This window comes from Oncorhynchus tshawytscha, linkage group LG07 (assembly GCF_018296145.1).
Source record: "Oncorhynchus tshawytscha isolate Ot180627B linkage group LG07, Otsh_v2.0, whole genome shotgun sequence".
Lineage (NCBI taxonomy): Eukaryota > Metazoa > Chordata > Actinopteri > Salmoniformes > Salmonidae > Oncorhynchus > Oncorhynchus tshawytscha.
The window spans coordinates 4,834,903-4,906,991 of NC_056435.1; the positions used below are offsets into that span (position 1 = coordinate 4,834,903).

The following is a 72,089-nucleotide window of genomic DNA, read 5'->3' on the forward strand; positions in this document are numbered from 1 at the left end:
TGGGTAGCCGGAAAGTAGAGCATTGCAGTTGTCAAGGATTTCCTCCTCTTCTTCCGAAGAGGAGAGGCGAAAAGGATCAGAGGATCAATATGCGGCGTGGTAAGTGTCTATGGTTCTTTTAATACGTAAACATGAACAACTGATTACAAAAACGTGTGAAAACCTAAACAGTCCTATCTGGTGCAAAACAAAGACAGGAACAATCACCCACAAACACAGTGACACCCAGGCTACCTAAGTATGATTCTCAATCAGAGACAACTAATGACACCTGCCTCTGATTGAGAACCATACTAGGCCGAAACATAGAAATACCCAAATCATAGAAAAACATACATAGACTGCCCACCCAACTCAAGCCCTGACCATACTAAATAAATACAAAACAAAGAAAATAAAGGTCAGAACGTGACAGTACCCCCCCCAAAGGTGCGGACTCCGGCCGAAAAACCTTGACCTATAGGGGAGGGTCTGGGTGGGCGTCTGTCCGCGGTGGCGGCTCTGGCGCGGGACGCGGACCCCACTTCACCATTGTCTTAGTCCGCCTCATTGTCCGCCACCGTGGCTCTCTAACCATGGCAACCCCTCTCAATGACCCCACTGGACAGAGGGGCAGCTCGGGACAGAGGTGCGGAAGCTCTGGACAGAGGGGCAGAAGCTCTGGACAGAGGGGCAGAAGCTTGGGACAGAGGGGCAGAAGCTTGGGACAGAGGGGCAGAAGCTCGGGACAGAGGGGCAGAAGCTTGGGACAGAGGGGCAGGGGCTCTGGCGCCTCTGGGCTGAGGGGCTCTTGCGCCTCAGACTCCGGCAGCGGCGCCGGACAGGCGGGAGGCTCCGGCAGCGGCGCCGGACAGGCGGGAGGCTCCGGCAGCGGCTCCGGACAGGCGGGAGGCTCCGGCAGCGGCTCCGGACAGGCGGGAGGCTCCGGCAGCGGCGCCGGACAGGCGGGAGGCTCCGGCAGCGGCGCCGGACAGGCGGGAGGCTCCGGCAGCGGCGCCGGACAGGCGGGAGGCTCCGGCAGCGGCGCCGGACAGGCGGGAGGCTCCGGCAGCGGCGCCGGACAGACAGGACCACCTGCAGGGAGGAGACAGAGAGACAGCCTGGTGCGTGGGGCTGCCACAGGAACCACCAGGCTGGGGAGACCTTCAGGAGGCTTGGTGTTAGGAGGCACCTGAAGGACCGGGCTGTGGGGGAGCACTGGAGCTCTGGTGCGCAACCTTGGCACCACTTCCCCAGGCTGGACAACTACTCTAGCCCGGACCATCCAGAGTGCAGGCACAGGTTGAACCGGGCTGTGGATAAGCACGGGAGATCTAGTGCTCACTACACGCACCTCTCCCTTAGGCTCCACTCACACATTTGCCCGGCACGAGCGGAGCGCAGGCAGAGGACGCACTGCACCCTCCCAGCGCCCCGGAGACACAGCACGCAGAGCCGGCGCAGGATACCATGGACCAAAACTGTGTACCGGCGACCAGACCCGCTGAGCAGGCACCATCTTCTTCCGAAGAGGAGAGGCAAAAAGGATCAGAGGACCAATATGCGGCGTGATAAGTGTCCATGGTTCTTTTAATACGTAAACGTACACATGAACAACTGATTACAAAAACAAGAAACGTGTGAAAACCTAAACAGTCCTATCTGGTGCAAAACACAAAGACAGGAACAATCACCCACACAAACACACAGTGACACCCAGGCTACCTAAGTATGATTCTCAATCAGAGACAACTAATGACACCTGCCTCTGATTGAGAACCATACTAGGCCGAAACATAGAAATACCCAAATCATAGAAAAACAAACATAGACTGCCCACCCAACTCACGCCCAGACCATACTAAATAAATACAAAACAAAGAAAATAAAGGTCAGAACGTGACAGCAGTAGTCTAACCTAGAAGTAACAAAAGCATGGATTAATTTTTCTGCATCATTTTTGGACAAAAAGTTTCTGATTTTTGCAATGTTACGTAGATGGAAAAAAGCTGTCCTTGAAACAGTCTTGATATGTTCGTCAAAAGAGAGATCAGGGTCCAGAGTAACGCCGAGGTCCTTCACAGTTTTATTTGAGGCGACTGTACAACCATCAAGATTAATTGTCAGATTCAACAGAAGATCTCTTTGTTTCTTGGGACCTAGAACAAGCATCTATGTTTTGTCTGAGTTTAAAAGTAGAAAGTTTGCAGCCATCCACTTCCTAATGCCTGAAACACAGGCTTCTAGCGAGGGCAATTTTGAGATTTCACCATGTTTCATTGAAAGGTACAGCTGTGTGTCATCCGCATAGCAGTGAAAGTTAACATTATGTTTTCGAATGACATCCCCAAGAGGTAAAATATATAGTGAATACAATAGTGGTCCTAAAACGGATCCTCGAGGAACACCGAAATTTACAGTTGATTTGTCAGAGGACAAACCATCCACCGAGACAAACTGATATCTTTCCGACAGGTAAGATCTAAACCAGGCCAGAACTTGTTCGTGTAGACCAATTTGGGTTTCCAATCTCTCCAAAAGAATGTGGTGATCGATGGTATCAAAAGCAGCACTAAGGTCTAGGAGCACGAGAACAGATGCAGAGCCTCGGTCTGACGCCATTAAAAGGTAATTTACCACCTTAACAAGTGCAGTCTCAGTGCTATGATGGGGTCTAAAACCAGACTGAAGCATTTCGTATACATTGTTTGTCTTCAGGAAGGCAGTGAGTTGCTGTGCAACAGCTGTTTCTCAAATTTTTGAGAGGAATGGAAGATTCGATATAGGCCGATAGTTTTTTATATTTTCTGGGTCAAGATTTGGCTTTTTCAAGAGAGACTTTATTACTGCCACTTGTAGTGAGTTTGGTACACATCCGGTGGATAGAGAGCCGTTTATTATGTTCAACATAGGAGGGCCAAGCACAGGAAGCAGCTCTTTCAGTAGTTAAGTTGGAATAGGGTCCAGTATGCAGCTTGAAGGTTTAGAGGCCATGATTATTTTCATGATTTTGTCAAGAGATATAATACTAAAACACTTGAGTGTCTCTCTTGATCCTAGGTCCTGGCGGAGTTGTGCAGACTCAGGACAACTGAGCTTTGGAGGAATACGCAGATTTAAATTAGCTTTCTAATGATCATGATCTTTTCCTCAAAGAAGTTCATGAATTTATTACTGCTGAAGTGAAAGCCATCCTCTCTTGGGGAATGCTGCTTTGCAACAGCATCAAAGAGACATTTCGGATTGTTCTTATTTTCCTCAATTAAGTTGGAAAAATAGGATGATCGAGCAGCAGTGAGGGCTCTTCGATACTGCACGGTGCTGTCTTTCCAAGCTAGTCGGAAGACTTCCAGTTTGGTGTAGTGCCATTTCCTTTCCAATTTTCTGGAAGCTTTGCTTCAGAGCTCTGGTATTTTCTGTGTACTAGGGAGCTAGTTTCTTATGACAGATTTTTTTAGTTTTTAGGGGTGCAACTGCATCTAGGGTATTGCACAAGTTTAAATTGAGTTCCTTGGTTAGGTGGTTAACTGATTTTTGTCCTTTGACATCCTTGGGTAGGCAAAGCGAGTCTGGAAGGGCATCTAGGAATCTTTGGGTTGTCTGAGAATTTATAGCACAACTTTTGATGCTCCTTGGTTGGGGTCTGAGCAGATTATTTGTTGCGATTGCAAATGTAATGAAATTGTGGTTCTCCTGTATAGTATGAGTACAGGGACTGTAATTAGAAGGCATCATGTTAATGTTACTACTTAGCTTCGGCTGTTGAAGGTCCTGACGAACCATGTCCAGATAAAACGTCCGGAGTGAAAAAGTTGTATGAAAAAATGTTGAGTGAGGGAAAAACTAAAAATATAAATGTAATTAAAAAGTAAAAACTGTAGCAAAGTAAGGTTGGCAACAAAACGCACAGCAACACGTAAACAAGTCTGCAAGTTGTACCAGTCAAAAAATGGCTGCTTCTTCTTCTATTTTTTCCTGGAAGGTGAAAGGTCTTGTTGTTTTCACGCATCTCCAACCTGGTTCTATATCACAGGTCATCAAACCAAAGGTCAGATAGGGGTTATATTTGTCCTGTTTCACACATGTACAAGCGTGTAACCTGTATAAGTCTGTGGTGTGAATTGGAAATGTGATTTTTGCATATCCCACTCCCCCTGAGAAACCCTCGGAGAGTGGGGGCCGCGGTCAGGGATCAGCCATTATTGACAGCGACCCTGGAGAAATGAGGGTTAAGTGCCTTGCTCAGGGGCAAATCGACCGCTTTTTTTCACCTAATCAACTCGGCGATTCAAGCAAGTGAAGTAGCAACTTTTCAGTTATTGGCCCAATTCTGGTCAGCAATAAGGAAGGGAAGATAGTTCACAAGTCACAGCTTCAGAGTGTAGGTGGGCTCCGACACTCATGGAGGAACTGTGAGACATGAGAACTTCTCACCATCTTCCAAGATAGTGCTACACTGAATAGTATCATTTGTATGTTAGTGAGTAGCACTCACCAGTTCTGATGATGGTTATCAGTGCAATATGCATCTCAAGGTTGCTGCTTACAGCCCTGTGTTCACTAGTTGTAAATCTGGGATGGGGCACGTCTTCTTATTGACGATAGATCCATGTGCTTTATGTCATGTGACATCACATCAAGCTGTGTTTCGCTCCCTTTGGCCTGGCTCCAGCACACAAAAAAGTCATCATCTCATTATAACACGTCACTTATAAGCAGTAGTCATTTCTAAATGGCTCCTCCCCGCTTGTCTTCCCGGAATATTCACTTACACAGCTTTTAAATCAATATGTTTGGGTGTCTTCTTGACTTCTGTGATGCAACGCTTTCAGACTTCCAGTCTCTCTACGTAACTCACTGTGTAAAGTCTGTACAGTATCACTCTGGTGTTGGAGGTAGAGAGTTCACACAACTGCAGTGAGCCAAGTATGGCAAGAGGGGAAGTGTTTGAGTACTGGCTGTTGCTATCCAATAGGGAGATGGGAAGTTGACATCGACATATATTAACAGAGATCATAGTGCATATCGATGTACCTTGTTAGGAATGTTAGCAAATACATCGGTTATGGCTCCACTTTCTATTCAATTGAAACACTGGAGTCTCTATCTCAGTGTGCAGGTGGAGAGCATCAGTAGCTATCTTAATTTGACGGGTTGAAAGACAATAAAGGGTGTAGATCTGAAAGGGCGATATCCGACATAGACTCCTGGCAACTCTCAGCCTGATTCTCTTCCAATTCTGAGAAGGGATCTCATTCCTGTCAAGCCAGGACAAGAGAAGCACTTAACTTGACATTTAGAAAGGCTCAGAGATTTTCTCTAGAGGCCAGGGGAAAAAGAAAAGAAGAGGATGTTATCACAGACATGTGTTTAAATGCCAAATGGGCTGGTAGCTCTGTGACCACGGAGATAGCAAAAACCTGTCCTCTGGCCTATTTGGAGTTCACATATTAAGCTTTCTCTACACATTCTCTTGTTTTTATCAAACATTATCTTCCAAGGCTTAGTGCTTAGCGAAAGGTCATCATCACAGAACAATCTTCTTACATAGCATATTAATGCTGCTTCGGCCCTTTCAGATACTACTGCAATACAAATGGATTTGAAACTGTCCACACATTCGGGCCGGATGAGATTTCACTGATCTTCATGACTCACAATCGCAAACATAATAACAGATATATATAGCTGAACAAGGTTAATATACTGCTCTGTCCCAAATGGGACCCCATGCCCAATAGAGTGCACTACATATGGAGATAGGATGCCATTTGGAACGTATCCTACATCTACTTCAGGTGTCCTTTTGAAGCACTGCTCTTGAAAAATAGAGCACTAGCTGCATCATTCTTTTCATAATTCCAACTGCTGCTTCTTGAAGGAATCCTGACAATGTTATTTAAAATGGTGTTCCTTTATGTTGATATACAGTACCAGTCAAAAGTTTGGACACACCTACTCATTCAAGGGTTTTTCTTTATTTTTACTATTTTCTACATTGTAGAATAATACTGAAGACATCACAACTATGAAATAACACATATGGAACCATGTAGTAACAAAATAAGTGTTAAACAAATTCAAATATATGTATTATTTGACATTTTTCAAAGTAGCCCCGCTTTGCCTTGATGACAGCTTTGCATACTCTTGGCATTCTCTCAACCAGCTTCATCTGGAATGTTTTTCCAACAGTCTTGAAGGAGTTTCTACATATGCTGAGCACTTGTTGGCTACTTTTCCTTCACTCTGCGGTCCAACTCATCACAAACCATCTCGATTGGGTTGAGGTCAGGTGATTGTGGAGGCCAGGTCATCTGATGCAGCACTCCATCACTCTCCTTCTTGGTCAAATAGCCCTTACACAGCCTGGAGGTGTGTTGGGTCATTGTCCTTTTGAAAAACAAATGATAGCCCCACTAAGCGCAAACCAGATGGGATGGTGTATCGCTGCAGAATGCTGTGGTAGCCATGCTGGTTAAGTGTGCCTTGAATTATAAATTGATCACTGACAGTGTCACCAGCAAAGCATCCACATAATCACAGCTCCTCCTCCATGCTTCAGGTGGGAACCACACATGCAGAGATCATCTGTTCGCCTACTCTGTGTCTCAGAAACACATGCGGTTGGAACCAAAAATCGAACATTTGGACCCATCAGACCAAAGGACAGATTTCTACCGGTCTAATGTACATTGCTTTTATTTCTTGGCCCAGGCAAGTCTCTTCTTCTTATTGGTGTCCTTTAGTAGTGGTTTCTTTGCAGCAATTTGACCATGAAGGCTTGATTCACACAGTCTCCTCTGAACAGTTGATGTTGAGATGTGTCTGTTACTTGAACTTTGTGAAGCATTTATTTGGGCTGCAATTTCTGAGGCTGGTAACTCTAAAGAACTTATCCTCTGCAGCAGAAGTAACTCTGGGTCTTCCTTTCCTGTGGAGGTCCTCATGAGAGCTAGTTTCATCATAGTGCTTGATGGTTTTTGTTACTGCACTTGAAGAAACTTTCAAAGTTCATTACATTTCCTGATTGACTGACCTTCATGTCTTAAAGTAATGATGGACTGTTGTTTCTCTTTGCTTATTTGAGCTGTGTGTTATTTCCATGTGTGTTATTTCATAGTTTGATGTCTTTGCTATTATTCTACAATGTAGAAAATGGTCAAATAAAGAAAAACCCTGGAATGAGTAGGTGTGTCCAAACTTTTGACTGGTACTGTAATTGGCTTCATTAATAATTTAAAGGTCAACAAATGTTTGTTTTGATGTTTTGTTTCTGCTAACCAACAATATATACTACTAAGGGGTGTTGAGGACACTATGTCACGGATTCCATCGGTACTGCTGCTCATTCCGTGTACCAGTTCCGGAGGTCTACGTCACCGGCCTTCTAGGTGTCGCTGAACTGTCTCATTACGCACACCTGATTCCAATTCCCCTGATTAGTAATTGTATATCTGTGCCCTCTATTCACCATTGTCTTGTGTGTTATTGTTCCCATGTCCGTTGGTCTTATGAGTACCTGTGCTTTGTTGTTTCGGCTTTCGTGCTGCGTGTATTGTGTACTCGTTATTACGGATCTCGTCCCGTGTAGTGTATTGCGGGTCTCGTCCCCTGTATTTATTAGAGGTTTTACCTCGCTCTTTGGTTTGGGTTACATCCCTGTATTTTTGTATACATGTTTGCTTTGGGCTTCGTCCCCATACATTTTCATGGCATGTTGTATATTTTGGTGGAGTATTAAACCCCCCTATTACAAATTCCTGCGCCTGTCTCCAATCATTTATACAACGTGACACACAACATTCTCTATTTTCTATTTCTGTCAGCTCTCACCATTCTGCATCCCAAATGGCACCATGTTCCCTAAAAGTGCCCTACTTTTAACCAGAGCCCTATGGACCCTGCTCAAAGGTAATGCACTATATGGGTAATAGGGTGCTTTTTGGGACGCATACCATGTCACTGTGGAACATGTCACTCAGGGAATGTACTATAAAAGATTCCCTGTTGGCTGCCTTATGGAATGTGCCAAGATGAGATTCACTATATTTACGGCCAGAGGGAGATGACTAATCCATTAGTATATTTTTCTTACCATTTCTGCTCTGCTCACTGAATATTTTGAGGCTTTGATGTACAGTTGTCCAATGCACTTACCTAAGCAGCCCAGGCATATCAAGCTTTCACAGATTTCCCAGTGCAATTCTCCTAGTTTTGTGCAATGTGACTGCATTCTAATATTAAGATATCCGTTTGAAGCCTCCTTGCTCCTCCTCTGGGGAAGGTGTTTTCAGTAGATAATGACTTTCTGTGATTCAGACTGGATCCACAGGCTGTTCACCTTGTTTTCTTCCCCAAGTTGCTTGTTAAAGTCCTGAATACCCACACATATTACTGCATGAATTCCACCATGATTCATTGACATTATTTCACATACTGCCTTGGGAAAAACAACAGAAATAACAGCTGTATTAACAGAAAATAATTTCAGACAAATACACATTTTGTTTTTATATATACTGTAGTTGGGATATGACTTTAACAACATATAAATACACATTTTGAGATTATATTGAGATTTGAAGCACTATGGAATGATTGAATGTCGGCCCTGGTCTTTAGTGGTGGAGTAATACATTGGCTGGTGAGGGCTAGTCTGGTGACAGGGTCTGTGTGGCACAGCTCCCACTTCCTCCTTGACTCAGGTGGTACACTGGGTTAACTCAGCACCCACGCATGCACCCATGCACACACGCACGAACACGCACGCACGCACGCACGCACGCACACACACACACACACACACACAGATAAGGGTATTTAGCCATACCTTTACCAAGAAAGGCCAGTGAGTCTAGTCTCTATCCTATTCTGCATCCCATGAATGTCCTTCCCTATAGATGGGTTAGCTGATTGTTAGCTGATTGTTAGCTGATTGTTAGCTGATTGTTAGCTGATTGTTAGTGGATTATTAGCTGATTGCTAGCCAGCATGACAAGAAACTGCCATGCAGGGAATCGTAAGTGACTAATTTCAGATGGTTTTGTCTTGTTCTTCATAACATGTCTTGTTTTGACTTGTTTTGACTGATTTCATGTCAATTCTATGGCAAAAATGTGCTAGCTAGCGAACCAACAACTGGAACGAAGTATTGAAGAGAAAGTGCGCATTGTGAAAATGTATTTGTTTTCAATAAACATTGGAGACGAAATATAGTTTACATATTGTCAACAATCTAAGCCTGACTGTTCCCCATAGTTAGTTGCACATGTGTCGGTTTTGTTGCTAAACAACCAACCCATCTTCAAATACTATTTGAAATCATTTCAAAGACCAAAACTGCAAACCCAGCCATTTGGCACTCCAGACAGACTCAAATGCTTATATATGAAAGATTTTAAAAAGTATTTGAACCCAGCTCTGCTATACACATCTATCGGAATCCTATGCTAATCCAAAATACATTTATGTATACCCAATTCACCCATTACTGAGTCATCTATGGTTTGACTTGAGACCTTCTTTTCAGTGCATCCATTACACAACTATAGCACGATTTCTAATGAACACTGACATATCTTTTAAAGAATTCTATCAGGGCCAAGGAAAAAGGACACCTGAGAATTCACTCTCACAGCTTCACACTTTTGACCCACTTTAAATGGATCCTTTGAATTGTGACATATACAGTAATATACAGTACATGGCTGAAATTCTAAAGAATATGATTAAAATCACTTGTATGTGGTTGAGTTTTTTCACACTTTATTTTTTCACACTGTTTTTATTTTCTTCTTGAAATCTTTCATCTCCTTCAATTATGTCCATAGCTCAATCAATGTAACAGCACCTCACAGTCAAGGAATTACTACAATGGCCCTTGCTGTAATGGATCATTTCCCCTCTGCCCGGAGAATGCCTGCAGAGAGGAGACTGCCTGCAGGGAGGAGACTGCCTGCAGAGAGGAGACTGCCTGCAGGGAGGAGACTGCCTGCAGGGAGGAGACTGCCTGCAGGGAGGAGACTGCCTGCAGGGAGGAGACTGCCTGCAGAGAGGAGACTGCCTGCAGAGAGGAGACTGTCTGCAGGGAGGAGACTGCCTGCAGGGAGGAGACTGCCTGCAGAGAGGAGACTGCCTGCAGAGAGGAGACTGCCTGCAGAGAGGAGACTGCCTGCAGAGAGGAGACTGTCTGCAGAGAGGAGACTGCCTGCAGAGAGGAGACTGCCTGCAGAGAGGAGACTGCCTGCAGGGAGGAGACTGTCTGCAGGGAGGAGACTGCCTGCAGGGAGGAGACTGCCTGCAGGGAGGAGACTGCCTGCAGGGAGGAGACAGCCTGCAGAGAGGAGACTGCCTGCAGAGAGGAGACTTCCTGCAGAGAGGAGACTGCCTGCAGGGAGGAGACTGCCTGCAGAGAGGAGACTTCCTGCAGGGAGGAGACTGCCTGCAGGGAGGAGACTGCCTGCAGGGAGGAGACTGTCTGCAGGGAGGAGACTGCCTGCAGGGAGGAGACTGCCTGCAGGGAGGAGACTGTCTGCAGGGAGGAGACTGTCTGCAGAGAGGAGACTGCCTGCAGAGAGAAGACTGCCTGCAGAGAGGAGACTGCCTGCAGAGAGGACACCCCAGCACTGGATCACTCCTGTGAAATCAACAGCAGGAGACAGAGAGGGAGGTAAACACCGTCGGAAACACTTGATGACACATCTAAGCTCTTTATCTCACACAGCAGCACTTGTAATTATCATATTTTGAGGTAAAAAAAACATGGATGCATTAATTCACAGGAAGGATTCTGATGCTTGTGCGTCCATGGATTGCACCATACAGTATGTCAAAGCTGCCAGTACATGTGTTTCAACTAGTTTAATTCTAGCTTTAAGTAGACAGGTAGGACAGCATTTACTTGTGGGCCTTTTCACATGTGATTTTTCCTCTGCAGAGAGGTAGAGAGGCCTTACCCTGGGATGTTGCAGCGGTGAGTACTTCCTCCTCCAGCACTGGCCCGATGGCAAAGTGCTGGTAGGCTGAGGTGACAGACTCGGAACCCAACAGTCCTCCTCCAATGCCCCAATAACTTTCCAAATCACGGAGACAGGTTCTGTATATTTCCTGTTTGGACAGGAAAGTGGGTAATGGCCCTCCTGGCACACAGAGCAATCATAGATGCCATGGTAACCTTGGTGGGCAGAGCATGAGCGAGAAGGCTTCTGTACAGGCCCAAGAGGAAGACATGGGAGCTTTACCATTGTGTAGTTGGACCATGGGGGACAGTGGGGGGCGGAAGCTTGGCACTGGAGCTCCACAGGACAGTGGGTCTCTACAGAAGCAAGGGCTTCTATCTAACTCATTTATGTGTTGGACACACACTCACACACACACACACACACACACAGTCAGTCATATGCAGTCAAGGCGAATGGCACAGTATGTGATTCATGCACCTATGGAGTTAGATGTCACTTCCTGTCCAGAAAGTGTATTGATTTGGAGGGCCATCTCAGCTCTCCAATGAGGAATTCTCTTGGACCTCTTCAACCAGAACTACTCATACCTATTGAAACTGAGTGGACATGTTATGTACCCCTTCAATGTGATCCAGTTCTAGGACAGAAATACAACACGTACACAGAGCATGAACGCAAACAGTCACATGATCTGTCCTCACATCTCAGGACTCCAGGGAATGTTTCAAAAAAAGTTACGTATAAAAAAATATCTAATTTCCTGTAGTCACCTGTGCCCGTCGGGGCTGTATATCAGCGGTGAGGTGCTGAGTCTGCACTCCGAGGGGTTGTTCCTCATACCGCTGCCTGCTTGTCTGAGTCTCAGGCCCTATAAACATCACAGCCACAGGATTACAAGACTCTTTACCACACCTCACTAACTGGGACTGGTGCCAAGGGGGTAGCCAGCTGGCACAGAACATTCCCGTAACGATTCTGAGAACCAACATTTGTTGGCTGGGACGGCTGATGTTGATGTTTACAGTCACCAGGACTGGAATTGTTTATTCTGGATTCAATTGAATAATAAGACCCCAACCTTATTGAGTAATGTACATTAGCTCAATCTTATGGCTGTAATCAATGATTGTAGTATTGGGAATGGCTCCAACTACCAAACATCTATTCAAAGGTGTCCATGTGACCATCAAACAGTTTGGCAAGTGGGATCATGTTCAACCAACGAGGAGAGGAAAATGGCGAGAACTTATCTGTATAGTTTTTTTACGGTGTTATATTTGAACTTATTCAACTGCGTGTGGTCCCTTGACAGTGGAAAGCTTGAGGACACAGCTGTTGTCTTCATCCCTTTCCACAACACAACTTCTGCTGTATTATCCACAGTCTCTCACCACTGAAGCTCTAACACTCACAGCTTATGGCTTTGTTCTCCTGGCTGCAGTGACACAAACCACAATGTCACATTTTCCGATGCTGATCAAAGCTGTGATTATGTTACCGCAGAACAGGACAGGGCAGGAGTCATGTGCTGGAGCAGTCACGGCAAAAAGACGATGGAATACTAAAGTGTTTCACCACATCTTTATAAAAGCCTTTGATGGTGGGGGTTTCAGGCAAATCTCAACAAAAGCATGAGATCTATATAAAAGCTTAAGAAACATGCATTTGTTAAAAAGCTTAGTGGAAGCACTTACAGTCTTTATGATACAGATTGAGAACAGCATGAGAGTAGACTATATTCATGCACACTGTCCTGCAAGGCCATGCAGGTTATGGTGTAATTTTGGAAAAGGCAGTAATGTTGGAGGTGCATTGCAATGAAAATCCTCAGCAAATGATTACACACATGCACTTGTGCTCGCACGCACACGCACACGCACACACACACACACACACAAGGCTGCCGGCCCAGACGGCATCCCTAGCCAGGTCCTCAGAGCATGTGCAGACCAGCTGGCTGGAGTTTTTACGGACATATTCAATCTCTCCCTATCCCAGTCTGCTGCCTCACTTGCTTCAAGATGTCCACCATTGTTCCTGTACCCAAGAAAGCAAAGGTAACTGAACTAAATGACTATCGCCCCGTAGCACTCACTTCTGTCATCATGAAGTGCTTTGAGAGGCTAGTTAAGGATCATATTACCTCTACCTTAACTGACACCTTAGACCCTTAGACCCGCTACCATCCAGGAGGCGAGGTCAGTACAGGTGCATCACAGCTGGGACCGAGAGACTGAAAAACAGCTTCTATCTCAAGGCCATCAGACTGTTAAGTAGCCATCACTTGCCGGTACCACCCGGTTACTCAACCCTGCACCTTAGAGGCTGCTGCCCTATGTACATAGATCTGGAATCACCAGTGACTTTAATAATGGAACACTAGTCACGTTAATAATGTTTACTTGCTGCTTTACTCATTTCATATGTATATACTGTATTCTATTCTACTGTATTCTAGTCAATGCCACGCAACATTGCTCATCCTAATATTTATATATTTCTTAACTCCATTCTTTTACTTTAGATTTGTGTATATTGTTGTGAATTCTTAGATATTACTGCACTGCTGGAGCTAGGAACACAAGCAATTTGCTACACCTGCAATAACATCTGCTAAATATGTGTTTGTGACCAATAACATTTGATTTGACACACATACACACACCAATGTACTGGTTACAAAGGTGCTTTGCTTTCCTATAATCTAGGTACTATCTGTCGCTATTGGACCTGTCCAAGGTTCTGAAACGCTATAGCCTAGTATAGACCGTTCAGGTCAGCACAGGGCTCACTTTAAAACCAAGAAGACATACGACATACGACATTTGTATAAAAGTAATGCAGTTACTATTGAAAATTTGATGAACCAGAAGTTTGACATCAGAAACTCCTTTGCAAGCTGCCCGCGAAGGAATTTGATTTCCATTAGTGGGGATGGCGGGTGTAGGTCTGTAGGCATAATCAAGTATCCCCTGTTTGGATTGGCTTAAAAAGTCATGTTTTACTGCGAACATTGGTATGGTGGCCAATGGGTATTTCACGTAGGCTATGTTCATGGATTGGTTGATTTTGCAGCAAGTGATAATAAATAATTGGTTCATATGCAGAGGGTTCTCTATCCTCCGTTTTCAATTTATTGCCCTGCGCACAGAAGAACAATTGTTGTTGAGATGCTGACTTGAAGAGCCGGCCTTAAGCCACACACAATTATTATTTAAAAACATTGTCGCGGTGACGCAAAGGTTTCAAATGAACAGTGGACTGGTTAGGCTATAGAGAGATGCATGGGTAGTGCGTGTGCGCCTGGTGGTTATGCTACTAATGACAGCGTGATGCATTTATGCGAGCTTGCAGTCGCCGCCTCCGGACAGAGCCGTTGTCGAAGAAGAAGATGCTGAATCAGCTGCGCGCTCGTGAGATAGCCTATCCGGGGTAGTCTATGTCTCCTTTTCCAATTTCACAAATGTCTCCCTTGCTTCTGACAATAGAAGACGATACATTGGCACAGCGTTGGGAACAGTTTATTATTACATTTTGCTGCTGGAAATAAATAGGCTGCCTGTCTAGAGAGATGTGCATCGCTCCAAAGGAGACATCAAGTTTGACAACTGTGACCATCTAGGCTACGATGAAGCAGGTTGCACGAGGAGTTAGAGCATTTGGTTTGGCTGGAGACTTTATGTTATCGCTTATATCAATGGCATGACTATTTCACCACGCACAATGGAGGATAAATCCAACAAACTAATTTTGATTCCGATACTGGCCGTGGTCTTCTTGATGATAGGCTATCAGTACATTTGTTCAGCCGGCAGTAACTCTTGTCGCTTTCTAACTGGGGACAAGTTGAGTGGAATGTTCCGCCAATATCACTCGGGGGACGATATTTACGCGTACCAAGATGGGCTGGACGAGGAGGGTTCTTCGAAAATTCTGTCTAAATTTAATTTTACTGACCGAGACCTTGAGCGACACGTGGATTTTAACATCAAAGGAGATGACGTTATAGTGTTCCTCCACATCCAGAAAACCGGTGGGACTACTTTCGGACGACACCTTGTCCGAAACATTCACCTCGAACAGCCCTGTGATTGTATGCCCGGACAGAAGAAATGTACCTGCCACCGCCCGGGCAAAGCGGAGTCCTGGCTTTTCTCCAGGTTCTCTACTGGCTGGAGTTGTGGTCTCCATGCGGACTGGACCGAGCTCACTAACTGCGTGCCTGCAGTGATGAACAAGAAAAGCAAGAAGGATGCTCAGAGGAACGGACGGTAAGGGGTCTCAATTTGATTCTTGCTCCTGTACCTAATCAGTAGACCCTAAACTGTTTGTGGCCAGACGAAACAGTGTGAGGTGCAAGTGTACATTGACAGAATTCAATTCAGTGATCAGATAGGTTTGAAAGAATAATGTAGCCTATACTACATTTCTATAACAGGAACAATAGCATGCAACGGGTGGAAAACCCTGACTCTCAGGGGCTGCAGTGGGCAGGCTTTTGTTCCAACTCAGCATAAACACTGATTAAAATCGTTATGGTTTGTATTAAAATACTATGATTAGCCTCTCTTTTGAATAGAGCTAAAAACTTGATTAAAAGCATAGAAGGCAAGGAGCTTGACTAAAGATGTGAAAAATTCCCCCCCCCCCCTGCACTCATGTTCCCGTTGAAAATGAATTTGCACTTTTCTGAAGGCTTTAACAGGCAATAGTTAACCTCACAGAGGGCTACTTACTGTACATGACGCCTTTATACATGGCTATAAACACATTATAAACACCTTATAAACTGCATCTATGTCAGGGTTATTCCATTCTGGGGTAGAAAGGCTGAAATACTTCTAGTTAAAACATTTGGTGGAAAAAACTTGTTCCCTTTTTACTTTTTGGGTTCTGCTTGACATTACAATCATTTAATCTTCTTGTATTTTTGTTGGTGCATTTGTCCTCTTGTTGGTCCTGATCCCATACTTCTTACTGTAGATTTAGGATGTACTGTAACCATGGGGATAATACAAGTAGAGTACTGTAGATCATCCTCATGGTTTTTATTGGTATCAAGAGTTCAAAGATAATCAATGATTATGAGGGTGTTATAAAAGACCATATAGACTGAGATAGTAAAACCTGAAACAGTAAATCTGGTACAACGCAGGTAAGTATTCCAGAAATATGATCTGCTTGTATAGGAAGAATAAGCATGGAAATGAAACGGATCAAACGGTCAGACCAGAACCATGGCACTGGTTTGTTAAAGTTCCAATGCAGTCATTTTAATCTCAATATCAACTCATTTCTGGGTAGCAATTAATTACCTTCATTTGAGAAAAAATATAAATGGTAATATATAAACAAAAATAGCTTGTCAGCAAAGAGCAATTTCTCAACAAATATATTTGCTAAGACTGTCTGGGTGTCATCTGAGTGGGGAGGGGGAAACTGAAAACCAGCTGTTATTGGCAGAGAGGTTTGGAACTTTCTTTCTTATTGGTCTAGGCAAGCCAGGCAAGCCAAAATTCCATCCCACCAAAACAGACTGAAATTTCAGGGGGCCTTTTCAAACAGCTCTTACTATAAAGGGCACTATCATCATTTTCACAATTTTACAGTATTATTTCAAACTCATAGTGGGGAAATATATAAAACACATGAAAAACATGTTTTTAACTGCACTGGGCCTCGACATTGGAAATTGAGAGGTTGTCACTCTGAGAGTCTCCGTGCCTATAGGCTAGTATGGAGCATCTATGTGGACATGTTGGTCTTTAGTGGAGCCAAAGCTGCCATCTGTCTATTGTTGCCCTCGGGTCAACTCACAGACACCCCATCATCTGGTCTCCCCTGGTCGAGGCTGTGTCAGGGCTGGTGCCAGAGCTCTGACAGCGTTGGCATTTCCAGGCAGTCCCCATGCAACTCCAGAGCATGGGACGCTTCAGTCAGGCTAACGCATGAAAGGTCACATCCATCCCAGCAGATCCTGTCACATCAGACTACTTTCATTGGAATGCCCACCGTGGGTGAATGTGGATGTATCTCCTGTTCCTAACCAACATGATCAGGATTAGGCTCTGCACTAATGCTAAAATCCCTCCCTCCCTCCCTCCCTCCCTCCCTCCCTCCCTCCCTCCCTCCCTCCCTCCCTCCCTCCCTCCCTCCCTCCCTCCCTCCCTCCCTCCCTCCCTCCCTTCTTGACTTCCGTCCTACTTTCCACATAATTTACCTTCACTTGACCAACCCCATCAGTGAGTCATGTGAGGTTACTGCCAATTACTAGTAAGAGCACCGTGCCACAGAGTCCAGCATGGCGTGCTCCTCACAGCAGCAACACACTGCTCCAACCTTAGAACCTGCCTCATTTGTCACTTCTGCTCTTGCATGGTCAGCTGCAATGGAAAGAGAGAGAGAGAGAGAGAGAGAGAGAGAGAGAGAGAGAGAGAGAGAGAGAGAGAGAGAGAGAGAGGCAAACCTCACTGTCTCACCCAAGTAGAAAGATAACATAATTACCTGTTCTGGGGTCAATTCCATCTCAGAACAATCAAATTCAAATGGCATTGAATCACCGGCTATGAACTGGAAAACTGACCATTATCTTTGACAGTTTTTTTTTCTTCAATTCATTGAAAATGAAAGTCAAACCCTGAGGTTGACGGACACGGCTTTTACTCAGAGCCTGTGAACAATGGCTAATGTGTTTCTTCCACAAAGAGACACCACTACTAGAATAGAGAAATATATTATTAACATTTTGCTTTGTTTTATAGGAGGAGAGATAAAACATCCTACCCAGGACCCACAGCAGTCTAGTAGTCTAATAATATGGGTTTTGTGCACAAAATCCAGTACACTGATGATTCAGCGTTGTCTTCCTCCTCCATGTTTCACTGGCACTGGGACCCAAAGCACACCATGAGAAAATGAGAAAAAACCCATCTGGTGGCAAATTTCTGACATTAATCTTGTCCTGCACTTAAGTCAATTTCTCATCCGTAAAATCCCTCAGCTGAAGATTCCCATCTGAAGAGAAGGCTGTTTTATGTAAGCTCCTCTCACAGTCAGTTCAGAGGGTAAATCGAATTTCTAACTGTATTTACAGTGAATTTCACATGACTGTCACAACCCATTTCACACACACATATTACAAGGAAGTCACATCAGATAGGACGAAAATGAATAAGAACATGTCAATAAAATGAAATAAAACGGATAATATATGATCAGAAGGTGATTATCAGTGGAGGTGTAGCCCAGGTGTATTCGTGTACAGCAGATGTCTCACACTCCGAGGTGTGTGTGTGTTCCAGACACTGTGTAGATCAACCACACGCACACAAGCACGCACACACACATGCACACAGAGCTCGGAGCATGCTCTTCACTCATCATTAGACACAGCATCCCGGTTCTGACACTCATTTACCCTTTTCTTCTTCACAGAAGGCAGGAGAGAGAGAGAGGTATGATTTCCGACCTTAATTAGCCAAGTTGGTATAAGGTAATTCTGTCATTAGTGTGTTCCCTCTGTGTAGTTTCTATAGACCTGGAATTAACTGGACCAGGGCTTCCCAAACTCAGTCCTGGGGCCTCCCAGGGGTGTACGTTTGGGGTTTTGCTCTAGCACGACACAGCTGATTCAAATAGTCAAAGCTTGATGAAGAGTTGGTTATTTGAATCAGCTGTGTAGTGCTGGAGCAAAAACCAAAACCTGCACCCAGGGGGGGCCCCAGGGCCGAGTTTGGGAAACCCTGAACTAGACCAAAGGTCCATTCAGTTATTATTTCCCATAGAGGTTGGTCAATTGATCATATGCCTTAATAAAGTCTTGTGTCAGCAACACCTTCTCCCAGCAATTGCCTGGGAAGTCTCTCAAAAAAACGAATGTGTCGTTGGTTTGGATCATATTCCAAAAATGTATCAGTCCCTAATCAGAACGTAACATGTTCCATTGTAACGTAATATCATGTATTCTGCAGAGGCATTCAGAGGATAGTAGTAATCTCCACACTCCTTTACAGGAGATTAGAGATTACATTGTTTTATCATCTGGAGGCAGATTAAGGAGCAGATCCCGATTTATACACAAACTTGTCGCTCTTCACGTGCATATAGCACGTCACTAAAGCCCCGGATACAAGCCTCTTTCTACTTGTGCCTTTCCCCTCTCTTTTTCTGTCTTATCGAGAAGTGTTTTGAGTGCACAGGATTCACGACAGAGAATCTGTGTGAGTGGTATTACAGTAACAGCTGTGTGTGTGTGTGTGTGTGTTTGTGTGTCTGTGTGTGTGTGTGTGTGAGGCGAATGCTGCGTGTAGCTCACCCAAGACAACCCAGAGGATTGGAAGTGACTTATTTAGAAGAAAACAACTGCTAAGATTAACATGTCAAGATCAATTCATGTCTAATACCTCAAAGCTACTGTAAATACTAACACTCCAGGTTTGAGTATTAGAGTAGTAGCATGCCATTGGCTGTGTCAAAGAATTTCAAAATACTTTTGTTTGACTCTGAATTTCTCTAATATAAGGTCATTTGAAATAGAGACATAACTTGACTGTTTTCATGTCGCCATGCCAAGTTATTTTGTGAGAAACAATCAGGACATGCTCATGAGTGACATGTGATTGCATCATTACCTGTTTGGCCATCTGTGTCTGTAGGCCATTGCTGTGGTTCCATGTATTACTGTATGTAGTTCCATAAGCAGTACATGGTCTTTCTGATAACTGTGCTAAAGATAAAGGTGACATGCTAACTACAATCCTGACAGGCTGCTGTGCTCCTGACTTGTATAGTTTATCTTTAGGAAATGTCCAAATCTTTGCAACAAAAGCAGGTTTCTGTCAATTGAGAAATATGTGCTGCTCTGTGCTGGGGGGAAAGTGAAGGCTGAAATACATTGTGGTCCAAGTAATTCACTGGAGAGTCCATTATTCTTTGGTGTCTCCCCCCCTCTCCCCCGCCCTCTCACCCTCGCCCTCGCCCTCCTTCTCTCACTCCCCTCTCTCTCTCTCTCTCTCAACCCAAGATCTACCCAGTAAATCTCTCATTTTATTCCACTGTCTCTACACCAGTATCCCTAGGGCTTTCCTGTAGCTCCCGAAATAGCATCCCAGATCTGAGACCATCAGAGAACCACAGTTAGCCCCCCTCTCTCTTTTTGTCTACTCAATCTGAAATGGATCTGTGCCGTATCGAGTGACATTCCTTCTCTGCCTATTCTCCCGTGGTCTTGTAATGGACTGCACGTTGTACTGTGTGTGTGTGTGTGTGTGTGTGTGTGTTGGCACGTGGGCGTGTGTGGGTATGTGCCTGTGTGTGTGTGCACGTGCGAGCACTGTAGGAAGGTATTCTATTATCACCTCATGTAACAACTGGCAGAGAACTCCAGTAGAGGAAGTGATCTGTTCAGTCACATCAACTAATTGCTCAATTAATATGCACGACTCTATTTAATCCAACAGGATCAGCCAAACAAGTGGTGTTAAGTAATCACAGCATCTCTAAATCAAAAAAATATTTCACACACAGCTGTTCATTCTTGGCTAGCGCGTAGCATCTTTCCCTGCTTTAAATGAGTGTTGCATCAGCATTCACTCTTCATCTGCGGAGAGAGACTATACACGCCGTCGAACAGACGCCGTCGAACAGGAGAGAGTGCAGAAGTGATCTGATTGGTCCCTAATACATGGTGACAGTCATATACATCCAGGAAGAGAAACAGTGGTTCTGTCCCAAATGTATCTCTATTCCTTATGTAGTGCACCACTTTTGAACAGGGCCCATAGTGCTCTGGTTAAAACTAGTGACCTTTAGGGAATAGGATGACATTTGGGACTCACCCACTGAGAGAGATACAGTAACAGTCCCATTCTGCCCAGTGTGAGCTCTGACGTTACTTGATGCTCTGTATCAAACGTTCTCAGTGAGGACTTAGTGAGCTCAGTTGTCATAATTGGGGCTAGTTCCATTTTTTTTTTTACCTGACCATGATGATCTCTGAGCGCTAGTCATTACAAGTTAATTACCCCAACAACACCTTAATATCCTGGAACTGGCTTGAGCAGCAATCAGTCATTTAACAAAATCAATCACACACTAGAGTGAATGGGTCTGGCCCTCCCACACTTGGCTGTATGGGCCGGGAACAGTGCTGAGAGTGTGAATGGACAAGAGGTCAGTCTGACCCATAGAACTGGAATTAGTTTCAATCTATTTCTAGGATCTGAGCTTACTCTACAGACAGCTCTTCTTTCAACTCCTGTGGAGTTGTCCTCCCTGCAGTCTCTAAGAAGGGGCTTTGTATATGTAGTATCTATGCTCTTTTTATCTTACCATATCATTCCCTGCCTCTTTTTTGTCACTTCTCCCTCTCACCCTCTGTTTGTATTTTTCTGAGGCCATGTGGTGCAGCGAGGGTTTATAATGCAGAGCTCCAGCTCTTTGTTTTGTCGTTGTGTGTCTCTCTCTCTATCTCTCTCTCTCTCTCTCTCTCTCTCTCTCTCTCTCTCTCTCTCTGTGAGGATTCATTAAGTAGATCTCTAGACCAGACTGGGTAGGATATCTCCCACAGTCTGGCTGTTGGCAGTAGTCACACAGCTCCACGTGGCTCTGGCTCAATGGGCACACTGATGATCCAACTCCCATCTGATCGTTTCCCACACTAATATAACTCCCATAATGACATTCTAATATTCGGAAAGAAATGTTTAGGCGATGTGATTTGTTATGTTCAGTTCCCTGTTTTGACAATCTTTCAGGCCCCTACAGTAAGTATTGAATGAATCTGCCACTAAGTATAGTAACATTGCCAGTGGTTGGTTAATGGTTTATGGTTTATGGTGAATGTTTAATTTGCCAGTTAGTGATCATTTAGTTAGTGGTTAGCTCTGATATGTCTGTATTTTGGGTTCCTGAGTGGCGCAGTGGTCTAAGGCACTGCATCTCAGTGCTAGAGACATCACAGCAGTCCCTGGTTCAAATCCAGGCTGCATCATATCTAGCCATGACTGGGAGTCCCTTAGGGAGGTGCACAATTGGCCCAGCGTTGGCTGGGACAAGGCTGTCATTGTAAATAAGCATTGTTTTCTTAACTGATTTGCCTAGTTAAATTTTTTAAATATTTTTAAATTGCATCTCTCACTATCTTTCTATTTCTTGTCTAGCACCGTTGGCCTGCTGCCTCTACCAATCACAACGTGCTTGATACAAACACAACACTGCACGGTTCAAGGACACAACCTCCATTCCCAGCAGGAAATTCCACCTCCTGCAGGGGGGCCGGGGAGCAGGAGGTCACAAACTCACACCCTCTGTGTCTCCTGCAGGGTAGCTAATTCACACACCAGAAAGGGGTGTCGGAGAGTGTTTGAGGGTGTTACGTTTGGGAATAGGACAACCGATTGGGTTTTTGTGAAGATGGAAGAGTATGATAGAAAATGGTACGCCTCGTGTAGCCTATGTGGGTGAATGTTGCTTCAGTGTGGTGTTAGTGACACCCTTGAATTGGATTTGCACTGGTTGTGTGGTACACTCCCCAAGAATCATCAACACCCTAGCCTCAGTGTGAAGTAGAAACATCCACAACTTTCAAACCTTATCTACCAGTATCACACAATATGGCGGAAGTAAGGGTAGGGTAGGAACGCTAGTACACAAGTACCAGGTCAGACAACCGTGATTTATTGAAATGTCTGATGGACTTATTCACCTCATTGGATTGGAATCACAGACAGTAGTCTCAGTTTGGCCAAACTTCCTATGGGGGGGGACTTCGTGCACAGACTTAAAACAGTCAACACAGCAGAAGAGTAAGAGATGGTGCTGCAGTGGATAGCAGCCATTTTATGGGCCCCGGACCAATTTGAGTGTATTGAGCTTTTTGAGTGTATTGTTACGCTGATCGTAACTTCTTTGTACATAACGTGTTCGCCATAATTTCCTATGAACGAAAACAGCTTCCGGACAGAACAGCGACCACTAACGTCGATTTGGATGACAATTTCTACTTCAATGATTCAACAGCTCTGGACGTGCCGCTTACTCCAGACCAGGCACTAATCCCCGGGACTCGGAAAGAGGAAGCGTCAGCCCAGGAAAGGCAGAAGAGCCGCCATCCTGAAAAGGTCATGCTGCTGAGCAAATAAACCGCCTCTACCCTCTGTTCTGTTGGCGAACATACAATCACTAGAGAACAAACTGAAGAACTGTAATATTCTATGTTTCTCCATAAAATATTACAGGCCTTTATGGTTGAGTGGCCAAGCGGACGCCATTCCTCAGTAAAAGGCACAGAACAGCCCGCTTGGTGTTTGACAAAAGGCATCTAAAGGACTCTCAGACCACGATAAACAAGATTCTCTGGACTGATGACACCAAGATTGAACTCTTTGGCCTGAGTGCCAAGTGTCACATCTGGAGGAAACCTGGTACCATCCCTTCGGTGAAGCATGGTGGTGGCAGCATCATGCTGTGGGGATTGTTTTCAGTGGCAGGGACTGGGAGACTAGTTGGGACAAGTCTCTGAATGTCCTTGAGTGGCCCAGCCAGAGCCCGGACTTGAACCCAATCGAACATCTCTGGAGAGACCTGAAAATAGCTGTGCAGCAACGCTCCCCATCCAACCTGACAGAGCTTGAGAGGATCTGCAGAGAAGAATGGAAGAATCTCCCCAGATACAGGTGTGCCAAGCATGTAGCGTCATACCCAAGAAGACTCGAGGCTGTAATCACTGTCAAAGGTGCTTCAACAAAGTACTGAGTAAAGGGTCCACACCTCTCTGATTCACAGTGCTTAAATGCGGAAGACACATTCAGTTGAATACATTCAGTTGTACAACTGGCTAGGCATCCCCCTTTCCCTTTCCTTTCCTAATACATATTTAAATGTCATATTTCCGTTTTTTTTATACACTTGTCATTATGGGGTATTGTGTGTACATTAATGGGTGGGGGAACTATTTAATACATTTTAGAATAAGGCTGTAACGTAACAAAATGTGGAAAAAGTCAAGGGGTCTGAATTCATTCCGAATGCACTGTACATCTCGCTGGTTTTTCCATGCATCGTCAAGACCAGTCGGCAGCCTCAGGTAGGACAAAATGTCTCTTTGGTAACAACAGCTGGTGCATGATCTTTAATGTTAAGGAAGTCTCAAGTTTTTGTTTGCCTGAGTTAGAATACCTCATGATAATCTGCAGACTATACTATTTACCAAGAGTTTTCATCTATATTTTTCTATATCTATTTTCCAACACAATCTGATGCTGGCACTAAGACTGCACTCAATGAGCTGTATCGGGCCATAAGCAAACAGGAACATGTACAGACAGTACATACTGCGGTGCTTCTCATGGCTGGTGATTTTAATGCAGGGAAACGGAAATTAGTTTTACTGCATTTTTACCAGTATATCACCTGTACAACTAAATGCAACAAAACTCAATGTCACCTTTACTCCACACACCTAAACTCATACAAGGCTCTCCCCCGCCCTCCCTTTGGCAAGTCGGACCAAAACTCTATCCTCCTGATTCCTGCTTACAAGCAAAAATTCAAACATGAAGTACCAGTGATGCGCTCAATACGGAAGTGGTTCGATGAAGCGGATGCTAAGCTATAGGACTGTTCCGCTAGCACAGACTGGAATATGTTCCGGGATTCATCTAATAACATTGAGGAGTTTATCACATTGGTCACTGGCTTCATTGATAAGTGTATCAACAACATTGTCCCCACAGTGACCGTACGTACATATCCCAACCAGAACCCATGGATTACATGCAACATCCACACTGAGCTAAAGGCTAGAGCTGCCACTTTCAAGGAGCAGGACTCTAATCTGGAAGCTTATAAGCAATTTGGCTACTATCTCCGACAAGCTATCAAATAAGCGAAGCGTCAATACAGGACTAAGATCGAATCCTACTATGCCGGCTCTGACGCTCGTTGGATGTGGCAGGTTGAGTTTAACTATCACGGATTAAAAATGTAAACCAACTGCCCAGTGACGTGAGCATACCAGATGAGCTAAATGTCTTCTATGTTCGCTTTGAGACAAGCAACACTGAACTAGTGTCACGCCCTGACAATAGAGAGCCTTTGTAATTCTATGGTATAGTAGGTCAGGGGGTGACTGGGGGGTATTCTAGTTATTATTTTCTATGTGGGGTTCTAGTTTAGTTTTTCTATGTTGGTGTTTAGTATGGTTCCCAATTAGAGGCAGCTGGCTATTGTGTCTCTAATTGGGGATCAAATAAAATAAAATGTTATTTGTCACATACACATGGTTAGCAGATGTTAATGCAAGTGTAGCGAAATGCTTGTGCTTCTAGTTCCGACAATGCAGTAATAACCAACGAGTAATCCAACCTAACAATTTCACAACAGTTACGTTATACACACAAGTGTAAAGGGATAAAGAATATGTACATAAAAATATATGAATGAGTGATGGTACAGAACGGCATAGTAATGTAGGGTATGTAAACATATAAAAGTGCCATTGTTTAAAGTGGCTGTTGATACATGTATTACATAAAGATGGCAAGATGCAGTAGATGGTATAGAGTACAGTATATACATATGAGATGAGTAATGTAGGGTATGTAAACATTATATTAAGTAGCATTGTTTAAAGTGGCTAATGATATTTTTTTTTACATACATTTTTCCATTATTAAAGTGGCTGGAGTTGAGTCAGTATGTTGGCAGCAGCCACTCAATGTTAGTGGTGGCTGTTTAACAGTCTGATGGCCTTGAGATAGAAGCTGTTTTTCAGTCTCTCGGTCCCTACTTTGATGCACCTGTACTGACCTCGCCTTCTGGATTGATAGCGGGGTGAACAGGCAGTGGCTCAGGTGGTTGTTGTCCTTGATGATCTTTATGGCCTTCCTGTGACATCGGGTGGTGTAGGTGTCCTGGAGGGCAGGTAGTTTGCCCCCGGTGATGCGTTGTGCAGACCTCACTACCCTCTGGAGAGCCTTACGGTTGTGGGCGGAGCAGTTGCCTTACCAGGCAGTGACATGGGGAGAAGTGATGGGGAGATGCGAAACCCTTCCTTGGCGACAGACGGAAGGAGATTATGGAGGACAGCGACGACGAAAGGGTTCGCGGCTACAGAACGCCTAAGGACAACACCAAGTTTTTATTTGGGGGGGACACATGGAGCTTGCAGCTGAGCAGAGGGAAGAGCAAGAGACTGTCAGGGAGGCAATGACAAAGTTGAGAGAGAGTGAGATGAGAGAGATGTTGTGCAAGTGTGTTCTGCTCAATATCCGACCAGAGGATCCGGTTAGCAGCCTGGTGCAACCTGTGCCGGTTCCACACTTCTGGCCTCAAGTGCACCTCTCCAGTCCGGTATGTCATGTGTCTCCTCCTCGCACTCTCCCTGAAGTGCGTGTCCCCAGTCCGGTACGTCCTGTGTCTGCTCCTCGCACACTCCCTCAAGTGCGCCTTCCCAGTCCGGTACGTCCTGTGCCTGCTCCTCGCACTCGCCCAAAGTGCGTGTCACCAGTCTGGCGCCATCTGTGCCGGCTCCACGTACTAGGCCTCCAGTGCGCCTTCCCAGTCCGGTGCGTCCTGTGCCTGCTCCTCGCACTCGCCCTGAGGTGCCTGCCACCAGTCCAGTGCCACCTGTGCCAGCCCTACGCATCAGGCTTTCCCAGTCCAGAGCTTCAGGCGACGGTCCCCAATCCAGAGCTTCAGGCGATGGTTCACAATCCAGAGCTTCCGGCGACATTTCACAGTCCGGAACCTCGAACAACGGTCCACAGTCCGGAACCTCCAACTACGGTCCACAGTCCGGAACCTCCAGCGACGGTCCACAGTCCGGAACCTCCTGAGACGGTCCACGGTCTGGAACCTCTTGAGACGGTCAACAGTCCGGAACCTTCCTGCGACGGTCAACGGTCCGAAACCTCCAGCTCCATGGCCGGAGCCTTCCCCTGCGCCGATGCCCAGTCTAAGCATGGCGTCCTGTCCAGCTCCAAGGCCAGAGGCTTCTTCTGCGTTGGTGCTCAGTCCATTCACAGCGTCCAGTCCCGCTCCATGGCGGGAGCCTTCCCCTGCGCCGGTGCTCAGTCCAGGCACGGCGTCTGGTCCAGCTCCATGGCCGGAGCCTTTCTCTGCACTGACTTCCAGTCCAGATCTGGTGTCCAGTCCCGCTCCATGGCAGGAGCCTTCCTTGACACCGAGGTCCAGTCCAGGCACAGTGTTCAGCCCGGGTCCATGGCTGGATCCACGGGATGAGCGGGTTCTTTGGTCCACACCAGAGCCACCACCAATGCTGGCAGATCCACGAGCTGAGCGGGTTCTTCGTCCCGCACCAGAGCTGCCCCCGATGCTGGCGGATCCGCGGGATGAGCGGTTTCTTCGTCCCGCACCAGAGCCGCCACCGACACTAATCACCCCCTCCCCATTTGGTTTCAGGTTTTGCGGGCCCGAGTCCACACCTTTGTGGGGGGGACTCCATCATTTTTTCCCACCTGTATTTTATGGGATATTGTTTTGAGTTAGTGCATGTAGCACCTCTGTAGTCACGGTTTGTTGTTTGTTTTGTTCTTTCGTTGTTGTTTTGTGTGTTTTCAAATAAATATTATGTGGAAACCATATCGTGCTGCAGTGTTGTCATGATACCAGCATTTTGACTTCAATACCTGACTTAGTATCACAATACTCAATACCATCACGACACTCAATACCAAAAAGGGTCCAGAAGAGCAGGCAGTCTCAGGGTCAGGACAGGCAGGGGTCAATAATCCAGTAAGGTGGTGTAAGGTACAGAACGGCAGACAGTCTCAGGGTCAGGGCAGACAGAATGGTGAAAACCCGGGAAGAATTAGAAAACAGGAGCAAGAAACAGGCAGGAGCAGGGGAACAAATGCGGGTAGGTTTCACAAACAAAATAAACTGGCAACAGACAAACAAAGAACACAGGTATAAATACAAAGGGGATAATGGGGAAGATGGGCGACACCTGGAGGGAGAGACAAGCACAAAGACAGGTGAAACAGATCAGGGTGTGACAGTAACCCCCTCCCCTCTAGAGACGCCACCTGGTGTCCTACCTGGGTGCCAGGTGGCGGAAACAGGAGACAAAGGGCTGTGAGACATTGGTTTAACTCTGGACACATGAAAGGTGGGATGTATGCGAAGGGTACAGGAGCCGGGGTCCGGTGGCAATCCGCTTGTCGTCGATACCTGGAGGTGGTCTTGAGAAGGGCCGACCGGGCTCTCCTCCAGGTACGACGATAGCGGCGGACAAACATCTGGGCAGAAGGTATGACGACCTCTTCTTCCTGCTCAGGGAAGAGCGGGCTGATACCCCAGGGAACTCTCAAAAGGTGATAGACCCATGGCAGAGCAGGGAAAGGTGTTGTGGGCGTATTCGACCCACACAAGCTGCTGGCTCCAGGTGGTGGGGTTGGCGGAGACCAGGCAGCGCAGAGTAGTCTCTAGGTCTTGGTTGGCCAACATCGACTGGCCTTTGGACTGGGGGTGGAACCCGGAGGACAGGCTGGCCGACGACCCAATGAAGATGCAGAATGCCTTCCAGATCCGGGATGAGAATTGAGGACCCAGGTCGGAGACCATGTCAATGTGCTGTCTATGGATCCGGACATGCTGACATGCTGCACCATGAGCTGGGCCGTCTCCTTGGCAGAGGGTAGCTTGGGGAGAGGAATGAAGTATGCGGCTTTGGAAAACCGATCCACAAGGGTCAGGATGGCGGTGTTGCCATCAGACAGGGAGAGACCCATGACAAAGTCTAGGGAGAAGTGGAACCAGGGACGGTGAGGGACAGGCAGAGGTTGGAGGAGACCAGCTAGAGCTTGCCGAGGAGTCTTATTCAGTGCACAGACCATGCAAGCGGCGACAAATGCGGAGACGTCAGGAACCATGGTAGGCCACCAAAAGCATTGTTGCACAATAAGCCAGGGTCCGCTGGGAGCCCAGGTGGCAGGCAAGCCTGGAGGAGTGGGCCCACTCCAGGACCGTCGAGCGGACTGCGTCAGGAACGTTATTGGTTATTGGCAGCAGAGAACTGGAAGGAGAGGCGGCCAAAGTAAGTGTTGGCTTTGGGGATGTCCAGTGCAGTATACCTGCTGGAGCGCGTGCTACGGGTGGGTGTTGCTATGGTGACTAGTGAGCTGAGATAAGGTAGGGTTTTACCTAGCAAAGACTTATAGATGACCTGGAGCCAGTGGGTTTGGCGACGGATATGTAGTGAAGGCCAGTTCTATCTTGATGGAAAATGTTATAGTTAGGGATGGAATTTTCAGGATTTTTGGTTGCCTTCCTTTTTGGCGGAGTGTGTTAAAGCAGTGAATTAAACAAACTTAGGGAGGAGGCTTCTAATGTTAACATGCATGAAACCAATGCTTTTACGGTTACAGAAGTCAACGAATGAGAGCGCCTGGGGAATGGGAGTAATGCTGGGGGCTACAGGGCCTGTGTTAACCACTACATCACCTTAGGAACAGAGGAGCAGGATAAGAGTACCGCTTAAGGCTAAAAGAACTGGTCGTCTAGTACGTTCGGAACAGAGAGTAAAAGGATCAGGTTTCTGGGTGCGGAAGAATAGATTCAAGGCATAATGTACAGACAAGGGTATGGTAGGATGTGAGTACAGTGAGGTAAACCTAGGCATTGAGTGACGATGACAGAGGTTTTGTTTCTAGAGGCACCATTTAAGCCAGGTGTGGTCACCGCATGTGTGGGGGGTGGAACATAAGGGCCAGCTAAGGCATTTTGAGCAGGGCTGGAGGCTCTACAGTGAAATAGACTAAAATTACTAACCAAAAAAGCAATAGACAAGGCATATTGACATTAGGGAGAGGCATGTGTAGCCGAGTGATCATAGGATCCAGTGAGTGAAGCTCAGGAATTATCTGATGGATTTCTTCGGCTAAGTCGGGAGATGGGCCTAGCTTGAGGCTAGCTCCAGGCTAACTGGTGCTTGCTTCGGGACAGAAACCCCCTGGGACGGTTACGTCAGTAGACCAGTCGAGATGGATCGGCGGGTCTCCGTGTCGGCAGCAAAGGATCCAGGCTAATTGGCAAAAGAGGTATTGAAGCCCGGGAATTATCTGATGGATTTCTTCGGCTAGCCCAGAGATGGGCCTAGCTCCAGGCTAGCTCCAGGCTAACTGCATCACCGCTTGGTATGGCAACTGCTTGGCATCAGACCACAAAGCACTACAGAGGGAAGTGCAGACTGGGCCGAGCTCCCTGCCATCCAGGACCTCTATACCAGGTGGTGCCAGAGAAAGGCCCTAAACATTGTCAAAGACTCAAGTCATAGACTGTTCTCTCTGCTACCGCACGTCAAGTAGTACCAGTGCATGAAGTCTAGGACCAGCAGGACCCTGAATAGCTTCTAACCCCAAGCCATAAGACCGTTAAATAGTTACCCAAATAGCTACCCGCACTATCTACATTGTCCCTTTTTGAACCACCTCTTTTGACTCATTACATACACTGCTGCTACTATCAATCCTGTTGCCTAGTCACTTTACCCCTACCTATATGTACATATCTACCTCAATTTCCCCTGTGCATCAACATTGTGTATTTATTCCTCTTGTTGTTCTTTTTTATTGTTAAAAAATGATCTCTCCTTTGTTGGGGAGGGCCCGTAAGTAAGTATTTCACTGTCAGTCTACACCTGTTGTTTATGAAGCATGTGACAAATAAAATTGTATTTGATTTGAGCCATTTTCCAGGAGGTGACTCAATTCCACCTCATCAAGCCAGTGTGTGTCCTTAATAGTAATGAATGAGAATTGTCTTGGCTAATATTGATCCCATGTTCCACATTTCCTCTACGGCGTGAGTTCCTTTAAAGCCTAAGCAAGCGAGGGGAAGGTGAGGGGAGGCAAGGGGGAGACAGCAATAGCGTCAAGTTCGCCCCACACACTCCGAGAAATCAATGAGAGGCTGTCTGCACTGCAGATCAGGCCATAAGAGGGACATAGACATAGAATAGAATTCTAGGTCTATGGGAATACAAGGTGTTTCAACATCTCTTGCTCCTGTTTTAAGTGTCCCGTCCATTCATTTAAGTTAGTCATTGAGTGCTTTGTCTGTTATAGCAGCATACTGTTTTCTTAGAGTTTTATTATTTTTATTATATGAGTTTGTGTCCAAGTATCTTCCCGACTACCATGGGTCCGAGTACCCATAACACCCTCTGTTCCCCTCAGACATTTCTAAACCAGAGAACTATGTCTAAAAGGTCAGCAGACACTGTATAGCTTACTGAAGGCCAGTGGATACAACTCCAGCCGTGTTAAATGCCATAAGCCAACTTAGCCCATTTAGTTAAAAAAAAGAAAGTATTTGACCAATTATCTTTATTCAACCATCCATCAGACAGACACTGGGAGTCGTGGCAGGGCAGTATTGATTGCTTGTCCAGAGTGTTTCTATGCACTGTTGAAATGGTCAGTTATGAATGATTGAGAGGCACTCATCTTATTAGGGTGGATAGAGGCCTCTCTGCCACTGGGTCAGATGCATCTGAAATGGCACCCTATTTCCTATAACACTTCACTACTTTTGTCAAAATAAGTGCACTACATGGAATAGGGTGCCATTTTAGACACAACCATTGCATTGACCAGAAGATGAGGAGGGTTGTTCTTCTGAATGAAAATGATTATGTAGTAGTGAATTACGTTGTTGCTCATTTACTTACTTTCCCTATATTGCTTGGTTTGCTCTTTTATCTCAATAAATATTAGTGACTTCGTGGTTATGAATATTAAGTTATTTCGGCTTCTTACAGTACATGTTCATATTCCTTGTTGTAACACAACTTGAATTGAAGTTACACAGGGATTTTTTGAGAGCAACACAGAGAGGAGCTGGGCTCATTTCAATCAATCAATCAATCAATCAACCAAGTGTATTTACCTGCACCTGTCTGATTGAGCTCTGTGCGAATAGTAGTTTGTTTCTCAATGAAGTCATCAGACAGGATCAGTCCTCCAGCCACGCTAATAGAATCCGAGCTGTGTCATTCCATTATGGAAACCCAGTAGAATTCACACATATTCATTAGAGGAGTAGCAACCCGCTACAGCTGTTGACAGTGGGAGGGAGTTGGAGGGAGTTGTAGTGTAGACGGTCATCTAAGGTCAGGGTTAAAGTACCGGTTTGAGGATGGTAAGCTAGATCTGTCCATCTACCTGCAGCATTTAACCTTTTACTGCAGTGGGCTGAACAAGGGTCCCACACAGAGTGTTTCTTGGACAAATCTTCTTTGAAACTAAATTATACACACATGGTTATGGGCTTCGAAAATAGAAGACACATGTACCATGTCAGTTATAGAGTTGAAATGGATTACATTTTGAGTTTGCATCCCGATATTACACTTTATGTACATTTACATACAAAAATATAAAAACCATTTGACATAAACCCACCAGATATTCTGTGATAAAAAAATAATTGATATCAATTATGAAATGATGAAAAATATAATGGACCCTAAGCATTGTTTGAGTGTCATTTAAAGGGATCGTAATATATGTATAAGCACACAGAGTATCTACGATTTGGCGTTAAATAGTTTGGAGTACAGTTTCACAGCTTGTTTTATTTAGATTTCATCCCATTTTATAGATGACTGGCACTAACACAGTAAAACAAGCCCTCAGGCTCTGGTCAGCTTCAAGTGACTGGAGTTCTTTCTGTGCTGTAGAAATGAAACTAGTATAATGAACAAAAAATATAAATGCAACATGCAACAATTTACAGTTCATATAAGGAAATCAGTCAATTGAAATAAATTAATTAGGCCCTAATCTGTGGATTTCACATGACCACCCACTGGGGAGCCAGGCCCAGCCAATCAGAAGGGCTTTGTTTTATCAGCTGTCCGGGTGGCTGGTCTCAGATGATCCCACAGGTGAAGAAGCCGGATGTGGAGGTCCTGGGCTGGCGTGGTTACCCGTGGTCTGCGGTTGTGAAGCTGGTTGGATGTACTGCCAAATTCTCTAAAACGACATTGGAGGTGGCTTATGGTAGAGAAATTAACATTCAATTCTCTGACAACAGCTCTGGTGGACATTCCTGCAGTCAGCATGCCAATTGCACACTCCTGCAAAACTTGAGACATTTGTGGCATTGTGTTGTGTGACAAAACTGCACATTTTAGAGTGGCCTTTTATTGTCCCCAGCACAAGGTACATCTGTGTAATGATCATGCTGTTTAATCAGCTTATTGATATGCCACACCTGTCAGGTCGATGGATTATCTTGGCAAAGGATAAATGCTTACTAACCGGGATGTAAACAAATTTGTGCACAAAATGTGAGAGAAATAAGCTTTTTGTGCGTATGGAAAATGTCTGAGATCTTTTATTTCAGCTCATGAAACATGGAACCAACACTTTACATGTTGCATTTATATTTTGGTTCAGTATATATGTAAATGCATGGAGTGTAGCCAGTCTGTAAGTCAACATCCATCCTGTTACAGAATATGATGTTGTCCCAGGTCAATTACATGCCAAACGTGTGCATGTTGAAACAATGTGCGTGTGCATTGTTGTTTCGCACAGTAAGATAAAGCTGAACACTCCATTGTTTGATGATGGACACTATTAACTGTTGATTGATGCCCTGACCTTCCCAACCACTCTGTCGCTCGAACACACACACGCACACAAACACACACACACACACACACACACACACACACACACACACACACACACACACACACACACAGACACACACACACACACACACACACACACACACACACACACACACACACACACAGACAAGTAATCAGAGTCCTTTGACATTCGCCCATTCATGTAAATAGGTCACTATGGAAGAATAGGAGGATGGAGCTAGAATGTCTGGATTGTGTGGAGACGTATTGATGGACCTGTCCTGTGGTTAGCGGCCCAGATGTAGGATCTTAATTGGGCCTCTAACCAGGTAGCCTGATGGTTAGAGCGCTGAGCCAGTAAACGAAAGGTTCCTAGATTGAATCCCCGAGCTGACAAGTGAAAACTCTGTCCCTGACAAGGCAGTTAACCCACTGTTCCTAGGCCGTCATTGTAAATAAGAATTTGTTCTTAACTGACTTGCCTCGTTAAATAAATAATATTGTCACAGCAAAATAATCCTGCAGCAACAGGATTTGAACATTTAGTCAATAATGTCACTTGAACAGTGGTTAGGCTATTAGCTGGTCAAAATGTAGTAACATGAAAAGTAACATGAAAAGTAATATAATATAATATATTCTATTAAGATATATATTTTTATATCTTAATAGAACTGTGGGTTTTCAGTGAATTTATGCATATCATTCCTGCGGTGAAGGAAAATGCTCAGCAACAAAAGGGTGATCAAATAAAGGTCCTACATCTGTAGGTACTGGAGGTCTAAAATGCCCTCTTCCCTGAAACACTGTGTAGGCAGCAGCTGTGGGAGTGTGTCCATCTCTCTGTACAGCTGTGGCAGTGTGTGTCCATCTCTCTGTACAGCTCTGGGAGTGTGTGTCCATCTCTCTGTACAGCTCTGGGAGTGTGTGTCCATCTCTCTGTACAGCTCTGGGAGTGTGTGTCCATCTCTCTGTACAGCTCTGGGAGTGTGTCCATCTCTCTGTACAGCTGTGGGAGTGTGTCCATCTCTCTGTACAGCTCTGGGAGTGTGTGTCCATCTCTCTGTACAGCTGTGGGAGTGTGTCCATCTCTCTGTACAGCTCTGGGAGTGTGTGTCCATCTCTCTGTACAGCTCTGGGTGTGTGTGTCCATCTCTCTGTACAGCTGTGGGAGTGTGTCCATCTCTCTGTACAGCTCTGGGAGTGTGTGTCCATCTCTCTGTACAGCTCTGGGAGTGTGTGTCCATCTCTCTGTACAGCTCTGGGAGTGTGTGTCCATCTCTCTGTACAGCTGTGGGAGTGTGTCCATCTCTCTGTACAGCTCTGGGAGTGTGTGTCCATCTCTCTGTACAGCTGTGGGAGTGTGTCCATCTCTCTGTACAGCTGTGGGAGTGTGTCCATCTCTCTGTACAGCTCTGGGAGTGTGTGTCCATCTCTCTGTACAGCTGTGGGAGTGTGCCCATCTCTCTGTACAGCTCAGCTCTGGGTGTGTGTGTCCATCTCTCTGTACAGCTGTGGGAGTGTGTCCATCTCTCTGTACAGCTCTGGGTGTGTGTGTCCATCTCTCTGTACAGCTGTGGGAGTGTGTCCATCTCTCTGTACAGCTCTGGGAGTGTGTGTCCATCTCTCTGTACAGCTCTGGGTGTGTGTGTCCATCTCTCTGTACAGCTGTGGGAGTGTGTCCATCTCTCTGTACAGCTCTGGGAGTGTGTGTCCATCTCTCTGTACAGCTCTGGGAGTGTGTCCATCTCTCTGTACAGCTGTGGGAGTGTGTCCATCTCTCTGTACAGCTCTGGGAGTGTGTGTCCATCTCTCTGTACAGCTCTGGGTGTGTGTGTCCATCTCTCTGTACAGCTGTGGGAGTGTGTGTCCATCTCTGTACAGCTCTGGGGTGTGTGTCCATCTCTCTGTACAGCTCTGGGAGTGTGTGTCCATCTCTCTGTACAGCTCTGGGTGTGTGTGTCCATCTCTCTGTACAGCTCTGGGTGTGTGTGTCCATCTCTCTGTACAGCTGTGGGAGTGTGTCCATCTCTCTGTACAGCTGTGGGAGTGTGTCCATCTCTCTGTACAGCTCTGGGTTTGTGTGTCCATCTCTCCCCACACTCTCAGTGTATCAAAGCTGCCAGTTTAATACATTTACAGCCTGTGCCGTGGTCGGATATCCATTACGGCTTGGAGCGTGTGTTTGCATGTGTGTGTGCATGTGTGTGAGTCTCTGTGTGTGCGTGTGCGCGCACGCTCGCACGTGTGTATCATGAGAGAAAACTTTGTTAGGATCTATTCCTGCTGACACATTAAAATCTTGGTCGATGGTAGTCTGCCACCTGACAAATAATCTCCGAATTACCTTTGAGGGTGGTGTGTGTGTGTCCCCTACACCAAAAGGTCAACAGTCAGATGGTTCTTTAAATGACAGTCACAGAGCCATTATTACCACTTCAGTGGTGCAGACTGACATTTCACTTTTCTCAATTACCCCCAAGAGGTTTGGTAAAAAATCTATATTTGTTCATCAGAATAGAGACAACATCCGACTCTGACTACTCAACCCCATTGCTCACCGTTGAGAAAATCCTGTTCAAGCAATTCAGTTTCTGATCAGGCAAAATGTAAGCAATTCAGTGTTGACTATGACATCTATCTTATAAAGTGTCTGTTCCTTCTTCGTCAAGTGTTCCCATCTGATTCAGAATGTAGAAGTGAATGCTTCGTGAAGCTCCGTCTCCTCTGACAGTCTACTCTTTTCCTACCCGCTCCTCATAAACCTCTAGCAGCTCGCCGTTAGGGATCTCAAAGTGGAAACAAGCAGCGCTCTATGTTTGACACAGTCTGACTCCATGTAGCTGCAGCTTTCAATTCTCAAACTCCCGTCACTACCTGTCAAGGGGGGTGCTACTATTTTTTTCCCAGTGCCCAAAACGGTTCCCTTGCTTTATTTGACTATGTAGAAAACTAATGTAGAAAATACTGCAATGCGAGTTGATCTGTGTTAGAAGAAGTGATTCTATATACATAGAAGGGGATCTCTCTGACTACACGCTCATCTTTAGCCTATATTCCCTTTTTTGATTTATGAGAAATCCTCTAGGGATTGGATGTTCGATAAATTGATCATCTTCCCGAAAAAGTACAGTAGAGCGCAATGAAAACGGCTTCTTAAATGTAGCTATTTGTTATGTAGTGAAAGGAAGGTACCAAGGCATGCATATTTAGGAGCTAGGGAGGCCTAGCAATAAGATGAGAAATATCTCTTATTCCGTATTAAAAATGAGATAGCCCACTGTGCTCTCAGCTCATTAGGATCACTGTTTAGAGAGAGCGTTATCAGAGTTCTAGTGCTGGCTATTTTTAAATGTGAGAAATATCATATTTTCTTCACTCTTTTCATCGCCCCATTTCTACCTTTTTCCTCTCTCACGTGGTCAAATAATTATAGCTCATTGCCACTTCCTAGCTCATCAGTGAGTGTTAGATAGAGGGAGGGAAAGTGAAAGACGTGTGCCAGTCTCACTCTCTCTAACTCTCCCACTTCTCCCACTTCCCAGTTCTGTCATTACGGATTGGAGAGCACGGAGGAAAGGAGACAAGGAAAGGAGACATGGAAAGGAAGCAAGTATTGAAACTAATGTCTCTTTCTGTCTTTGCTGCTGCAGGAACTTCTACTACATCACCATGCTAAGGGACCCTGTCTCCCGCTACCTGAGCGAGTGGAAGCACGTGCAGCGTGGCGCCACCTGGAAGACCGCCCTGCACATGTGTGACGGCCGCTCTCCCACCCAGGACGAACTGCCCGCCTGCTACAGTGGCGACGACTGGACCGGGGTCACGCTGACCAACTTCATGGACTGCCCTTCCAACCTGGCCAACAACCGGCAGGTCCGCATGCTGGCCGACCTCAGCCTGGTGGGCTGCTACAACGTCTCCACCTTCACCGCCGGCGCCGAACGAGAGCGCGGCCGCGTCCTACTAGCCAGTGCCAAGAACAACCTCCGCAACATGGCCTTCTACGGCCTGACCGAGTTCCAGCGCAAGACGCAGTACCTGTTTGAGCGGACGTTCGGCCTGCGCTTCATCCAGGCTTTCACGCAGATCAACAGCACGCGGGCGGCCAGCGTGGGGGTGGGGGAGGGGGCTCTGCGGCGGCGTATCGAGGGGCTCAACGCCCTGGACGTGGAGCTGTACGAGTACGCCAAGGAGCTGTTCCTCAGGAGGTACCAGTACAGCCGCCAGACACAGCACCGGGAGCAGAGGCTGAGGAGGAGGCAGGAGAGGCAGGAGGAGAGGCAGCGGCTACACCAGCACACAGCCTCTATCTCCAAAGCCAGGAGGGAGGAGGAAGAGAGGGCGATAGAGGGGGTGGAAGGGGAGGAGGTGGGAGGTGTAGCCACCACAGAGGACTACAGCAGCCAGGTGGTGAGATGGTGAGGCCGTAACACCCATGTAAGGACTAGTACTTCCTCTTCCTGTCAGTTTCTCTCTCTCTCTCTCTCTCTCTCTCTCTCTCTCTCTCTCTCTGCCTTGGGCTGCCCAATGGTGTCTTAATCTTTCAGATGGATGTATTTATTATTTATTATTACTATGTATTATGATGTGGTAAACTTTTGTTTCTCCTCTCATGCAGAGTTTATTGTGTGTTCATTTTCTAATGCTTGTCTGTTCTTCAAAGTTGCTGAACAACTCTAGGGTGTCAAATGGACATTCTACAAGATTTTATCAGAATCTCCATGGGACTGTATGTAAATAAAATGAGCGCCTCAGGATTCTTGAAATGTAATGTGGTACGCTTCGGGTTGCAAAGGGAGGGTGCAGTACTGTGCAAACGTTTTAGGCAGGTAAGCTAACACGGTGAGGTTGCTGAAGACAGTTTACTGTCAAAAGTCATACACCATGGCAAGACTGAGCCCAGCAACAAGACACAAGGTAGTTATACTGCATCAACAAGGTCTCTCCCAGGCAGAAATATCAAGGCAGACAGGGGTTTCCAGATGTTTTTTGAAGAAGCACAAAGAAACGGACAATGTTGAGGACCGTAGATTCAGTGGTCGGCCAAGGAAACTTACTGCAGCAGATGAAAGACACATCATGCTTACTTCCCTTCACAATCAGAATTGGCAGAAAACAGAGGGACACTGGTACACCCATCTACTGTCCGTAGATGTATGCTCAGAAGTGCCCTTCCTGGAAGACTTGCGGCCAAAAAGCCATACCTCCAGGCCTCCCGGGTGCCACCAGAGACTCTGGGTTCGCACCCAAGCTCTGTCGCAACCGGCCGCGACCGGGAGGTCCGTGGGGCGACGCACAATTGGCCTAGCGTCGTCCGGATAGGGAGGGTTTGGCCGTTAGGGTTGTCCTTGTCTCATCGCGCACCAGCGACTCCTGTGGCGGGCCGGGCGCAGTGCACGCTAACCAAGGTCGCCAGGTACACAGTGTTTCCTCCGACACATTGGTGCGGCTGGCTTCCTGGTTGGATGCGCGCTGTGTTAAGAAGCAGTGCGACTTGGTTGGGTTGTGTATCGGAGGACGCATGACTTTCGACCTTTGTCGAGCCCGTATGGGAGTTGATGAGATAAGATAGTAGCTACTAACAATTGGATACCACGAAATTGGGGAGAAAAAGAGGCTACATTTTAAAAATTAAAATAAAAGCCATACCTCCGACGTGGAAACAAGGCCAAGCGACTCAACTATGCACGAAAACACAGGAACTGGGGTACAGAAAAATGGGAGCAGGTGCTCTGGACTGATGAGTCAAAATGTGAAATATTTGGCTGTAGCAGAAGGCAGTTTGTTCACCGAAGTGCTGAGAGCGGTTCACGAATGTGTGTCTGCAGGCAACAGTGAAGCATGGTGGAGGTTTGGGGCTGCATTTCTGCAAATGGAGTTGGGGATTGGGTCAGAATTAATGCTCTCCTCAATGCTGAGAAGTACATGCAGATACTTATCTATCATGCAATACCATCAGGGAGGCATCTGATTGGCCCCAAATGTATTCTACAGCATGACAACGACCCCAAACCTACTGTGAAAGTCATTAAGAACTATCTTCAACGTAAAGAAGAACAAGGATTCATGGAAGTGATGGTATGGCCTCCACAGAGCCCTGATCTCAACATCATCGAGTCTGTCTGGGATTACATGAAGAGAGTAGCACCTGATGCTGCCTAAATCCACAGAAGAACTGTGGTTAGTTCTCCAAGATGTTTGGGCCAACTACCTGCTGAGCTCCTTCAAACTGTGTGCAAATGTACCTAGAGGAATTGATGCTGTTTTGAAGGCAAAGGGTGGTCACACCAAATATTGATTTGATGTAGATTTTTCTTCTGTTCACTCACTTTGCATTTTTGTTAATTGATAAATATAATCTATTAACATGTCTATTTTTGAAAGCGTTCTTACTTTACAGAATTTTCACAGCTGCCTAAAACGTTTGTACAGTACTGTATAATACTGGAAACTTTCAAAGTTTACCAGTAAACTACCAGAATTTTTTTTGTATTTTATCAGATGACATCTAGAGGTCATTTTGGGTACTTCAGTTTATCACAGGTGTCTGTAATTATATATGGCCCTCTATGTGGCCTTATCACATGTAAAATGTATAAAATAATCACATAAGATTTTAAAATAAGAAATTGAATGAAAAACCTGTAAAATATTATCCAAATATAAACCATCAACTTAGTGAATACCATTGGTGTTTAATATGAGGGTTTCAGCATAAAACACCTTTATATTTTTTTACACACTTTTATGTCTTTGTTGTAACTGTTTTGGCACCAAACTGGTAGCAGTTGTGAAAAAAGTCAATAGTTGGAAGAGTTGCAGAGTTAAATGAAAATAATGCCATTCTTGATTAGATGCTTTTTTCATTAATTAGGCTATTTCATCTTGAACGATATGGTCTATACACTAGAAAGTCATGGACAATATGGACACAGATATAAAAAATGTATACATATATGAATATATCTTTTTTAAGTTATTCGAGTAAATGACCAAAGTTACCAAAGATGACATTTTAATTACCAAAATTACAGAAAATTCCAGTAACTTTGGTGAATTAGCGGTAGCTTTGCAACCTAGGACTTGCTCATGATATCTAAAGTAAGATACGATAGTAAATAACACAATAAAGGATTCATTAACCACCCTCCCATACTTTGGTTATTTAGGACAGGACTTGTATTAGTTTACCTTGTAAGTTTGCTTTCCAACTATGAGTTAGTATGTACAGTATGATGGTATTCAAGACATTCACCTGTAGGAAAGTTGTGCATTAAATGTACGCAGCGTACCACTGATTTCCAAGCTTTCCAAAAGCTGTCCTTTTTTCTGCTTCCCTTCACATTGTGTTATTCATGACAAAGAAAAGTCTTGATGACATCCAGTTCTCTTCGCACGCCTTCCCTGTCAAATCCACGAACGCTCACACACAAACACTCACACAAACACTCACACACACACATAGACACACACACACAAACACTCACACAAACACTCACACACACACGTAGACACACACACACAAACACTCACACAAACACTCACACAAACGCTCACACACAAACACTCACACACACGTAGACACACACACGTAGACACACACACAAACACTCACACAAACACTCACACACACACGTAGACACACACACACACAAACACTCACACAAACACTCACACACACACGTAGACACACACAAACACTCACACACACACATAGACACACACACACACACACACGTAGACACACAAACACTCACACACACACAAACACTCACACAAACACTCACACACACACGTAGACACACACAAACACTCACACACACACATAGACACACACACACACACGTAGACACACAAACACTCACACACACACATAGACACACACACACACACACACACGTAGACACACAAACACTCACACACACACATAGACACACACACACACACACACGTAGACACACACACAAAACACTCACACAAACACTCACACACACATGTAGACACACACAAACACTCACACACACACATAGACACACACACACACACGTAGACACACAAACACTCACACACACACGTAGACACACACACAAACACTCACACACACACGTAGACACACACACACAAACACTCACACAAACACTCACACAAACACGTAGACACACTCACACACTGTGTGATGGAACTCTGTTTAAGATGTTAGAAATAAACACGGGGGGCACAATAGGCTGGCTGTCTGAACCAATTAGAGCCTTCTTACGTCATGGTGGTGTAGAGCAGCTGTTAGCCATTAGTTTTGGTTTACAGGCAGTTCAGGGTGAAATTAAGTGTTTAAAGTGCCATTGAGCTTGACTCCAACGCAGCACAATAAAGAGTAGGCTGTCTGAATGCCGTTCTCCTTCATCTGGGTACATAGTCACCCTGGGGATTTCTACACACCAGAGAGGTTGGTGTGATGTGATGAAGAGAGAACAGAACCAGTGATCTACAGTTGAAGTCGGAGGTTTACATACACTTAGGTTGGAGTCATTAAAAGCCATTTTTCAACCACTCCACAAATTTCTTGTTAACAAACTATAGTTTTGGCAAGTCGGTTAGGACACCTACTTTGTGCATGACGCAAGTAATTGTTTCAACAAATGTTTACAGACAGATTATTTCACTTATAATTCACTGTATCACAATTCCAGTGGGTCAGAAGTTTACATACGCTAAATTGACTGTGCCTTTGGAAAATTCCAGAAAATGATGTCATGGCTTTAGAAGCTTTTGATGAATTTCAAGGCCGACCTTCAAACTCAGTGCCTCTTTGCTTGACATCATGGGAAAATCAAAAGAAATCAGCCAAGACCTCAAAAATAACCTCCACAACACTGGTTCATCCTTGGGAGCAATTTCCAAATGCCTGAAGGTACCGTGTTCATCTGTACAAACAATAGTACGAAAGTATAAACACCATGGGACAACGCAGCTGTCATACTGCTTAGGAAGGAGACACGTTCTGTCTCCTAGAGATGAACGTACTTTGGTGCAAAAAGTGCAAATTAATCCCAGAACAACAACAAAGGACCTTGTGAAGATGGTGGAGGAAACAGGTACAAGAGTATCTATATCCAGAGTAAAACGAGTCCTATATCGACATAACCTGAAAGGCCGCTCAGCAAGGAAGAAGCCACTGCTCCAAAACTGCCATAAAAAAGCCAGACGACAGTTTGTAACCGTACATGGGAACAAAGATCGTACTTTTTGGAGAAATGTCCTCTGGTCTGATGAAACAAAAATAGAACTGTTTGGCCATAATGACCAGTGTTATGTTTGGAGGACAAAGGGGGAGGCTTGCAAGCCGAAGAACACCATCCCAACTGTGAAGCACGGTGGTGGTAGCATCATGTTGTGGGGGTGCTTTGCTTCAGGAGGGACTGGTGCACTTCACAAAATAGATGGCATCATGAGGCAGGAAAATTATGTGGATATATTGAAGCAACATCTCAAGACATCAGTCAGGAAGTTAAAGCTTGGTCGCTAATGGGTCTTCCAAATGGACAATGACCTCATGCATACTTCCAAAGTTATGGCAAAATGGCTTAAGGACAACAAAGTCAAGGTATTGGAGTGGCCATCACAAATCCCTGACCTCAATCCCATAGAAAATGTGTGGGCAGAATGGAAAAAGTGTGTGCGAGCAAGGAGGCCTACAAACCTGACTCAGTTACACCAGCTCTGTCAGGAGGAATGGGCCAAAATTCACCCAACTTATTGTAGGAAGTTTGTGGAAGGCTACCCGAAACGTTTGACTCAAGTTAAACAATTTAAAGACAATGCTACCAAATAAGTATATGTAAACTTCTGACCCACTGGGAATGTGATGAAAGAAATAAAAGCTGAAGTAAATCCTTCTCTACTATTATTCTGACATTTCACATTCTTAAAATAAAGTGGTTGTAACGGTTTTCCTACTTTTCTGAGGAGGAGTAGGATAGATCGGACCAAAATTCAGCGTGGTACGTGTCCATGTTTAATTTATTACAACGTGAAACAACAGTTTTGTAAGGTGAAGACACACAAAACAACTACCCAAAGGTGCGGACTCTGGCCGCAAAACCTAAACCCATAGGGGAGGGTCTGGGTGGGCATCTGCCTGCGGTGGCGGCTCTGGCGCGGGACGTGGACCCCACTCCACCTTAGACTTGGCCCTCTTAGGTGACGCCTTAGGAGCGGCGACCCTCGCCGCAGACCTCCGACTGGGGACCCTTGCAGCGGGCCCCGAATGGACGGGAGACTCCGGCAGCGTCAGACAGGCGGGAGACTCTGGCAGCGCCGGACAGGCGGGAGACTCCGGAAGCTCCTGACTGACGGGCGGCTCCGGCAGCTCCTGACTGACGGGCGGCTCTGGCGGCTCCGGACAGGAGGGAGACTCTGGAAGCGCCAGACAGGCGGGAGAACCTGGAGGGAGGAGACGGAGAGACAGCCTGGTGTGTGGGACTGCCACAGGACCCACCAGGCTGGGGAGACCTACAGGAGGCCTGGTGCGGGGAGGAGGCACCAGATGGACCGGGCTGTGGGGGAGCACTGGAGCTCTGGTGCGCAGCCTTGGCACCACTCCTCCAGGCTGGATGACCATTTTAGCCCGGACCCTCCAGAGTGCAGGCACAGGTTGAACCGGGCTGTGCGTGAGCACTGGAGATCTGGTGCATACCACTCGCACCTCTCCCTTAGGCTCAATGCCCACCTTCGCCCGGCACGGGCGGAGGGCAGGCATAGGGCACACTGCACACTGCACCCTCCCAGCATCCCGGAGACACAGCACGCAGAGCCGGCGCAGGATACCCTGGGCCGAAACGGCGTACCGGAGACCAAACACGCTGAGCCGGCACAATACGCCCTGGCTAGATGCCCACTCTCGCATGGCACTTGCGGGGGGCTGACCTATAGCGTACCAGGCTATGAGCGCGTACTGGCGACACAGTGTGCTTTACCGCATAACACGGTGCCTGACCAGTACTGCGCTTCTTCTGGTATGCGCGGGGAGTTGGCTCAGGTCTATCGCCTGACTCCGCCAATCTCCCCGTGTGCCACCCCCAAAAAAGTTTTTGGGGCTGCCTCTCGTGCCTGTTGCGCTGCCTTACCGCATATCGCCGCCGCTCAGCTCTCGCTGCCTCCAGATCTTCCTTGGGGAGGCGATATTCCCCAGCCTGTGCCCAGGGTTCCTTGCCTTCCAGTATCTCCTCCCAAGTCCAGGAGTCCAGAACCCTCTGCTCCTGGTTACCACGCTGCTTGGTCCTTTTTTGGTGGTGGGTAGTTCTGTAATGGTTTTCCTCGTCTTCTGAGGAGGAGTAGGATAGATCGGACCAAAATGCAGCGTGGTACGTGTCCATGTTAAATTTATTACAACTGAACACAAAATAACAAACGTGAAACAACAAAAATCGAAACAGTTCTGTAAGGTGAAGACACACAAAACAGAAAACAACTACCCACAACCCATAGTGGGAAAACAGGCTGCCTAAGTATGGTTCTCAATCAGAGACGACGATAAACAGCTGCCTCTGATTGGGAGCCATACCAGGCCAAACACAGAAATACAAAAACATAGAACAACACATAGAATGCCCACCCCAACTCACGCCCTGACCAAATTAAAATAGAGACATAAAAAAGGAACTAAGATTAGGACGTGACAGTGGTGATCCTAACTGACCTTAGACAGGGAATTTTTACTAGGATTAAATGTTGGGAATTGTGAAAACTGAGTTTAAATGTATTTGGCTGAGGTGTATGTAAACTTCTGACTTCAACTGTATGTATGGAGGAGGAGGAGGGAGGGGAGGGGAGGAAGAGGAGGAGGAGGAGGAGGAAGTCCATGTGTTCTTACTCCCATAATTGTACAACCATCATTATTTCTTATCAAGGGAACCCAGCAACAGTGAGATAAGTTGTTTTTCTCCATAACTAATACCATGCACTACTGTGAATAACACTTAGGATGTGAAGCTTTTTTTGAAAAGCAGTGTGATCCCAGTAGAAATCCATTGTTGCAAGAATTCAGACCAAAATTAACCTCAGTGTCAAGTCCACCGCTTCCCCAACTGGCACTTGTTCTAACCAGAGGAGCTCTTTTACTTTTAGAATCATTAACATGAGCGAGCACTGTGAAATGGTTAGTGACTGTCACGTATACTCCCTCTCCAGTCTCTGGGTCATCAGGCTGCTGATTATCCCGCACAACTGTCACCATCGTCAAGCACACCAGCGCCTCATGACACTCACCTGGACTCCATCACCTCCTTGATTATCTTCCCTGTATCTGTCACTCCCCTTGGTTCTTTCCTCAGGTGTTATTGACTCTGTTTTGTGTCAGTGCGTTGTTTGTGGTTTGTTTATTTATTACAACACTCACTCACTCCCTGTACTTGCTTCCCGACTCTCAGCGCAGTCGTTACAGTGACGCATAAAGGGATATGACATATGGCACTCAGTAGAATCGTTTGGTGACATCATTTCTAAAGAACAAACAATCCAATCACTCCTCATTTCTGAAGAAGATCTCTCACTGTTGATTGAAATGGGCCATTCCAGTTGTTCGGGTTGACTAATTTACCTTAAATATACATTGAAATGAAGACAGCCCTGAACCACATGGAGTCCTTATACTCAGTACACTTATGTCATATTCAACATATTATGTAGAATTGATGTTTGGGAATTATATATATATATATTTTAAATAGAAAGGTAGCTGTGGCCTGTAGAGACACCTCTAAAACAGTGGCTTTGTCAACTTACATTCCAGTTGACTTATATGGGAAGGGCGTGTGCTAATAGAAAGACAAGTGGTTAATCGAGAAACATGAAATTATACAGAAAGAGAGGGAGGTGTGGAGGAAGGAAGAGCCAGGTTTACCAGACAGGAGAGGGTTTACCAGACAGAGACAGTTACTTCCTGGTTCCCAGTCAGTGTGCAACACAGCACTAATCTGTACATCTGAACACCTCTGAATGACAGTAGATACTATGATAGGAGACCACATGCTCCTGTTGGAATACGCCTGTACATTCTCGAAAGGTTCAAATGCATTAAACACTGCTTCTAATGACATGGGCTATTCAACAGAGGAACTTCTCAACAATGTTTACTGGAACGGTAGAGGAAGAGATTGAAAAGTTGACAAGAAACAACAGCCGGCAATCAATGGCAGCTAGAGACAGGAGAAACTTGTTACACGCAAAGGCCTACTCATTTATATTCATATTCAAGTTTCTATCCTAGTCTATCACTCCTCTATATTGTTCTCACTGTGTTATGGTAGCAAGATACTATACAGAGGTCTTTTTTACTGTCAGAGAGTTCACTCAAGTGTTTCTTTGCGTTAGATACTTGCTTTCAGCTTTGAATCTGAGAATGATAGACAGGGTTGTCAGATCTCAGGAAATGTCCTTCTGGCAACAGTATAGAAAGACTGTGATGGATTTGCAGTTACAGTTTGGATTCAATAAATCAGTCAACGTGTATTACAATACGGGCTCACATGCAGTGGAGGCTGTTGAGGGGAGGATGGCTCATAGTAATGGCTGGAATGGAGTCAATGGAACGGTATCAAACACATCAAAGACATGCTTTCCATGTGTTTGAAACCATTCCATTGACTCCATTCCAGCCATCATTATGAGCCATCCTCCCCTCAACAGCCTCCACTGCTCACATGTAACCCATAGAAAACATTATTTTCACTACAGTCACGTTTGAATAACTGTTTACTTAAACATGTGTAGTTCCATAATGAAAATAATGACTTCTACACTAGCTCTATGGTCTGACATGCTCAGATCTTAGAATGATAGACTACAAACAGCTGCAGCTCACACTATATCTTTAGCACGACGCACACACGCACGCACGCACTCACACACACACACACGCACGCACGCACGCACGCACGCACGCACACACACACACACACACACACACACACACACACACACACACACACACACACACACTTGATTTTCTGTTGTCGATGGGACCTAAAATGTATTTCCATTCAAAATCTTATCTTCCCTAAATAAGGAGCTTTTCAACAATGTTTACTGGAACGGTAGAGGAAGAGATTGAAAGGTTGACAAGAAACAACAGCCAACAATTAATGGCAGCTAGAGACAGGAGAAACTTGTTACACGCAAAGGCCTACTCATTTATATTCATATTCAAGTTTCTATCCTAGTCTATCACTCCTCTATATTGTTCTCACTGTGTTATGGTAGCAAGATACTATACAGAGGTCTTTTTTACTGTCAGAGAGTTCACTCAAGTGTTTCTTTGCGTTAGATACTTGCTTTCAGCTTTGAATCTGAAGTGAGGTCTGGGCTCCCACAAGGTAGGGTGGACAGTGGACATTACCACCCTTTGATGTGGGATTCAAATAGTACAGCCTCAAATGAACATTTAAGCACCACTAATCTGACACTAGTTTTTAGCTATTTAAAACGATCAAATAATGAAATTAGTTGAAATCAAATTGGATGAATAATATATTATAGTAAATAGCCTTCAGAGTAAAAGCAGGATCATAGAGTTGATTATCAGTGTCCTTTTTAGGAAGTGGTTCTGTGATTCTCCATAATGTAAGATGTAAAACAGATGTCACTTAACAGCAGGAAATCTTTCTGCCCAGCCACTCCTTTTCGTCCCTAGCCAACCTGTTCCTTGTTCCTAGACTCTAATTTCATTGTTGCTTGCGTTAAGTACGTGAGAAATACATACCTGAAAGAGTGCCAACACTGGGTATAGAAGTGAAAACATTTGGTTTCTGAATCATATTGACATGTTTCTGGTCCTGGGACAAATATCATGTTCTTGTTTCTCTCAAGTCATGCATCAAATATGTTGAACATTTATTTATAATAAAGTGATATGGCAATATCAATTAGACTATACAGTACATATAAAGTCACTCTTTACAAGTATCTAATATATTTATAGAAACCACATCAATGCTGTAAACCTCATATTGGCACAATAAAATCTGATAATCTGATCTATTTACAGGATCACAGTACAGTATATACAATATTGAAGGAAAATATATTGCCATGATAGTAATGTCCACACAGAATTAAACAGAACACTGTACTATATTTCATGCCATATCCATGGCTGCTGGCCTTTCGGCTGAAGCTGTGTTACTGGGCTTACTGACGACAGCCAGGCTGAGTTTGAGGTGAGTCCTGAACTTGGTCCACCAGGAACCCCAGGGGAACACACTGAGGAAGGCCTGCTGGAACTTGTCCCCGGCCAAGGTGTACAGAGCCAGGTTAAAGAAGGTGTTGAGCCCCGCTACGGGCCTGGACACGATATAAGCGGTGTGGACCCAGTGCACCAGCATACATGACGACTCAGGCTTCATCCTGGTGTCTACTCTAAGGATCCTCAGGATGTGGTATGGCAGGAAGCATACCACGAACACCACCAGGATCAGTACGTTGAGGCGGCGTGCCCGTACGCGGCAAGGGTTGTGGGTGTGGGGCCCCTTGGATAGTTCACGGACCACACCGGCGTAACTCACCACCACCACCACCAGGGGCAGCAGGTAGCCCAGCACGGTCAGCAGCCAGCCGTACCACCACAGGACAGCCGGGTCGCCGCTAGCAAAGTCCAAACACTGGGTCTTGTTGTTTTTAGTCTCCATGGTGATCATGGTGAGCATGGGAACGATCTCTGCCACGGCTATGGCCCAGACCACAGCGCACGCCAAGATACCCCACCTCTTCTGCTGCACCTGCGCCGCCCTCAGAGGATGCGTCGCCACGACATATCGAAACACAGCCAAACAGGTGAGAAACAGTATACTACCATATAGGTTAAAGTGGAACCCGAAACGCAGAAAGCGACACATGAAGTCGCCCAGGGTCCAGGATTCACCGTTGGTGTAGTAGTAGACCATGAAAGGCAGACTCAGAACATACAGAAGATCCGTCAACGCCAGGTTGAACATGATGATACTGCTGGACTTCCAGGGTCGTAGCTTGATCAGGAAGATGGCGATGGAGGTGACGTTACCCAGCAGCCCCACAACTAAAATGACGCTGTACATGACGGGCAGGTAGTAGCGTTTCATCAGGGTGTCCACGTTGGTGCAGTTATCGTCGGATTTGTTCCCGCTGTAGATGGCACTAGACATGACGTGCTGTGAGTGTTGTTATAGGCCTAGAAGAGGAACCCAAGTAGAGACAAACAGTTATATAATTATATACAATACAAGTCAAAAGTTTGGACACACCTACTCATTCAAGGGTTTTTCTTTATGTTACTATTTTCTACATTGTAGAATAATAGTGAAGACATCAACACTATTAAAAAACACATGGAATCATGTAGTAACCAAAAAGTGTTAAACAAATCAAAATAAATTGTATAATTCAGATTCTTCAAATTAGCCACACTTTGCCATGATGACAGCTTTGCACACTCTTGGCATTCTCTCAACTAGCTTCATGAGGTAGTCACCTGGATTGCATTTCAGGTGTGCCTTATTAAAAGTTAATTTGTGGTATTTCTTTCCTTCTTAATGCGTTTGAGCCAAACAGTTGTGTGTGACAAGGTAGAGGTGGTTAACAGAAGATAGCCCTATTTGGCAAAAGACTGAGTACAAGTTAATGTCAAGAACACCTCAAAAAGGCAAAGAGAAATGACAGTCCATCATTACTTTAAGAAATGAAGGTCATTCAATCGGAAAATTTTCTTCAAGTGCAGTCGCAAAAACCATCAAGCACTATGATGAAACTGGCTCTCATGAGGACCTCCACAGGAAAGGAAGACCCAGAGTTACTCTGCTGCAGAGGATACGTTCATTAGTTACCAGCCTCAGCAATTGCAGCCCAAATAAATGCTTCAAAGAGTTCAAGTAACAGACACATCTCAACATCAACTGTTCAGAGGAGAATGTGTGAAACAGGCCTTCATGGTCGAACTGCTGCAAAGAAACCACTACTAAAGGACACCAATAATAAGAAGAGACTTGCTTGGGCAAAGAAACACGAGCGATGGACATTAGACCGGTGGAAATCTGTCCTTTGGTCTGATGAGTCCAAATTTGAGATGTATTTTTCCAACCCTGTGTCTTTGTGAGACGTAGAATAGGTGAACGGATGATCTCCGCATATATTGTTCCCGCCGTGAAGCATGGAGGAGGAGGTGTGATGGTGTGGGGTTGCTTTGCTGGTGACACTGTCTGTGACAGTGTTAGAATTCAAGGCACACTTACAATTTTGATGAAACTATCCAGGACTGTAGAACCCACCAACAGTAACTATCACTGCTTTTAGGCCTACTTCTACCACAGTCAACACTATTACTACTACTAATACTGCTTCTGCTGCTACTACTGCTACTACTACTAGTACTGCTACTGCTGCTACTACTACTACTACTACTTCTGTTCCTACTACTTCTGTTACTACTACTGCTACTACTACTACTTCTAAAACAGTCACTTACCCTCACCTTTTCAACATTAGCCTCTAACAATTTCAACTTTAAAACTTATTCTACTAATACTAATTCAAAATTATTATTTCTACTTCCCTCTGGTCTCATTATCACAAAAGGTGTCAGACAGTCTCAGGTTTATCGGGCAGCTTGCACAAACAAAAAAATCCACACCATGCCAGTGCAAAGTTTACATCTCAGGTCTGATTATTCCTTCTCATCTTGTTACTTACTTTTTTACTCTGCACTTCATGTATTCTTTCTTTCAGAAAATACTGTAACATGTGCAGCCACCTAGTAAGTATGATCAACGCCAGACTAGAGTCTAAAAAATCATCCTTAGAATTTCTTTGTATTATACACATTGAGTCAGAAGCCCCATTTATACCTGGTTCTAACATGCGTCCTTTGTCCTGGTCTTGTCCATATTCTGATTGTGCCCACATTTTTAGACGATTAAAAGACGCATTGTGATCTGATCATGATCAGATCTTCCTGACCACCTCCGGAGGTAGTCAGGGACCCAGAGTATTTGGATATTATAAATCAAGTACAAACCAACCTGGATGGTCAAATAATTTAAATCATCACTATACCGGTCTCTAAAATCATTTACAGGTAACACCATGTCTTAAAATAAATAAATACATTTTTTTTTTAATGTGTCAAATAATCTGCATACTGGGAGGCACCATCGAATCTGGTCACAATGCAGACACAGTGGAAGGATAGAAGACACATTTTAATACCGTGTGTAGATGCAACGTTAACAATTTGGGCACATTCAGAATATGGATAAGATCAGAAAAAAAGACACATGTTAGCACCAGGTATAAACAAGGCTAGAGACACAGTTAGTAATATGGCAACTTACTGTCAGTCAGTCAGTCAGTGCTGTTCCCTCAGTCATCGATATCCTGTCTGAGACTTTCCTCCTCCTCCTCTCTCTTATACATCAGCCACCTCTAGTCCCTCCTTTCAGCTCCATTAAACCTCCTACAGCTCTGTCTGGGCCTCACTACGGGAAAACACAAGCATGTCACGCACTGTGCCTTTGTTGGGCCTTACCTCATTGGCTTCTGCATAGAACCCTTATTCACAAAGAATTCAGATCCTATTTCAGCTGTATTTGACATGAAACTATTGAAAATCTAGGAGAAGGACAATAATACTTCCTCTTCACTATGGGTACAGTACATCATTCCTGTGCAGCAGTTAAATAAAGGGAGAAATAGCGTGGAGTACATCGAGCTGCGTTATTCCCCCTCAGTTCTAGTGGTTTTGTCACGCCCTGACCGTAGATTGCTTTGTATGTTTCTATTTTTAGTTTGGTCAGGGTGTGATGTGGGTGGGTATTCTATGTTGTAGGTCTAGGTTTTCTTTTTCTACGTGTTTGGCCTGGTATGGTTCTCAATCAGAGGATGGTGTCTATCGTTGTCTCTGATTGAGAGCCATACTTAGGTAGCCTGTTTTCCCATTTTGAGTTGTGGGTGATTATTTTCCGTTTCAGTGTTTTCACCATACAGGACTGTTTCGGTTTTCCTTTATTCTTTTGTTCGTTTGCATTTAGTGTTCAGTTTATTAAAGGCATCATGAACACGTACCACTCTGCGCTTTGGTCTACTCCTTCTTCCACCAATGAAAATCGTTACAGGTTTAGTGGCTTTGTTTCACTGTACTGTACTATGGTGTCACATGTCCTGCATTTGGCATCAGCCTGCAGGTTGATATGCTTGATACATGTTGATGACAGACATTAGTGAACTAGAAATGGATGCCGGTGAAAACGGTCAAAAGCTGTGGGGGTTGTAAGTATTTAGTAATGTTACAGTGCAAGTTCAAATCATGAATGTAAAGGGTATCTAGAGGAAGTTACGATCGAGTGAAAATGCCCACATTTACAATAGTACAACATATGCTCCTAATATTCTTTGTGGTGAATGTGGAATTTGTTTCTAGAGTTTTGGTGTAATATTCACCTTTATTTCATCTCTAGGACAGACTAGGTAACATAGAGATTTCTAGTTCGGGGTCACCAGGGGTGTAAAGTACTTAAGTAAAAATACTTTAAAGTACTACTTAAGTAGTTTTTGGGGGTATCTGTACATTACTATTTATATTTTTGATAACTTTTACTTCACTGCATTCCTAAAGAAAATAATACACTTTTTACACACCCAAAATTACTCATTACATTTTGAATGCTTTGCAGGACAGGAAAATGGTCGAATTTACGCACGTATCACGAGAACATACCTGGTCATCCCTCCTGCCTCTGATCTGGCGGACTCAAGAAACAGAAATGCATTGTTTGTAAATTATTTCTGCGTTTTGGAGAGTGCCACTGGCTATCTGTAAAGAAATAGGATTGTACCATCTGGTTTGCCTAATATAAGGAATTTGAAGTGATTTATAATTTTACTAAGGTATGACAATAGGGTACTTTTTCTAACACTGTGGGTAACGGAGATCAACCTCCTGTACATCAAACCTACTGTGGAAATCTTTAGGGACCTACAGTGTTGGTATGACACATACTGTGGTGTACATTGTGTATGCATAATGCAGGACAGTTGTTTAAACCTGCCAATGAGTTGATGTTTAACCTGTTTGTTTTTACTTTACGAACCGGCTCACACCTATGTTTATTTTCCTTATTTACCATATCTTAGACTTGAATCTAGTATAACATGCGTGCTATTCGCAGACAAATATTTAATCGGGATCGGTGTCCCTTCCACGGGACGGATGAGCTAACATAGGCTAATGTGATTAGCATGAGGTTGTAAGTAACAAGAACATTTCCTGGGACATAGACATATCTGATATTGGCAGAAAGCTTAAATTCTTGTTAATCTAACTGCACTGTCCAATTTACAATAGCTATTACAGTGAAAGAATGGCAGTCTTGATACAACATTTTGACCAGAAATGCAATGGTTCTTTGGATCAGTCTAAAACTTTGAACATACACTGCTGCCATCTAGTTGCCAAAATCTAAATTGCACCTGGGCTGGAATAATACATTATGGTCTTTCTCTTGCATTTCAAAAATGATGGTACAAAAAAACAAAAGAACGGTTGTTTTTTTCATTGTATTATCTTTTACCAGAACTATTGTGTTATATTCTACTACATTCCTTTCACATTTCCATAAACTGCAACGTGTTTCCTTTCAAATGGTACCAAGAATATGTGTTACGATCAACTAGGAGTGGTGGTGGGTGGAATCAGGCGCAGAGAGCAGGGTTCAGTCTTTCCTTAAAATTTATTCCCCAGTGCAACAAAAACAGTCACGCCAACACACAGGGCGTATAATAAGTTGCCGGTCCAAACAACAGTACAAAATAGTCCGGAGAATAAATGTACGAATAACTCACACCATCAAACACAGAGTAACACAAACAAGCCCGCACAAATACCCAGCGGGCCTAGTGCCCTTAAATACCCTACAAACAAACCCTAATACAAAACAGGTGTACCCAATTACCCAATAACCAAAAACAAACGGAAAGGAAATCGATGGCAGCTAATAGGCCGGCGACGACGACCGCCGAGCACCGCCCGAACAGGAAGAGGCACCGTCTTCGGCAAGGTTCGTGACAGTACCCCCCCCCCTGACGCGCGGCTCCCGCAGCGCGCCGACCCCGGCCTCGAGGACGACCCGGAGGACGAGGCGCAGGGCGATCCGGGTGGAGGCGATGGAAATCCCTCAAGAGGGAAGGATCTAAAATGTCCCTCCCCGGTACCCAGCACCTCTCCTCCGGACCGTACCCCTCCCAGTCCACGAGGTACTGCAGGCCCCTCACCCGGCGTCTCGAGTCCAGAATAGCTCGTACTGTGTACGCCGGGGACCCCTCGATGTCCAGAGGGGGTGGAGGGACCTCCGGTACCTCACTGTCTTGTAGGGGACCAGCTACCACCGGCCTGAGGAGAGACACATGAAATGAGGGGTTAATACGATAATAAGAGGGAAGTTGCAATCTATAACACACCTCGTTTATCCTCCTCAGGACTTTAAATGGCCCCACACACTGCGGCCCCAGCTTCCGGCAGGGCAGGCGGAGGGGCAGGTTTCGGGTCGAGAGCCAGACCCTGTCCCCTGGTGCGAACACCGGGGCCTCGCTGCGGTGGCGGTCAGCGTCTCTCTTCTGCCGTTCACTGGCCTGCCTGAGAGAATCCTGGACTGCCCGCCAGGTCTCTCTAGAGCGCTGTACCCACTCCTCCACCGCAGGAGCCTCGGTCTGACTCTGATGCCACGGAGCCAGGACCGGCTGGTAGCCCAGTACGCATTCGAATGGCGACATATTCGTGGACGAATGCCGAAGAGAGTTCTGGGCTAACTCTGCCCACGGGACGTACCTCGCCCATTCTCCTGGCCGGTCCTGGCAATACGACCTCAGAAACCTGCCCACTTCCTGGTTTACTCTCTCCACCTGCCCATTACTTTCGGGGTGATAACCAGAGGTAAGGCTGACCGAGATCCCCAGACGCTCCATAAACGCCTTCCAAACCCGAGACGTGAACTGGGGACCCCGATCGGAGACGATATCCTCTGGAACCCCATAGTGCCGGAAGACGTGGGTAAATAGAGCCTCTGCAGTCTGTAGGGCCGTAGGGAGACCAGGCAATGGGAGGAGACGGCAGGACTTAGAGAACCGATCCACAACGACCAGAACGGTAGTGTTCCCCTGAGATGGGGAAGATCAGTTAGGAAATCTACCGAGAGATGGGACCATGGCCGTTGTGGAACCGGGAGGGGCTGTAACTTCCCTCTAGGAAGGTGCCTAGGAGCCTTACTCTGGGCGCATACCGAACAGGAAGAGACATAGAGCCTCACATCCCTAGCTAAGGTGGGCCACCAGTATTTCCCCCTAAGACCCCGCACTGTCCTATCAATCCCCGGATGACCCGCAGACGGTAGTGTGTGGGCCCACCGAATCAACTTATCACGGACACCAAGCGGTACGTAACTTCTACCAGTCGGACACTGTGTAGGCGCAGGTTCAACCCTCAACGCTCGCTCGATGTCCGCGTCCACCTCCCATACCACTGGGGCCACCAGCCGAGAGGCTGGAAGGATGGGAGTGGGTTCGATGGACCGGTCCTCGGTGTCATAGAGACGAGACAGCGCGTCGGCCTTAGTGTTGAGGGAACCTGGTCTGTAAGAGATCGTAAATCTAAAACATGTAAAGAACATGGCCCACCTAGCCTGACGCGGATTCAGTCTCCTCGCTGCTCGAATATACTCCAGATTACGGTGGTCAGTCCAGATGAGAAAAGGGTGTTTAGCCCCCTCTAGCCAGTGTCTCCACACCTTCAGGGCTTTTACCATAGCTAGTAACTCCCGGTCCCCCACATCATAGTTCCGCTCCGCCGGACCCAGCTTCTTAGAAAAGAAAGCGCAGGGACGGAGCTTCGGTGGCGTACCCGAGCGCTGAGACAGCACGGCTCCAACCCCAGCCTCGGACGCATCCACCTCCACTATGAATGCTAACGAAGGGTCCGGATGCGCCAACACGGGAGCCCCAGTGAACAGTGCCTTCAACTGGTTGAAGGCTCCATCAGCCTCTGCTGACCACTGCAGACGCACCGGCCCCCCCTTCAGCAGTGAGGTAATGGGCGCCGCTACTTGGCCAAAACCCGGATAAACCTCCGGTAGTAATTGGCAAACCCTAAAAATCGCTGCACCTCCTTTACCGTGGTCGGAGTCGGCCAATTACGCACGGCGTTAACGCGGTCACACTCCATCATCATCCCCGAGCTGGAAACTTGAGGAGACGGGTGACATGGAGGGCCGAATGTACCCCTGTCTCAGAGCTTCCGTGACATATGTTTCCATAGCCACCGTCTCCTCCTGTGACAGCGGGTACACATGACTCCGGGGAAGTGCAACGTTCTCCTGGAGGTTTATCACGCAATCCCACCGTCGATGGGGTGGTAATTTGGTCGCCCTCTTCTTACTAAAAGCGATAGCCAAATCGGCATATTCTGGGGGAATGCGCACGGTGGAAACCTGGTCTGGACTCTCCACCGTCGTGGCACCGATGGAAACTCCTATACACCTCTCTGAACACTCGTCTGACCACCCCTTAAGAGCCCCTGTTTCCAGGAAATAAGGGGATTGTGAATAGCCAGCCAGGGAACCCCCAACACCACCGGAAACCCAGGTGAATCAATAAGGTAGAAACTGATCCTCTCCCTATGATTCCCCTGCGTTACCATGTCCAGCAGAATCGTGGCCTCCTGACCAACCCTGACCCTAACGGTCGGCTATCTAAGGAGTGCACAGGGACAGGTGGGTCTATCTGTACTAACGGAATACCCAATTTACGGGCGAGTCCACGATCCATAAAACTCCCAGCTGCGCCTGAATCGACTAGCGCCTTATGCTGAAGAGAGGGGAAAACGCAGGAAAAAAAAATTAACAAAAACATGTGACCAACAGGGAGCTCTGGGTGAGTTTGGTGCTTACTCACCTGGGGTGGCCGAGGAGTGTTCCGCCGACCCTCTCGACTCCCAGAGGGACTCCTCCAACACCGGTCCGAAGTGTGTCCTCTCCGTCCACAATAGGAGCAGGAGGAGCCCCCTCTGATCCCCCTAGATGCAGCTCCTCCCAACTCCATCGGAGTGGGAGTGGGAGAGCTGGAAGGTGGAATTAACAGGACCCCTTCTGAACGCCCGCGGGCAGCTAGCAGGTTGTCCAATCGAATAGACATGTCTATTAGTTCATCCAGGGAGAGAGTTGTGTCCCTGCAAGCTAGCTCCCGGCGGACGTCCTCCCGGAGACTACACCGGTAATGGTCCATCAGGGCCCTGTCACTCCACCCAGCACCAGCAGCTAGGGTCCTAAACTCCAACGCGAAGTCCTGTGCGCTCCTCGTCTCCTGTCTGAGGTGGAACAGTCGCTCACCCGCCGCTTTACCCTCTGGTGGATGATCGAACACAGCTCGGAAACGGCGGGTGAACTCCAGGTAGTTGTCCCGAGCCGAATCTGGACTGTTCCAGACCGCGTTAGCCCAGTCCAGGGCCCTGCCCGTTAAACAGGAGACGAGGAGGCTCACACTCTCCTCACCCGAGGGAGCCGGACGCACGGTAGCCAGGTAGAGCTCTAGCTGGAGCAAAAATCCCTGGCACCCAGCCGCCGCTCCATCGTACTCCTCGGGGGAGAGACGCAGTGCGCCGGACCCAGAGGATGACGTAGGTGGAGGAGGTGATGTCGGCAGTGGGGGAGCTGGGGTAGACGTCGGTAGGCCACTCCTCTCCCATCGTTCCATCCTCTCCATCATCTGGTCCATCGCGGTACCAATCCGATGGAGGACCGCTGTGTGGTGGTGAACGCGCTCCTCCATAGTGGGGAGAGGGGTGGTCGCTGCTCCTGCTGATTCCATTTTGGTGGTGCGGGCTTCTGTTACGATCAACTAGGAGTGGTGGTGGGTGGAATCAGGCGCAGAGAGCAGGGTTCAGTCTTTCCTTAAAATTTATTCCCTAGTGCAACAAAAACAGTCACGCCAACACACAGGGCGTATAATAAGTTGCCGGTCCAAACAACAGTACAAAATAGTCCGGAGAATAAATGTACGAATAACTCACACCATCAAACACAGAGTAACACAAACAAGCCCGCACAAATACCCAGCGGGCCTAGTGCCCTTAAATACCCTACAAACAAACCCTAATACAAAACAGGTGTACCCAATTACCCAATAACCAAAAACAAACGGAAAGGAAATCGATGGCAGCTAATAGGCCGGCGACGACGACCGCCGAGCACCGCCCGAACAGGGAAGAGGCACCGTCTTCGGCAAGGTTCGTGACAATATGCAAATCCTTGCTTCAGGGCCTGAGCTACAGGAAGTTAAATTTGGGTAAGTCATTTTATACGAAAATGGGAAAAAAAAGAGGTTAATCCTTAAACTAAACTAGCCATGAAAAATGGTGACTACTGTTACTCCAAATTCAAATCAACCATGACAGGAGTATTTGAACAAATGTTTATTTTACAAAAAAGCTAGCTAAATACACATTGTGGGTTACTCTATAGTGAGGGAAACTAATATACTGATGCGGTCTTCACTGACGCAAAGTAGATGTTGTTTATATTTTACCGAAAATCACCTGAGATCATAAATAGACAAAAAGAAACTCTCGACACATTCAACCAATTAGAGTCCACATTTGAGTTGTCATGTGACGGTGACACCCCCTCTATTACTGAAATGGAACGACAACCCAGAGAAGATGGTGGTAATCCAGGCAGACAGAGGGCATCATGGGGAAATATGACAGGGCAGCAAGGGTCTAGAGTTTGGGCATCTTGGCAGCATTGAGGCGCATGGATACGCAGGAGGAGCCAGCGGCATAACGCATCTCCCTCAGCATCCCGTTCTATTCCTTCTTGTCCTCCTCGTACCTAACACAGGGAAAAGGAAGATACAGTGAGGAGGAACAAACCAAGACGTCGTTGATTGTTTGTACAGTACCACTGACCAAGTAGGGCGCTCTCATTTATTTTAAAATTTATTTTTACTTTTATTTATTATCATACATTTATACAACAAATTATTATAATTGAACTAAGATGAATAAGTTCTACTTCTTTGTCCACAGGAAAGGAAATGCAAGCCATCTAAAATAACAAACCCACAATAAACAGGGCTGAACACTGTGAATTTGTGTTAGCTCACTGAGTTACTGCCTAGGCTTTAGCACGATGGGCTAACACAGTCCTTTCACATACATGAAGACCCAGGTTTGAATCCCAGCTGATAACATAATAACATGAAAAGTGGGGACTTACTGCCAACATTGGGGATCACCTCCTTGTTGTCATTCTGGATGATGGTGAAGCCCCCCACTGCTCAGCAGGTTCACTGAGCTCCTCTCTGGGGAAAGTCTGAAGGTTTCCCATCTGTGGAAGAAGGTCATTAGGGATAGCATCAGGGGGACTCTTTATAATTAAGGCCATCCTGACTCAAGATGACTAATAATGTTTACCATCCAGAAACAGCAAATGGTATTGTTATGGTGAATGATATTAAAAGGTGTAACAAGTTCTTAAAGTGATTTATCACCAAAGAAAATGCTACATACTTGTTTGTTCCAAAGTCGTAGACTTCAGATGCAGCAGTGAGGCCTTCCTCGTTGACTCCACCGGCCACCACAATCTTTCCGTTGTAAACGACAGCTCCGAACATGGCTCTGGCTGTCTTCATGGCAGCCAGCTCCCTCCACTCTGACTGCTTGTGGTTGTATACAAACATCTTGTTCAGGGCTTTGCTGCGCAGGAGAATGATAGACAGGGTTGTCAGATCTCAGGAAATGTCCTTCTGGCAACAGTATAGAAAGACTGTGATGGATTTGCAGTTACAGTTTGGATTCAATAAATCAGTCAACGTGTATTACAATACGGGCTCACATGCAGTGGAGGCTGTTGAGGGGAGGATGGCTCATAGTAATGGCTGGAATGGAGTCAATGGAACGGTATCAAACACATCAAAGACATGCTTTCCATGTGTTTGAAACCATTCCATTGACTCCATTCCAGCCATCATTATGAGCCATCCTCCCTCAACAGCCTCCACTGCTCACATGTAACCCATAGAAAACATTATTTTCACTACAGTCACGTTTGAATAACTGTTTACTTAAACATGTGTAGTTCCATAATGAAAATAATGACTTCTACACTAGCTCTATGGTCTGACATGCTCAGATCTTAGAATGATAGACTACAAACAGCTGCAGCTCACACTATATCTTTAGCACGACGCACACACGCACGCACTCACACACACACGCACGCACGCACGCACGCACGCACGCACGCACGCACACACACACACACACACACACACACACACACACACTTGATTTTCTGTTGTCGATGGGACCTAAAATGTATTTCCATTCAAAATCTTATCTTCCCTAAATAAGGAGCTTTTCAACAATGTTTACTGGAACGGTAGAGGAAGAGATTGAAAGGTTGACAAGAAACAACAGCCAACAATTAATGGCAGCTAGAGACAGGAGAAACTTGTTACACGCAAAGGCCTACTCATTTATATTCATATTCAAGTTTCTATCCTAGTCTATCACTCCTCTATATTGTTCTCACTGTGTTATGGTAGCAAGATACTATACAGAGGTCTTTTTACTGTCAGAGAGTTCACTCAAGTGTTTCTTTGCGTTAGATACTTGCTTTCAGCTTTGAATCTGAAGTGAGGTCTGGGCTCCCACAAGGTAGGGTGGACAGTGGACATTACCACCCTTTGATGTGGGATTCAAATAGTACAGCCTCAAATGAACATTTAAGCACCACTAATCTGACACTAGTTTTTAGCTATTTAAAACGATCAAATAATGAAATTAGTTGAAATCGAATTGCATTAATAATGTATTATACTGTAGTAAATAGCCTTCAGAGGAAAAACAGGATCATAAAGTTGATTATCAGCATACCACCCTGCATACCACTGCTGGCTTGCTTCTGAAGCGAAGCAGGGTTGGTCCTGGTCAGTTCCTGGATGGGAGACCAGATGCTGCTGGAAGTGGTGTTGGAGGGCCAGTAGGAGGCACTCTTTCCTCTAGTCTAAAAACATCCCAATGCCCAAGGACAGTGATTGGGGACACTGCCCTGTGTAGAGTGCTGTCTTTCAGATGGGATGTTAAATGGGTGTCCTGACTCTATGAGGTCATTAAAGATCCCATGGCACTTATTGTAAGAGTAGAGGTGTTAACCCCGGTGTCCTGGCTAAATTCCCTATCTGGCCTCAAACCATCATGGTAATAATCCCCAGTTTACAATTGGCTCATTCTTCCCCATCCTCTCCCCTGTAACCATTCCCCAGGTTGTTGCTGCAAATGAGAATGTGTTCTCAGTCAACTTACCTGGTAAAATAACAAATAAATCAAATCAGTGACCTTATTAGGAAGTGGTTCTGTGATTCTCCATAATGTAAGATGTAAAACAGATGTCACTTAACAGCAGGAAATCTTTCTGCAAAGCCACTCCTTTTCATCCCTAGCCAACCTGTTCCTTGTTCCTAGACTCTAATTTCATTTTTGCTTGCGTTAAGTACGTGAGAAATACATACCTGAAAGAGTGCCAACACTGGGTATAGAAGTAAAAATATTTGGTGTCTGAATCATATTGACATTTTTCTGGTCCTGGGCCAAGTATCATGTTTTTGTTTCTCTCAAGTCATGCCAGAACAATGCATTAAATACCCACTGAGCTCTGAGATGGATATTGGATTGTTAAACATTTATTTATAATAAAGTGATATGGCAATATCAATTAGACTATACAGTACATATTGTGGCAAAGAAGGGGGTCGAGTGATAAGTGGCAGATATGTGAGAGCAGAACTAATAAACGGGCTCTGCCCGATCACTAAAATGGCCACCCCTGTCAGAACTACAGATCACAAAATGGCCGACCGCCAAAACTACAAGTCCCAGAAGCAAGGGGAACCCTCAGAAGGTGAAGCCGACCCACAGATAAAGGGTCAAGAAAAAACAGGAAGAGGGAGAGAGAGTGCTGGAAGGAGCTATGAACAATAGAGAAAGAGACTATAGAGATTGGCTGGATTTACTGTGTATGAGCTGGATTGTTTTGGATTTACCTGTTGGCGTTTGGACCTGGACCTACCGAGAACCCGATTCGTGTACCGAACCCTGCTATCCTTGACCTCGCCTACGGCCTGGGTGGACCAGGACGGAGAAAAAAACACACAGGTACTGTCCTGTTCGAAAGAACTCTCATTCTTGGGTGATTTGGTGACAGTTTACCACTTAGTTTGTGACAAACGCTCCTAACCTTGAAGAGGTTTGCCACACGTGGTGGAGAATGCGGGCATGGACTAACCATACCACTGGTTAGGTAGAAGAAAAATAAAAAATGTTCAGTTAGCACTCCAAAGGGGAGTCAGGTTTTTTTTTGTGGCTTTGTTTGATTTGGACAGTTTCTCAGGAAAATGAGTATGGAGGGAGCCATACAGGCCCTGTTACAAGCGGCGGCCGCCCAACAAGAGGCAACTAGAGATCAACAAATAGCTCATCAGGATGCAATGCAAAGGACACGTTACAGGTCCAGCACCGCACCAACCAGCTGCTCAGAGAAGAGCAAGAGAGAAACACCCGGGAGTTAAGAGAAGGCCTAAAGGGGCTAGCGGACCAAATTGGGGCTCAATTACCAGCCGCAAATACCCAGAGGAGGGCCAATCATTTTCTTCAAAAAATGACAGCGCAGGATGATGTGGAAGCATATCTTACCACCTTCGAAAGGACGGCAGAGAGGGAGAAGTGGCCGAAAGAAGAATGGGCAGGGCTTCTGGCACCATACCTGGCAGGGGACGCTCAAAAAGCGTATTTCGACCTGGAGTTGAAAGATGCACAGGATTACGATAAACTAAAGGGAGAGATCCTGACTAGACTGGGAGTGACCGATACCGTGAGGGCACACCGCTTCCACCAGTGGTCCTACCGACCGGGACAACCCCCACGAACACAGATGTTCGACTTGATTCACCTGGCACGGAAATGGTTGCGACCAGAGACCCGGTCATCCGCCGAGATCGTCGAGACCATCGTACTCAACCAGTTTCAGCGAGGTCTACCCCAAGAAGTGAGATGATGGGTTGGCCAGAACGAGGTACTTTCCGCCGACCATCTCGTGGGCCTGGTTGAACGGTATTGTACGGCAGGAACAGCTGAGCAGGCACAGGAGGAAAGATTCCCGTTCCCCAGGCATGGGCGAACCAACGGACAGGGTAAGGCTGTCCCAACATATGGAGGGGGAAGAGAGCAGCGTGGGGCCATGAGGAAAGAATCAGAATCAGGCCGAGACACTAAGGGAAAAAACGGAAACCGGGACTGGGTGTCGAGGGGGTCTCCCCCCGAACCCCTATTATCTGTTACAATTGTAATCAACCAGGACATATTGCAGCCTACTGCCCTATTAAAGAAGAGCCAATGCAATGTAACCTTGGTGAAAATGAAGATGATATACGGTATGCATGTCCTGTTGTAACCACTGTACTTGAAAGATCAAGAAACAAACATATGTGCAGGGTGAAGGTTGAAGGGAAAGAGGTTGAAGCACTGCTGGATTCCGGAAGTATGCTAACCCTGGTAGTTGCAGGCCTAGTGCCGACTCATAAACTGGATACAAGACAGGATATCAGTGTTACATGCATTCATGGGGATACCCGTCTGTACCCCACGGCCTTAGTGAGCATACAAACAGAGGACGGTCTGCTGGATTATGAGGTCGGCGTGGTCCCAAAGATGCCATATGATGTAATATTGGGTAGAGACTTTCCTAACTTTGCGAAGTTAGGCCACAAGAATGGCATATTTGAGAAGCCAACAACTCCGACCAAGCAGGAAGAAGCATGGGGCCTTCAACCAAAGCCAAGAAAAGAGGTCTCCCAGGGGACAACATCACAGGTGCTAGTAGGGGAGGAGGAGGATGAAGTGGCAAACCTCGCTGATAACGAACAGCCCGGTACTAGTGGGGCTGGGGTCGATCTGAATGAGGACGACGATCTAGAACCAGCAGACCTGGCAGGGTCCTTGACTAATTTTGGGACGGCCCAAAACCAGGATCCAACCCTGCAGCAAGCCAGAGCAGATGTGCAGGTCGTAGATGGTACTCCCATAAATGTTGGGATGATGCCTAATAGTTTTCCCCACTTCATCATGAAAAAGGGTTTGGTGTACAGAGTCTCGAAAATAGGGGTTGATGTGGTGGAACAGTTGTTGGTTCCCACTCGGTACCGGAGGACAGTACTGGATCTAGCTCATGGGCACATTCTGGGTGGACACCTTGGTATCGATAAAACCCGAGACCGGATTGTAAGGAGGTTTTACTGGCCAGGAATTCAAGCTGAAGTGGCTCGGCATTGTGGAGAGTGCCCGGAGTGCCAGTTAACAGCTCCCCAACCAGCTTTTAGAAGCCTGTTAGTGCCACTCCCCATAATCGAAACGCCATTTGAGAGGATAGCGATGGATTTAGTGGGCCCACTACCCAAATCCGCCAAAGGGCACCGATAAATTCTGGTCATTCTAGATTATGCCACTCGCTACCCAGAAGCCATTCCCCTTCGGACGATGACTTCCAAAAATATCGCAAAGGAATTAGTGCTCTTGTTCACCAGGGTAGGGGTTCCAAAGGAGATCCTTACCGACCAGGGGACCCCCTTTATGTCCCGCCTTATGGCGGACCTTTGTAAACTGTGGCAGGTGAAACAGTTGAGGACATCGGTTTACCATCCTCAGACGGACGGGCTGGTTGAGAGATTCAACCGAACCCTGAAGTCAATGCTCAGGAAGGTAATCGAAAAGGATGGGAAAAACTGGGATTGCATGTTGCCGTATCTGATGTTTGCCATTAGAGAGGTTCCTCAAGCCTCGCTGGGGTTTTCTCCCTTTGAGCTGGTATATGGGAGGCATCCCCGGGGAATCTTAGACATCGCCCGGGAAACCTGGGAGCACCAATCCACCCCGTATACTAGTGTCATAGAGCACGTCACGGCAATGCAAGACAGGATAGCCACAGTCATGGCCATCGTCAGAGAGCACATGTGACAAACACAAGAACACCAGCGGCACACTTATAACCGGCAGGCTACCCTGAGGGAATTTCAACTGGGAGATAAGGTGTTAGTGCTGATCCCCACGGTAGAGTGTAAACTACTAGCCACATGGAAAGGACCATATGAAGTACTGGAGAGAATAGGAGAATTATCGGATCCGACAGCCAGGTCGACGGCCCCAGGAACAGATTTATCACATAAACCTGTTAAAAGCATGGAGAGAGAGAGAAACACTAATGGTCACATACCCCACACACATTCAGGAGACAGCCGAAGTAAATATTTCACCCACTCTGTCCCCAGCGCAAGTACAGGAAGTAAAGACCCTGATCCAGAAAAACAGAGATGTGTTTTCAGAGGTACCTGGCCGAACTGAGGTTACGGCTCATGATATCATTTCCCTACCAGGGAGAAAAGTGAGTATGAGGCCATATCGGGTACCCGAGGCTCGACGGGCCGCGATTAGAGCAGAGACGGAGAAAATGTTGACGGCTGGAGTGGTCGAAGAGTCACATAGTGAGTGGTCTAGCCCAATTGTGATGGTCTCCAAGCCCGATGGGTCTTTGCGGTTCTGTAACGACTTTCGGAAGGTAAATGAAATCTCGAAGTTTGATGCCTACCCCATGCCCCGAGTAGATGAACTACTGGAGAAAATTGGTCATGCTCGGTACATTACGACCCTTGATCTGACAAAAGGGTACTGGCAAATTCCTCTGACCCCCAGGGCCAAAGAAAAGACAGCCTTTGCAACACCTGACGGTTTGTTTCAATACACCGTCATGCCATTCGGCTTACACGGGGCCCCAGCCACCTTTCAACGGCTCATGGACAAAGTCCTAAAACCGCACAAAGCATACGCCGCAGCTTATTTAGATGATGTGGGGATCTACAGCCCAGATTGGGAATCCCACTTACCCCGGGTACAGGCAGTGTTAGACACCCTTAGAAAGGCAGGGCTCACGGCAAACCCTGCCAAGTGTTATGTGGGGTTAGAGGAAACAGAGTATCTGGGATACACTGTGGGAAGAGGGTTAATCAAACCCCAACATAAGAAGGTGAAGGCAATTAGAGAATGGCCGAAACCAGTAAATAAGAAGCAGGTTCGAGCCTTCCTAGGGCTGACCGGTTACTACCGGAAGTTCATCCCAAGTTATGCCACAGTGGCCTCCCCACTTACCAACATGACTAGAGCCAGAGGGCCAAACATGGTCAAATGGGATGAAAGGGCCACCAAAGCATTTAGGACATTACAGGAGGCTCTCTGCTGTAACCCAGTGCTGGTGGTACCAGACTTTGAGAAAGAGTTTGTGGTTCAGACGGATGCCTCAGAGGTCGGCTTGGGTGCAGTGCTATCCCAAGAGGTAGAAGGGGTGGAACACCCCATCCTGTTTTTAAGCAGGAAGCTGGAACCACGGGAAACCAACTACTCAGTCGTTGAGAAAGAGGCGCTGGCAGTAAAGTGGGCTCTAGAAAGCCTGAAGTACTACCTGCTGGGGCGCCACTTCACCCTCATCAGTGACCATGCCCCACTCACCTGGATGCATAGGGCTAAAGAGAAGAACGCTCGGGTGATGCGGTGGTTTTTGAGTCTCCAACCGTTTCATTTTGACTTGAAACACAGAGCAGGGAAGGAAATGGGAAACGTGGATGGGTTATCCCGCATGCATGCATATTTTGCTGCGGTAGCCCGACCTAGGGGGTCGGATCTAGGGGGAGAGATATGTGGCAAAGAAGAGGGTCGAGTGATAAGTGGCAGATATGTGAGAGCAGAACTAATAAACGGGCTCTGCCCGATCACTAAAATGGCCACCCCTGTCAGAACTACAGATCACAAAATGCCGACCGCCAAAACTACAAGTCCCAGAAGCAAGGGGAACCCTCAGAAGGTGGAGCCGACCGACAGATAAAGGGTCAAGAAAAACCAGGAAGAGGGAGAGAGAGTGCTGGAAGGAGCTATGAACAATAGAGAAAGAGACTATAGAGATTGGCTGGATTTACCGTGTATGAGCTGGATTGTTTTGGACTTACCTGTTGGCGTTTGGACCTGGGTGGACCAGTGGGTACGGCCTGGGTGGACCAGGACGGAGAAACAAACACACAGGTACTGTCCTGTTCGAAAGAACTCTCATTCTTGGGTGATTTGGTGACAGTTTACCACTTAGTTTGTGACAAACGCTCCTAACCTTGAAGAGGTTTGCCACAATATAAAGTCACTCTTTACAAGTATCTAATATATTTATAGAAACCACATCAATGTTGTAAACCTCATATTGGCACAATAAAATCTGATTTGATTCAAATCTGAATCTATTTACAGGATCACAGTGCAGTATATACAATATTGATGGACAACATATTGCCATGGTAGTAATGTCCACACAGAATGAAACAGAACACTGTATTATATTTCATGTCCTTATTTTATGCCATATCTGTGGCTGATGGCCTTTCGGCTGAAGCTGTGTTACTGGGCTTACTGACGACAGCCTGGCTGAGTTTGAGGTGAGTCCTGAACTTGGTCCACCAGGGGCCCTAGGGGAACACACTGAGGAAAGCCTGCTGGAACTTGTCCCCCGGCCAAGGTGTACAGAGCCAGGTTAAAGAAGATGTTGAGCCCCGCTACGGGCCTGGACAGGATATAAGCGATGTGGACCCAGTGCACCAGCATACATGATGACTCAGGCTTCATCCTGGTGTCTACTCTTAGGATCCTCAAGACGTGGTATGGTATGGCAGGAAGGTATGGAAGGTATGGCAGGAAGCATACCACGAACACCACCAGGATCAGTACTATGAGGCGGCATGCCCGTACCCAGCAAGGGTTGTGAGTGTGGGGCCCCTTGGCTAGTTCACGGACCACACCGGCGTAACACACCACCACCACCACCAGGGGCAGCAGGTAGCCCAGCACGTTCAGCAGCCAGCCGTACCACCACAGGACAGCCGGGTCGCCGCTAGCAAAGTCCAAACACTGGGTCTTGTTGTTTTTAGTCTCCATGGTGATCATGGTGAGCATGGGAACGATCTCTGCCACGGCTATGGCCCAGACCACAGCGCATGCCAAGATACCCCACCTCTTCTGCTGCACCTGCGCCGCCCTCAGAGGATGCGCCGCCACGACATATCGAAACGCAGCCAAACAGGTGAGAAACAGTATACTACCATATAGTTTAAGTGGAACCCGAAACGCAGAAAGCGACACATGAAGTTGCCCAAGGTCCAGGATTCACCGTTGGTGTAGTAGTAGACCATGAAAGGCAGACTCAGAACATACAGAAGATCTGTCAACGCTAGGTTGAACATGATGATACTGCTGGACTTCCAGGGTCGTAGCTTGATCAGGTAGATGGCGATGGAGGTGACATTACCCAGCAGCCCCACAACGAAAATGACGCTGTACATGACGGGCAGGTAGTAGCATTTCATCAGGGTGTCCACGTTGAGGCAGTTATCGTCGGATTTGTTCCCGCTGTAGATGGCACTAGACATGACCATGCTGTGAGTGTTGTTATAGGCCTAGAAGAGGAGCCCAAGTAGAGACAGACAGTTATATAACTATATACGTATATAGTCTGCCGTTACAATCTGCCGTTACAGAAACACCCACCACAAAAGGACCAAGCGGTGTGGTAACGGGTAGCAGCAGCGAACACAAGACTCCTGGACTTGGGAGGAGATTATGGACAGTAAAGCACCCTGGGCACAGCCAGAGGAATATCGGCGTCCCAAGGCAGAGCTGGAGGCAGCGAAGGCAGAGAGGCGCTGGTATGAGGAGGCAGCATGGCAGCGCGGCTGGAAGCCCGAGAGGCAGCCCCCAAAAAAGGCACACGGGGAGTGTGGTGAAGCCAGGTAGGCAGGTAGGAGACCTGCGCCAACTTCCCGTGCTTGCCGGAGAGAGAGGGACCGGGCAGGCACCGTGTTATGCGGTGGAGCTCACAGTTTCCCCAGTGCGTGTGCATAACCCGGTGCGGTACATTCCAACTCCTCGTATCGGCCGGGCTAGAGCGGGCATCGAGCCAGGTGCCATGAAGCCGGCTTTATGCATCTGGTCTCCAGTGCGTCTCCTCGGGCCGGCGTACATGGCACCATCCTTACGCATGGTGTCCCTGGTTCACCAGCAAAGCCCAGTGCGGGCTATTCCACCTCGCCGCACTGGCCTGGCTACCGGGAGCATTCAACCAGGTAAGGTTGGGCAGGCTCAGTGCTCAAGAGCTCCAATGCGCCTGCACGGTACAGTCTATCCAGTGCCACCTCCACGCACCAGCCCTCCGGTGGCAGCCCCCCGCACCAGGCTGTCTCTCCGTAGCCTACCTCCTGTCCTGAGCTGCTAGAGTCTCTCGTTCGTCCGGCAGTGACGGAGTCTCTCGTCCATTCGGGACCCGTGGCGTGGGTCCCCAGTCCAAGGTTGGCGGCGAGGGTCGCCGCTCTAAAGAGGCCACGGAGGCGGGCTAAGAGGCGCACTAAAACTATGGTGGAGTCCACGTCCCGCGCCAGAGCCGCCACCGCGGACAGACGCCCACCCAGGCCCTCCCCTATAGGTTCAGGTTTTGCGGCCGGAGTCCACACCTTTAGGGGGGGGGGTGTACTGTCACGTTCTGACGTTTATTTCCTTTTGTCTTTATTTGGTATGGTCAGTGCGTGAGTTGGGGTGGGCAGTCTATGTATGTTTTTCTATGTTGGTTTTTGTGTTCAGCCTAGTGTGGTTCTCAATCAGAGGCAGGTGTCGTTAGTTGTCTCTGATTGAGAATCATACTTGGGTAGCCTGGGTTTCACTGTTGGTTTGTGGGTGTTTGTTTCCGTGTGAGTGTTTGTCGCCACACGGTACTGTTTCGGTTTTCGTTTTCATCACATCGTTTATTGTTTTGTATTTCAGTGTTAAGGTCATTTTTTATAAATCGCCATGAGCACTTACCACGCTGCATCTTGGTCCGATCCTGCATTCTCCTGTTTCCTCTAAAACAGCTCAACTCGTGAAGCAGTTCTATTGGTGGCCGGGTTTGGTTGCTAATGTGGACCACTGGTGTAAGACGTGCTTGATGTGTGCTTCTGTTAACCAGGGGTGGCCTGGTCATACTAGGCTCGCCAGGTCAGACCCACCGAGGGGTACCTGGGAGTCTTTGCAGATCGACTATATCGTCCCCCTTCAACCTGCAAGGTTGCATCCCCACAAGGAACACATCTGTGCACACGACAGCACGTGTGTTGGCTAACCAGATCAATCTTCTCTGCGGGGTTCCAAACTGCTTCAAATCGGGGTTTTTTCTATTTCTGTCTGAACAGGCTGGCCTCTGTGGTTATCTCAGGACCAAATTGTGCCACACAGATCTGCTGTAACATAGGATCCAGCCATCTTCCCGCCTGCATAGACAATGACTTTCTGTTCATTCACATAGATATCAAGTTTAATCTTGGCATTTGTTTCCAACACAAAATAACAATCTGTTTCCAGTTATTGAATAAACCAAGTTCACCAATAGGCATACTGAACACACTTTATTCTGTTTATAACAATGAATCCCAAGAAGTATTACCACATGACGAATCTGCTTCCTGCCACATATAGGTGCAAGCATGATGCACGTCATAACAGGACACATCAGCACATTGTTATTGTATAATCAGTCTTTTCCTATAGGTGACCTCTGCAGACCCAGACCATTCATCTGGACAAAACTGCAGGGAGGGTATATACTGTGTTGGTTCGTGTGCTGCTAATTTCACAGCCTGGACAAATGTAAAGAATTGTTCATGGTCCACCAAGTATTGTTTCTTTATTTTCTACACATCTGGTTTTCATTATCCAATTACATGTTTCCCCCATGTTTGTCGTGCATGATTATTTCTATGTTCTGTTCGGTTCATGATGGCTGGTTTTTCGAAGGGTGCTGTGTTCACCCGAGCGTACAATCATTGCATGCTATCCTAGTGTCTCATACCCAGTGGCGTGTGCTAAGTGAGATTACTGTAATTATTTCTTGACCTGTCCAGCTAACCATACTTTCTGCTTGGAAGTGACTGAAGATTTCACAATAGGAGAGCTGAATATTCTAGGCAGGGTACCCATGAACACTGATATTGCACCCTGGTGGGAGGATACCTATGAGATGAGCACCAAGCCAGGAGAGGTGAAGACTAATTAAACTTGAATCTATGAAATTAATGTTACTGTGTGAATTACATTATCATGTTTGCATTGTTTCAAGAGTTCACAAAGAGCTATGAATTATGATACATGTTATTGTACTGTAAGTGCTACCAACTCTGTTGGTCGGACGGCAGATAGTTAAAGGAGCGACATGGGGGTGTGCTCTTATCATACAGTGTTGAGCTGTGGTGATTAGATTAGAGAATGGGTGTTGAGTTTCATACCTTTTGTTGTTATTGTTTTGGGCAATGCAAAGTGACGGTAATTAGATGATGGGATATACTGGGATTTGCCA

At 46.3% G+C, this 72,089-nt stretch overlaps 2 protein-coding genes and 1 pseudogene across 2 annotated transcripts; 1 reads left to right on the top strand and 2 right to left on the bottom strand.

Annotated features, from left to right (window-relative positions):
- The first annotated feature begins 14,082 nt into the window (after positions 1-14,082).
- On the top strand, positions 14,083-38,898 carry LOC112253701 (heparan-sulfate 6-O-sulfotransferase 3-B-like). Its single transcript, XM_024425657.2, has 2 exons — positions 14,083-15,214; positions 37,221-38,898. Exons 1-2 carry the CDS (start codon positions 14,646-14,648, stop codon positions 37,990-37,992), a joined length of 1,341 nt encoding a protein of 446 aa, XP_024281425.1. The 5' UTR covers positions 14,083-14,645; the 3' UTR covers positions 37,993-38,898.
- A 9,534-nt stretch (positions 38,899-48,432) lies between these two features.
- Positions 48,433-52,132, bottom strand: LOC112253702 (2-oxoglutarate receptor 1). The gene is made up of 2 exons (XM_024425658.2): positions 51,924-52,132; positions 48,433-49,768 (listed from the first exon to the last, which is right to left on the bottom strand). Exon 2 carries the CDS (start codon positions 49,740-49,742, stop codon positions 48,702-48,704), a length of 1,041 nt encoding a protein of 346 aa, XP_024281426.2. The 5' UTR covers positions 49,743-49,768; positions 51,924-52,132; the 3' UTR covers positions 48,433-48,701.
- A 16,049-nt stretch (positions 52,133-68,181) lies between these two features.
- Positions 68,182-69,266, bottom strand: LOC121846827 (annotated as a pseudogene).
- Between the last annotated feature and the right edge of the window lie 2,823 nt (positions 69,267-72,089).

Coding starts and splice junctions, on each gene's coding strand:
- LOC112253701 (XM_024425657.2), top strand. CDS start 14,646: ATGACTATTTCACCACGCACAATGGAGGATAAATCCAACAAACTAATT. Junction 15,215..37,220: donor GATGCTCAGAGGAACGGACG/GTAAGGGGTCTC, acceptor TTGCTGCTGCAG/GAACTTCTACTACATCACCA.
- LOC112253702 (XM_024425658.2), bottom strand. CDS start 49,742: ATGTCTAGTGCCATCTACAGCGGGAACAAATCCGACGATAACTGCACC.